Source organism: Ruditapes philippinarum, unplaced genomic scaffold, assembly GCF_026571515.1.
Source record: "Ruditapes philippinarum isolate M1 unplaced genomic scaffold, ASM2657151v2 ctg5239_1_1_1_1, whole genome shotgun sequence".
NCBI classification, from domain to species: domain Eukaryota; kingdom Metazoa; phylum Mollusca; class Bivalvia; order Venerida; family Veneridae; genus Ruditapes; species Ruditapes philippinarum.
Window position 1 is genome coordinate 1,202 of NW_026862217.1, and position 72,089 is coordinate 73,290.

Consider the following 72,089-nt stretch of genomic DNA (forward strand, 5'->3'; position numbering starts at 1 on the left):
TACGATATATAATAACTCATTAAAACAATGTTTAAATGGTGTCAAAAATTGGTCATACAATGTTAAACTAATATTAGAAAATTATGGTTTTGCAGATGTATTTTTGAAACCAAATGAAATAAATATAAATGCATTTTTGGTACCTTTTAAACAAAGAGTTTTGGATTGCTTTAAACAAAAATGGCAAGCAGATTTAAACAATAACAGTCAAACAATAAATCTGTTCTTAACAATCTTAGCAAATTTATTTATTTAGCCAATAAGAAAAGAAATGATTTATTGAATTCATATCCTAGACTTTAAGACTATAACTATATTCATTATATTCACTGTTAGACACTTTATTAGTGAAAAATTGCTGTTATTCAATATCTAATTCATATTTATTAGAGCTTATTCTCCATATTGTATAAACTGAAACATTAATTATTCTCTTTCGTTTGAATACCAACCGTGACAAAATGTTTTATATGTATTGATGTATAACGAGATACATGTAAATGTATAAGTTAAATAAATTTTCTTCTTCTTTTATATATTCCACTACTCGACAGTCAGATTTATCTGAAGTATTCGGTAATTAACACCGCTAAAAAACATTTCAATTGATTAAAATGATATTCATCCGCGTAATTTGTGATTGTGCATTTGTTGACAATTCTATAAGCCAACACTACTTTTAAACTTTGAATGCGTTGTAATTTGTTGGATACTTGTAACAAAATAAAAATATTTCTTTCTTTTTCATCGCTAATTTTAAGCTGTTTTGAGAACTACTTGTTGTTAGGTTTGTCGTGAAGCGCTGTGCCAGAGATTGAATGTTAGCATCGTATTTCCCGATCTGCAATCAGAAAATACAATAATGTAAAGTTCTCACTGGGAGGTTCAGACGGGATGGTGGGGTCCCGATCCCCCGATATTATAAAATAACGTTTTAAAGGCCCATTGTGCTTTCATTTGTATTTCTTAAGCTTTTTTAAAAATTTTGGCGTACTTCAATAGTATCCAAAAAGTTACTCATTGGCCAATTATCTTAACCATCTTTCTCATCTGTTGATCTGTTGCTTTTTGGCAATGAATACAGCTATAGTGAATCAGGATTTTATATGGGAGTCAAATACTTCATTGTTTACATTTTGCTACTTTTATGACATTTTTTTCTTCACATTTATCGTTACTTTATTCAGGTAACATGTATCTTAAATTTTTCTGATAGTACTATAATTTAAACATTAAAAATTCAAGTTTGTAAGATTTCCCATTAAAACGCCTCTGGCGAACGGTTGTTACGGAGCTTACAATAAACTTAAGTTTGTTGATAAACTTAATAATGTATTTGTAAAAATTACTATTTATAGTCCGATCTAGAAACTGGATAATTCACCAGAACATTGCAATAGAGTATTTTATAGTTTTTTAGGAAAAAATATTAACTCCATTTTATTTCATCCCCATCATATTTAAAATGGGGTTTAATATGGTACAAAAAGTTATCAAGTAAATGACTATAACATGATATTTTTTCACAGCATCTTTTACTTTTAGGATACATTAACAATTTATGTACTAGAATACTTATATGGTTATATGGACACAATTTTAGATATTTCAAGTAGTAAAATTAATGAAACTTTTATCACTTAAGCATCAAACCGCCATCTTGAACTCCACCTCAAATATTTCAATGTCGCAGATCGAAAATAAGTTAGAACTCAGTATTTAAGCAGAACTCAGTTGACACCTTAAAAATTTTGAACCGAAAGTGCGTTGATATGTAGCGTAAAATTAATAAAACTTTTATCACTTAAGCATCAAACCGCCATCTTGAACTCCACCTCAAATATTTCAATGTCGCAGATCGAAAATAAGTTAGAACTCAGTATTTAAGCAGAACTCAGTTGACACCTTAAAAATTTTGACCCCAAAGTGCGTTTGACCCCAAAGTGCGGTGTTACAGTGCACCTATTCAGAGAATTAACTTTTTGCGAGATGCAATCGCCTTTAAATTCCTGTAGATTGGTTTACATGTCTATTTATACCAGAGTATTATTATGATATTCTCATTAAATAGAACAAGGTCTTTCAAATAGATAAATAGACTCTGACTAGAAGATGATTTTGCAGTTAACTATTTGAAACCTTTCTTACAACATTAACATTTTATTAACACATTATTCTTGTATTTCACAAGTTTCTGAAGTTTAGTCAGAGTGACTTTTTCTACGTATCAACACCAGGCATGTATAGTATGGATACGACGGGGTATATTTATGTTCCCTCTGGTTGTCAGGATAAATCAACCAGTAAGTAAATAACCATTACATTAGAGTGTAATATATTCAGCATACTTTCTTTAGGTGTATTATACAAATCTTTTACACACATTGGTTAAAATAAGCAATATCAATCTTGTTAGCTGCTCAAATTCCATATTTGAGGACTGTAATCATGACAGTTCTAAATACTCAACTCAACTTATTTTAATACAATGCAGGAGAAGTCTGTATTCAGCAGCTTTATTGTTATGTTGATATATTGAACTTTAACTTAATGATAATATGTCATTTTCCAAAATCTGCATCAAATAATTATAAAAACAATATATTAGTAAATTAAATCACACGAATCATTTGTAAAAATTAATTTGTAATTTCTTTTCTTCCTTTACAATTGGTACAATATCTTTTAACATTTGCACGCACGCACATTTATTGACACACATGCTTAAATCCAACTATCATATGAGTGTTAATTAAAACATTTAACTTAATTATCTTTCTTAATTTTTTACCATTAAAAATTTAGATAATTCGTTGAAAGTGATTTACTTGTCTTCCAGAATGCAGACTACACGTAGCTTTTCATGGCTGTGCAATGGGACAGTTAGTAATTTTATAGCATAATTGAGCCGCACCATGACAAAACCAACATAGTGTGTATGCGACCAGCATGGATCCAGACCAGCCTGCGCATCCGCGCAGTCTGATCAGGATCCATGCTGTTCGCTTACAAACCATATTACAAGAAGAGAAACTGGTAACAAACAGCATGAATCCTGATCAGACTGCGTGGATGCGCAGGCTGGTTTGGAGCCATGCTGGTCGCAAACACACTATGTTGGTTTTGTCATGGCGCGGCTCATATATTGTGTTAAAATGACTTTACGAGGGTGCAATTATTCTTTAAACTTGTACATGTAATTTATTATTTATTTTAAAACTACTGACATCATGATGTTGTGAATATTAAATATAATGATTTGTTATAAGCACAGCTTAAGACTCATTTTGAGACATTTTATCCCAGACCTAGACGGAAACAACGTGAACCTTAAATCTTGCAAACGATGCTATGATAATTGAAAAAAAAAATCTTAAAATCGTGAAAAATTCTTCTGAAAAAACGTTTACAGTGTATTATTTAATTTTACCCATGAAATATGGTGCTATATCAGTCAAATATATTTCATATTTTTTAAAAATAAATATGAAATATAAATATGAAAGTGGGCGGAGTCAAAACTCATATTTATTTTAAGGGACTTCTTTCGCCGTTTTGTTTGAAAAATCTGATAAATACAAAACAACTTTTTCTTGAATATTGTTTTGAAAACTATCTAGCATGATAGAAAATGGTCTAACTAAGAAAATTAATCCGAACACCAATATCTTTAATTCAGTAATTAACGCTGTACAGACGTTTAAAGAGTTGTTTACATGACGTCACAATGTAGAGCCAAACAGCGCGTGCTTACGCATAAATTACGGCGCGCTGTACAATTGCATTTGGTAGCAAGCAAGGGGATTCGTTACCATTTTCTTTGATAATGAAATTAAATAAAAAGGTTATTTTTTCGTTTTTCGTGAAATATGGTATATATTTTCACTCAACATGATAAAATGCCACATATTTTCACTCGCCGTACCGGCTCGTGAAAATATGTGGCATTTTATCATGTTTCGTGAAAATATATTCCATATTTCACGCAAACGAAAAAATATCCTCTTAATATTTTTACAGAAGTAAGATTGGGGAGGCGTATGTACGTCACGGAGGTTACAACGAGGTTGGGGAGCTAAATGACATCATCATACTTTATCCTCAAGCAAAAGCCTCTACCGTACCATTCAATGTTGCCGGTTGCTGGGACTGGTGGGGATACACTGGAGCATTATTCGGTGCGTTAGTTGTACATTTTAAAACTTTGCACCACGTGATATTACACGTGCGTATATTCGAACACATTATGTTCATATCACAGTTAAACGTTATAAAACCGCAATATTTAAGAGTATTCGGAAACTATTAATATTTTAATTGTATTTTTGACCTAGATAAGTATGTTTAGTTATATCGATGATAAACGTGAAGATAAGTTTTATGTTAATATCTTCAGCAACAAACAGTGGATTTCAACCAACAGCCATCAAACGTATGATCGACAGAGTTGCCGGTTTGTGAATACACGATATATACATGTATAATTCTGGAAGTATTGATAATAAATAAATAAATACGTGATTATTTTGAGTAGAATTATTTTTTATAGATATGGATATTTATGTATCTTTTTAAAAGATGGACGATGCTGTAAGCTCATACCCAAGTGGTACAAATCTAATATTGTATAAGGGATATATGTTATTATCTCCGCCTATTTTAAAACGTTTCGTGAGTTATCATATCTAGACATTTAGGAAAATTAATACTTAGAATATGATAACAGAAATATTTTAAGCGAAAAAGGTTTGGGGCACCTGAATTAGACTTTGGCAGATAATTTACAGTAAAGGTACCTTACATGTAGTTAACTTCCGTTTGAGTCATTGTGCAAAATTTCGAGAACGAATAAAGAACGGATTTTTTTCTTGTGCCATTTCGTTTTTTTAAATGGCAAATTTTTAATGAATTATAAGTCCCTTTATTCAAAATGAAAAATTGTAACACGATTTATGGAATTGCATTCTATTTTGCATTGTGATTTTTACTTAAAGTCCCGAAGTAAAAAAAGACATAATATGTAGAGTTATTGCTAGTGTGTTTCTTGCGCTAAATCACGGCACGTTTTGGCGTTTATTATCATTCAATAAGATTGTAAATCATTATGAAATGCAGTACGATCATCCTTAGCACAAAAATGTAGATAAAACGGTGGTCTTAAGTGTCTGCAAAGGATAAATAGGTGATAGGCTATCATCTACAGTACAAATTGAACCAGCAGCCACTGATATTCAGCAGTATAATGGCTTAAACCACAAAACAAAAATGTCTCAAAATGTACACGTTGTTCTCAGCTTCACATGTTTTAAGCAACCACCTTTCTTAAGCAGACAATATATAGGCATGCTCCCTTACCTAAGGGCTAAATAATTTGTATCATTTTATACAATAATAAATAAGTATATAACCAGGATAATTTCCACACCTATGTTTTAAAAAAGTACGATACATGATAAAAACTCAACTGCGGTTGGCTCTAACACAAATTTGAACTGTCTCTCCAGGTTCGAGCGAACTAAGTTTGACTATATATTTTTGTTATCAAGCAGAGTTTACTCCACTAAGATTACATAGGGGAAATACTCATCAAACATCGACAGAAAAATATACATGAAAATACCATAATTTTTATTTGAGTATTTCAAAGCGCATTTTATCACGTACATTGTACATAAATGCCCTACTGGTTTCATAGCAGTTCCCGGTCCCAAATCGCACTTTTTAACAAATAAAATAAAAATCTGTCTACCGAAGAGTGCAAACTTTGACAGAACAAAGTTAGGTACCTGTCCAGCATTACCATGTTTTAATGTTGCTCTTTTATTTTACATTTTAATGGAATAAAGGCCTGAGATGTAACACCTTTGCTCACATTTATTCAAAATTTCATAGCAGTTTTTCGGACCTTTTTTTTATTTTGAATATAATTCAGTACCAAGAAGCAATGTTAAGCTGGGTTTTTCAAACTTTTCCGTGTCGTTTGCAAATATATTTTTTTCCTAGAATGGGATTTCAGTTATTATGCATGGGCATTCAAACTAAAATTCCCCAGGTGTTGCTTGTAAGTGTCGCAAGTTCTCTAATGTAACTTAAAACAACAGACAAAACTTTGAAACATATTAATCGCTGTACTATTATAACTGCTGTTTTACATAGAAAACAAATGTTTCTCTGATTGATGCAGTAACATAGATGCTTAACTGAGAAAAAATAGACTGTATTCCTGGATGAAAATGATAAAGGGCCAGAATACTGCTAGGAGCCGGAAACTGCCAGTACATAAATCCTTTTTTCCAGTCTACGAAATCTGCGTCAAACAAAAAAAAATACTATGAAAAAGAAACGGGGGTAAGAAATAATATCTCTTGAACTAAGTTCACTCAAAACCAACATTATATATCCTATTTTTTTGCGCAAAGGATGAGCGTATTATATTTCATAATGATTTACAATCTCATTGAATAATAAAAAAGACTAAAACGTGCCGTGATTTAGCGCAAGAAACACACTGGCAATAACAAAAGTTATCATAAGAACTCTGTGACATCTTCAGAGTTATCACAAGAACTCCGGGACATTTGAAAAATCGGGTATAAATCTGTTAGCCGGTGCTTTATGTTTGCAATTTTGCATTATAATTAGGTAATTATGTATGGCAAGGATGAAGACCAGAAATAAACAGGTCAATACTTGTGAATTGGCAAATAATTTGGAAATTTTACTCAAAACTACCAGATTTATAGCAAGAGGCGATTAAAAATGGCCTGTGAATTAGTTTTTGACACATAATACAAGATGTAAGACAAGCTTAATTATTAAAGTTTAATTTAGCACCTAAAACTCATTTTTGAAAGATGAAAATAACCATTTTTAACGAGTGTTTTTGTAGTATATACAGATGTTTTCCGACGAACTCCGTGACAGTTATCACAAGAACTCCTGAACAAGTTATCATAAGAACTCCATCCTTCGTGTAACACTTCCTCCGACGGGATTGAACATGGCAATCTTCGTTGGGTTTTGTTTCGTATTAACTTTAATTTAATCACGTTTAACCTTTACTCATTTTCATTAACCCATATCACTGTTTGTAATGTAAGAGTAACCTCCCTGTGACGAGTATCGTATATCAGTTCACATGTACACAAGGAAGTTTAAAACGGTGTTAATCTTGATACCGATTAAATTGTTTTGTTATACAATTGATGGATGTATGTGACATAGGTCTACTGTATATATTATAATTAATAAACCAACAAAAATGGCATCAAAATACGCTACTGAAGATCTAGATTCAGATGAAATTGTAGAAATGTATTGTGAATTGTGCAAAAAGAAAGGTAAACATCGTATCGCTGACGGATTTTGTGTGAATTGTGTCAAATATTTTTGTAAAGATTGCTTATCATATCATACTGAATTTCTACCTGATCATGTACATAAAGACAAGACTAATATGCCACAAGATGTGTGCTTAAACCCGTGTCCTAGTCACAGCGAGGATATCATCAAATTCTACTGCTCAAGTTGCAACATGTTTTTCTGTTCTGAATGTAAGAAGAACGGCCACAATGAATGTAAAAATGTTCATCATTTACCAGATCTTGTAAAAGATTTAGAAAAAGGAACAGAATTTTTAAACCTTGGGCAAGATTTAGATGCAGTTGTGGAAGAATCACAAATACACGTTTCTGTTCTGTCTGAGGCTAAGAAATTAATGGAAGCGATGTGTAGTGCGGCATTGTCAGAAATAGATTCAATGAGGGACCAACTTATCGAATATATAAATAGAAGTGTTGGAACAATAAAATCAGATTTGAAATCAATAGAAAACGCTGAAATGAAAACAATCCAAGATAATTGCTCAAAACTGTCTGCATTGATTTCCGAGACATCATCCATGAAATCTAAGATGGATCAGAAAGTACGGGAATGTAAAAGATGTGAATTGTTCATGGCCATGAAGGATATGCAAACGAAGCAAAAAGCCCTACAGCAAAAGGTATTGGAGATGAAGCGGCACAAGTTGAGAGACTTTGAGTTTGAAGCAAATAGCAGTATCAAATCTTTGATGAAAAATCATATTCCGTTGGGAAATCTAGTTTTCAAACAGAATGTAGGTACCACCTGTATTAAAGAGGAATCCGCACAAATGGGACAGACTGTAGGTACCACCTGTATAAAAGAGGAATCTGCACAAATGGAACAGAATGTAGGTACCACCTGTATAAAAGAGGAATCCGCACAAATGGTAAATATAGTGTTCATAATAATGATATTTACAATGACCCATAACACTAATTAACACACTATAGTGGTAGTGATAATGATAATGACATCAGTAACAATAACAGCAACAACAGTTATAATGATGATGATGATGATGATGATGATGATGATGATGATGATGATAATAATAATAATAATAATAATAATAATAATAATAATAATGATGTTATCATGTTTGGCTGAGACAGGACATTGTGATGAGGAGGTGGTCATAAGCTTATCCGTTGCTGATTGTCTTCCACAAGTTAGGAATTATCTAGAAATTATTTCATAATGTTAAAATTCCGTCGACAGTTTAGATCATGTAATTACTTCGGAAAGCTCATAGGTTCTATGACACTGTCACGAAAGTGCATGCTGCTTTGTATAAATAATTTGGACTTCTTTTCCAACACCTGTTATACAAGTTATTTATACAAAACAGCTTGCATTTTCTCATATGCTATTTGGTACTCTGAAGATCTAGATTCTCGATTCATTTTGATACATACGGAATATTTACTTTAAGCAAATACATAACGCACTTGTACAGTGATCAATATTAAAAAAACGACACAAACTTGACAAACTTGCATTCAAACGTTTACATTGAAATGATTTTTACATGCAGTCAAAGTCCATGGTAGATATACCAGATGTAGAAACACAGAAGTCGTTCGTTGCAAACCAATTACAGAAACCATTAATTGAAGGAGAGACATGGTAAGTTTTTAATTTAATATCTATATTATGATTTTGATTTACTTAATTTTAATCTATCAATTAATAAACTCGGAAACTTTGAACATTCTCATTTTTTTCTACAACTTTAGGTAACTGCACTTGTATCTCCCAAGACACCGTTTCAAGTTTGATTACTCGACAGCATATATTTTATCATCATCGGATACCCCAAAACCCGAATCATTAATATTTACATGTTATGTTACATGTTAATCCACCGTGGGTATCCGACGATGTAACATGTTAATCAACCATGAGTGTCCAACAATGATATTTTATATTTAAAGGTCCATTATAACCCAGAAATGCTTTTATTTTCATATCTCTAGAGGTTTTTATTTTTGGTGTACATTAATAGTTTCCAAATAGTTACTCATTTACCAATTACACGGTGATAGGGCGATTACCACAACTTTTCCGCGCAACGTCAAAATATCATCCTTCTGACCGAGACACCGTATATTTCTGGACAAAATATTAATGGCGGCATAAACAAATTCCAGGTAATAGCTTACAAAATATCTTACTGCTGGACATTGCAAGATTATTCCAATTGTTTAAGTATTCCATCGAATTTTTGAGACAATTTATTGTTAATCTAGCACAATACAATTCACAAAAAACACATACTTCGAAGAAATAGTGTTTACAAAAGATCGTGTGTACCTCAACATGACTCGTACTTGTCACAAAAACATGTGTTATAACGACGATGTCTTTGTTCAATGACCTAACGAGCTCGTATATTTATTATGGTTAACCCTAAGTTCAAGTTCCATACAAAATTGTGTGTTTCTATCGTAAATTTCAGGGAATATTTGTTGAAAAAAGGCCTACTGACCCGAATATTGGAGCACCGTACAACGCTGAATTCAAACACCGCATTCTTTTTCCGTTAGACCGATAAATACTGGAACCGTCTTCTTTTGAATTATACAATCGTCTTACAAATATGTTTTATAATAACTTTTATTTGATGAAAGTTTGATGAAAGATTGTTTACTTGCTGTTATGTTGCTGTTATATCATACGTTATGTTATGGAAAATTTCTGAAGGTCTGATCTGTGTTAATACTACCAGTTAGATAAGTGCAATGGTATCTATATATAGATAAGGATGTCTTTTCCTTTTCGAACTTATTCAAACTGATAAACCCCACATGGAAAGATTAAAGTTCTTGGCAGACTATACGTGTGGTCATCAAACAACATCGAGAAACAAAAGGAATGAACTATTTGTTAATGGGAATTTCTTATTGCATACTAATTTGATAAATTTGCAAAAGTCATAACACAAATTTTCATGGTGTAGTTTTTGCAGGAACCCGGGCAATATTTCCATAATCTCTTCAGTCATCGTCTCCAATGTGCTTTTTTTAAACAATCTTTTGCGAAAGTTTGACTTCATATTCTTTTTCTTATGTGGTGCGTTACGCATATCGTCCTGAAATACAGGGAGGCGCTGATCCATTGGCGTACTGCTGATATCAGAAGACTTAGTTGGGCGCTCTCCAGTTGCTGCAGTATCTGCAGCTTTGCCAATTTCGCACGTTGCTTTGGCTTGTTCAGACATAGGTTTGAACGTCTTCTTTTTCTGAAAGCAAACATTAATATCAAAAATCAACGGTGCTAAAAAGACAGAAAAATGCGGTGATTTTAAGGAGGAATAATGCGGTGCCCTAATCTTATGATTGACAAAGTTGTGCGGTGCCTTAAAATACACACGTGGAAACATAAAAATCATACCAAATAATGCAAATATACAAAAAACGGGTTATTTATGTATTGTAACTTGTTCATACGACAATAATGTACATATTTATATTGTATTTTGACTAGTTATATGAACTGAACGGACTAAAAATACGTTATATTTCGTAATCAAAGCAAGATTTTTTCAGTATACCCTAAATGTTTTCACTATCCTGACTTAATTAATGAAGCATTTTGCATGTAGTAAAGATAAATAAGTTTCAAGTTAAATGGCACATTCGATGAAAAAGAAAAAAATGATGATTTTACCTTGTTTTGAGCAAATTATATGCTGTTTTCGTCTCGGTTACAGGCTTGCTGTCCATTTTGTACCACAGAAATATACGGTGTCTCGGACAGAAGTAAGATATTTTGACGTTGCGCGGAAAAGTTGTGGTAATCGCCCTATCACCGTGAATTATCTCTTCGTATTGCTTTATGGCAATTACAACAGTTATAAAAAGATTTGTTAACATTATATTACTTTTATGACAAATTATTTCACATGTAGGGCTACTTTCTTCAAGTTACAGTCATGTAACTTGTTGTATAATAAAATTTTAATCTCTTCTATCATCTTGTCATGAAATGATCACTGTGAAACGAACACTTTTTGTTGTGAGACCAAAGTTTTCACAGATTCGGCTCAGTCAAAAATTGTGTTTTGTCTGCATAACATAACATAACATAAATAACATAACATAAATAACATAACATAAATAACATAACATAACATAAATAACATAAAATAACATAACATAAATAACATATCATAAATAACATAACATAACGCAACGCAACGCAACACAACACAACATATAGTTTATTAGCATAATATGTGTTAACATATATAGCCATTTATAATGCATGAAATACAGACATGAAATTTTTAACAGAAGAACGTGATCAATTCAAAAAAGGAAAAGTATATTGATAAAATGTACATTCAGTCAATTTTCAGAAACAATACAAGTTATCTGCAACTGTGACTAGAGGTTTTCAATAAGATTTGCGTCTCTTTGATCATTATATAGTATTATAGTATAAAATCCTTAGTAATTCACTTGCGTACACTGTCTTTATTTTGACTAGAGCCGTATGAACCACACTGGACATGTACCAAAAATATTGATTAGTTGAATAACAGTGCAAACGAAAGTATGATTTTACGATGTTTTGGGACAGCCGTCTTAAACGCATAATAATAATCCTTATATTGGTCAGAAGATTAACAAAATGTTCATGTGCTTATAACACGTTTGTTTTCCAAAAGACATAAGAATCAGTACTAATAATTTTTTATAACATTGTTATTTAAATAACTAATCTAAGTTTACAAAATGATTTCTTGTGATTATTTATACTTTCATTCATAACAGTAGGATGAGTAATATTTTCTTTAAATTAAGCGTTTGTATAAACAGCGCTGCGACTTAACTTGTTGTATGTCATATAAATGATTGCTATATCAGGTACATTATTGATATCAAATGGTTCAAACAGTGGAAAAGTTATGTTGGTTACGAGAACCGGGATCGCTTAAATGTAGGCGAGGAATTAGCTTATCCAGGGCCTATAGACAATACCCCTATTTTACAAGGTAATGTAATATTTAACCATTCAAATATGAAACAAAAAAATGCTAAAAATTACGGAAGCGTCCTAGTGCAATTTAACATGTTCTATAAAAATTATAACTCCTACGTAGGAGATAAAAAGCCTAATTAGGACTTTGTAACTGCTACGTATGACTTTATAACTCCTATGTAGGACAAGTCCTACGTAGGACTTAGTAACTCCTAGGTAGGAGATGAAAAGCCTAATTAGGAGTTTATAAATCCTACGTAGGAGTTTATAAGTCCTACGCATGGCTTTATAACTCCTACGTAGGAGATAAAAGACCTAATTAAGAGTTTATAAGTCCTACATAGGACTTTGTAACTACTACGTAGGAGATAAAAAAAAGCCTAATTAGGATTTCGTAGCTCCTACGTAGGACTTTACAACTCCTACGTAGGATTTGTAACTCATATGTAGGAGATAAAAAAACTAATAAGAAGTTTGTAACTCCTACGTAGAGCTTTATAAGTGTTCTCCTTCTAGGACTTGCAAAGAAGATAAAATCTTGAATTTTAAGATTTTAAAATCATTGCCTTTAAATCTTTGCCAATTACTGTAAAAGACTCGTTGAAATTGTCAGCAGTTTATAATGGAATATCAATTCATTATATTTTAAAGGTCCTCTTTTCCCAAAAAAAAACCATTATTTTGGTTATCTAAGTAGCCACTGCTAAAGCCCTATATATTCATATAAATTGTTTAAACTAGCTTATAAATCCATGGGAACGCCATATCGTCTGTAAAAAGCAAACTGATGACACACACACACATCGACTATTTATGTTTTCTTGTTTTCAATATAAATAACATATGCATTGCATTTATAGTTACGTTACACATGTATGCAGATTCAAAAGTTATAACAGTTACTGTCGATGCTCTTTTATGATTTAAAGTAACATAATTGATAATAAGATAATTAATGCATAAACATACAGATGCGGTCCTTAAGTTTTTAACAAAATAGAATTTATTATATGCCGGAGAAATGGACATTTTCTTGGCGCATCAGGGATATTTTTTTCTACAAAGGGAAAAATTTATGTTATCAAATGAAAACTGTTTCCATTTGATAACATAAATTGTTCCCTTTGTAGAAAAAAATATCCCTGACGCGCCAAGAAAATGTCCATTTCTCCGACATATAAACTTTCAAACATTAAAAAAATGAATTGTTAAACAAACTTTCATTAATATTCTATATTCAATATATATAATAAATTCTATTTTGTTAAATAATTGTAATTTATAAACATTCATTGTGCCTTTTATGCAAAATATCTCCAAATATTTTCGAATTAAACAAATCTTCCACAGCTGCAAAAAGACCTCTCGCATGCTTCTTTTTAAAAAAGCAAACTTGTTGTACCTATGTTTTACCTTTCAGAAGGAACGGATAAACTGAAAGAACACTTGATAGATAATTTAGATTATTCGCTTATTCCTGGAGAATGTTGGGAAATGTTGCTCTCTTGGTATGGATTATTGGAAGGACAGGTAGCAGTTATGTTATATGTTATATCTCTGTACGATTTCTTAAGGGGTTCTTTTACGAAAGGTCAGTCTTAAATCAGTTTGACTTGAAAAAACTGAATGTAAGAAGAGTTTTCATTGGTCATTTAAAAATTACAAAATGAAATTTGGGAATCTCATTGGCCATTCTAAAATAAAATGTGAAGGATACTGCAGTTATTGTCATTCTAAGTTCTAAACTAAAATGTAAAGGATAGTTCGTGTCATTATCAAAAGGAATGTAAAGGATAGTTCTAAAATAAAATGTGCAGGATAGTTCTTTAACTTTCTAGTTAAATTGCTTAGATATTTAAGATCTGTTTATTACATTGTACTTCCTCCCACAAAACATTTTACACTGCATTCAGATCTCATTACATTTTCTAGTGAACAGTTTTTTTTGTAAGAACTTACTGAATGTATTTTACACAAGATCTGAGTCTTAAATTTTGTCAAAAAAAAAAAAAAAAAAAAAAAAAAAAAAATAAAGAAAAAAAAAAAACGATAATAAAATCAGAACCTTATATGAACCCTAAATGTATAATGTTTTCAATGAGTGTCTAATATATTATATGATAATTGATGTGTTCAATGTATAATTTGAATGTAGGACAAAACCCCACCAGTTAAAACCCCACCACCTTTAATTTTTTAGAGTGGACAAAACCCCACCACTAAATTTTAAAGAGTGGACAAAACCCCATCACTAAATTTTACAGAGTGGACAAAACCCCACCACTTCAGTTTTATAGAGTGGACAAAACTTTCTTGTAAACATGTTAAAAAACAAACAATTGTGCATCAGCAGAAACTCAAAATAATGTGTGAACAACTCATCAATAAGGAGTTACAGTTTGTAACACTTTTTTTTGCAATCAAAACATCAATAAATAATCTGTTTTGTTCTTCGGGCATTTGGATTTAGTTTTTTGTGTACAGTTTGTAACACCTTTTTTGCATATTGCACATGCAAGATGTACATGCATTGTTAATAAAATTGTTCATTCTTATATTACACAAATGTTATATTGAAATTAAAAAATAAAATGTGAAAAAAGTGTGTATATTATATATATTGTTACGAGCCAGGCGTAACGAGAAAGAAAAGCCAGCAACAAACTTGTAACAATAACAATTTTATTACAGAAAAATTAATAAAGAAAATCAAAATAACAAATTATGTGTACAAATACATGAAGTCCAAATAAAAATGTAAAATTAAAATGTCTTATCTGATCCTGGAATGATCCTTTTTGAATAGCACAGTTAAATCCAAGTTAAATCCAAGAACACTTTAGAATAAATTCCCACAATAAAATCCACAAGAATAATTTATTTTAAAATCCAAGCTCCAATAATTCACTGAATATCCAAGTTGAAAAATACTCCAAATATATTGATGTCTTAAAAGGTAACTGATGACTTAAAGATCACTGATGACTTTAAAAGGTAATACGAAAGAAAAATGTCTCCTATATATATTAAGCTAAGAAGTTTCTAGAATAGTCTTCCATTTACTACAGTAATCATAATCTAGCAACTTCAACAATAAAGATCATTCCGGAAGTTTCTATCTAAATATAATGCATGAGTTTTCTACAACAGTTAAGAAAGTTCTAGTACATACATGTAGTTTATGTTCTAAAAATAGAACAATGATAATATTGGAAATACCAACTGGTCAGGTATAAATTGTATACATGTAATATGTTGCATACATAACAATATTATAATTCATCAAATCTTGCCCAATAAGTGGTGGGGTTTTGTCCACTCTGTGAAATTAAGTGGTGGGGTTTTGTCCACTCTATAAAATTTAGTGGTGGGGTTTTGTTTATAAATGAAGTATTTATAAAAAACAAAAATGCCTACCGACTGCGTAGGTGTTACTTACCGAAATACGGATGTGTGAAATTGGCGGCCCAGCGGCCTGGCGGCGTGAAGTTGGCTGCCCAACGGCCTGGCGGCGTGAAGTTGGCGGCCCAGCGGCCTGGCGGCGTGAAGTTGGCGGCCTGGCGGCGTGAAGTTGGCGGCCTGGCGGCCAAAAATTTTAATGTTGTAGAAATGTTATTTTAACAATAAAACGGCATTTAATGAAGTTTTAAAGATAATTATTGTTATTGAAAGGATATATAAAAAGAAAAAATCACTTTCAGAGAACTTTTTTATTTTCTCATTTTCCATTGCGTTGTGATTTCCCTATCCTCTATCTAACCCATGGATTGATTATTTTTCTCACTCACCTGGACACACAAGAAATTAGTGAAACTACTTGCTACGCGCATTACAACGTACCTAGTTTTGAAAAGCGGGGGCTTAGGCGCCTGACTTGCTATGATTAAAAAGCATTATGTACGTCCGCAGAAATTCTACTGACCAAGTTTATGTGTGATCCCTCATCAAAAAGCAAGGGTATCATGATAAAACACATCAATATTAAAGTCGTCATATAAGTGTTTATAAGGAATTCAGTCGGTTGACAAAAAGCGTTTACCGTTTACAAAGCTTTTTCTACTTATTTGGTTAATTTGGCAGAATTTTCAATTAAAATATATCAAAATGAGATTCGTCATCAAGAAGCATCTATTATTGAGAGATAATAAATTATAAACCCCCTTCATCATTTCCGATAGAGGACCTTATCTGTTCTAATGTTGTTCGAAACCGGTTTGTACCTTAAAGATTAAAGTGATGGCGTTTGTGTAGATGAGCTACGCAATTCGCGGGTCAGTGATTTCCCGCAAATATTACGAAAATTTGCAAACAATATTTTTTGCGTTTATTATTTATATCAGATACATAGGTAAATGTGTTGAGTACGTTTAAGATAATTATTTAGTAACGCAGTGGTCAAGTCCACTATAAGGGTGTAAAACAGTTATTATATTGTATTTATCATCTTTTAACGATATAAATAAACAAAAACTACCAATTTGCCAACTGTCCACTTAACGCAGTAGGTAAGACTGTCAGTTAAATTTCTAGTTGAATATCAATGCAAGGCAGGTTCGATTCGCAAAAATTATTTCTGTATGAAGAATTTTTAAACGCATTACGATTACATAATATTTTTATAATTTGAATATATGGATCAATATATAACATTATATGTTTACTTTTCTGATAATGCTTTCTCCTGATGTGTGGCGTTTTCTTTAACTGTACACAAGTGCATATCAACCCGTGTCCAAAAAATATCTGATGCATTTGTAACTATTTGAAACAAAACCGGTCAAATAAGAAAAAGATACATAAGACAGCCAAATGTAATAGTACTTATGTATATAACCATGATTCGACCATGAATATAACACTGAAACGGTCGCTCTGCCTACTGCGCTATCAAGGCACAAACAATCTCACGTTTTACTTTGTGTTTTATTCATAAGGCATCAACTTGCCTTAACTTTTTTTATGGAAAGCCATGGCTGTCTTATATTGTTCTTTTTCAATTTATTTAACCATTTGGATAATATATAAGTTCGCTTCGACTATATATGAATTGAAAACACCTAATTTAACCGGAATCCATTATATTAATCCACAGCTACAATATATAAAACCATACCGTCAGTGTATGAAACAGAGTTAGCAATATATAAGTTGATTTTCTCGATATATGATTCTAGTTTTTCAATATATGGTACCAAAGTAGCCATATATTGAATCAGATATCCTTATATGAAACCGAATTTTCAATATATTAATTCATTTTTCACTATATGTAACCAACTATCAATTTATAAAACCAAAGTAGAAATATATAAGTTGGTTATCACATTATATGATACCAATTCTTCAATATATGGTACCAAAATAGCCATATATGGAACCAGATATCATGGTATTTAACCGAATTATCAATATATTAATTCATTTTTCAATATATGAAACCAAAGTAGAAATATATAAGTTGGTTATCACATTATATGATACCAATTCTTCAATATATTGTACCAAAGTAGCCAGATATGGAACTAGATGCCCTGATATGAATATATATGTAATTCATTTTTACAATTTATGAAACCAATTTATCAATGTACGGAACCAAAGTAGCAATATATGACTTGATTATCATTTTATATGATACCAGTTCTTCAATATATGGAACCAGATGCCCTTATATTAAACCGAATTATTAATATATTATTTCATTTTTACAATATATGAAACCATTTTATTAATGTATGGAACCAAAGAAGCAGTATATAAGTTGATGTTTCATTCTATGATAGCAATTTCCATTATATGGAACCAAAAAAGCCTATTTTCAAGTCAACAAGTCAAAGGCCGAGGTCACTGGGTTCTGTTATTACAATGCATACACTTTTTCATGAAATTAATTATATGACTGGTTATTTTTAATCTTTGTGAGTAGATTAACCTTGATGTGTCCTACTGGCCATGCCCATTTTTGATCAAAGGTAAAGGTCGAGATAAATTTATGTTTAAATATGTTCTTGTTTATGGTCAGTACGACTCAGTAGCTTAAATTAAGACTTTGAAATTTTACATACACCTCGTACATATATAACGATAAGTTTTGCCTGCCCAGCCAATTTCAAGGCCAAAGTAATTGAATGTGACGTTAAATTCAAATATTTCCTTATTTAGAAAATGTGCAGTTTGCCATTAGTGAAGCACGCTGGTCTTTTTACAGTTCAACAACGAATATTGGCGCGAAACTGTAATACCGGTGCGAGGATAGAATACAGCCTTTAAAAAAGTCCTGTCAGTATAATGACATTTTGGTTCCACGCATTGCTCATTTGGTTCCATATATTGGAAAAGTGGATTCATATACTAGCAACCTATGACAATATATTGAGGAATTGGTGCCATATAATGTAAAAATCAACATATATATATGGGAACTTCAGTCCAATACATTGATAAAATGGTTTCATATATTGTAAAAACGATTTAATATATTGATAATTCGGTTTTATATAAGGACATCTGGTTCCATATATTGCTACTTTGGTATCATATATTGAAGAACTGGTATCATATAATGTGATAATCATCTTATATATTGCTACTTCGGTTACATACATTAATAAACTGGTTTCATATATTGTAAAAATGAATTAATATATTGATAATTCGGTTTCATATCAGGACATCTGGTTCCATGTATTGCTACTTTGGTACAATATATTGAAGAATTTGTATCATATAATGTGATTACCAACTTATATAGTTCTACTTTGGTTTCATAAATTGATAAATTGGATTCATATATTGAAAAATTAATTGATATATTGATAATTCGGATTCATATAAGGATATCTGATTCCATACATGGCTACTTTGGTACCATATATTGAAGAACTGGAATCATATATTGAGAAAATCAACTTATATATTGCTTACTCTGTTTCATACACTGACGGTATGGTTTCATATATTGTAACTGTGGATTAACATAATGGATTCCGGTTTAATAAGAAGGTGTTTTCAATTCATATATAGTCGAAGTGATCTTATATATTATCCAAATAGTTAAGAACAATATAAGACAGCCATGGCTTTCCATATTTTTTTCGCATTGTTATCAATCTTTGTTATGTAAACAAAGGTTTAAGTCGAACTCGATAACGTTTACATTAACGGGTCATACCATTATGATATAATGCGTTATTCCGTTATTTCACTTTGCAATTTTATTGATATATAGAAGAATGAAAGTGGATATGGATACGTACAACTGAGCAGCGTAGTGGTTAGAGAGTTCTGATTATGAGGAGAAAGTTGGATGATATATTCTATTATTCATTTAGTGTTAAGTGTCTTGCTCAAGAAAATAACGGCTTGCCCCTGACTGGCTTTGTGCCCACACGGCGAGCGATACATAGATGACTAACCACTCGCCATAATAAAACTTTAATTTATTTATTATAAATATACATGCACAATAAGTACTATGATATAGTAATGACATGGTTATAAAGATATTTATTTCGTGTACAAGTTATGTTTTTATTTTTAAAATATGTTAGAGAATAATATGACCGTATGACCGTTATAAAATAAGATTATATTCCAAATATTGGCATCATTGTAACAAAAATGTATTTTTACCATAATTCATGCGGTGTTGAGGTATAACTACTATGCGATGCAGATGGAAAATGGGTGCAAAACCTTAATAATTTTAATAAGAAAGCAAAGGTACAGTACATTTATTCTGGGAATATCCGTATATACAACATCATAAGAATGAAGTGTTGTAGTACAGCAATAGCAAGAATGATATATTGATAAACATGTGATGCATGATAATAATTTAAACAATTACATACATTTACAAGCAACATACAACATATACAAATGTTAAAACAAATCAATGTTTAAAAATTACAAGTTCACGTATTGAACTTTAACAAATAATAGCGTTAAAATAACAACATGGAAACATTCAATACATTTTTCACCCGAATAACGACTAATTTACACGTGTGCTAGCAATCGGAATCCCGACCATTCAACCTTTCAGTTTCATTCAATAACAAGGAGGAAATCTTTTAGGGTATGACCATAACCCCATGCTATAATCATGAGTTATTGTTAATAAATGTGTAAGCAAAAGTTATTTTGTATAGTCAGTAAAAGATGATTACCTGACTTATACTCATGGTTGGGACGGGGAGAATAAATTGGATGGGACCCGAAAAAAAAAGTTTTAAAACTTCATAAACGACCATTCATATTTGTTACAGAAATTGTACACAATACATTATTAGCCTGCATTCAAGTCTGTCATTCTTATGTGCTTCTGTTCGGCTGATCGATATTATCAAAAACACGAACACGTATGAAATAACGCGTATGTATGTAATGAATAAGCAAAAAATATCAACGCCTGAATCCCAGGCGTACCATACATAAAACAAGTTTATGCCGCTACCTTCACAAAAATGATAAAAGATCTCTCAAAGTGATCCTTTGCTTATATATCTTTTAAATAACAAAAACTTCATTCAATAACATTTTTTATATCAGTTCAATAACTGTAAAATTTTAAAGGTCACCAACTTCACAAAAATTATAAAATAAAGAAAAAAAGTGATCTGAAAGTGATTTTTTCTTTTTATATATCCTTTAAATAACAATTATTATCTTTAAAACTTCATTAAATGCCGTTTTATTGTTAAAATAACATTTCTACAACATTAAAATTTTTGGCCGCCAGGCCGCTGGGCCGCCAACTTCAAAAAAATGAAAAAATCAAAAAAATCTCTGAAAGCGATTTTTTCTTTTTATATATCCTTTAAATAACAATAATTATCTTTAAAACTTCATTAAATGCCGTTTTATTGTTAAAATAACATTTCTACCACATTAAAATTTTTGGCCGCCAGGCCGCTGGGCCGCCAACTTCACAAAAATGACAAAATAAAGAAAAAAGTGATCTGAAAGTGATTTTTTCTTTTTATATATCCTTTAAATAACAATTATTATCTTTAAAACTTCATTAAATGCCGTTTTATTGTTAAAATAACATTTCTACAACATTAAAATTTTTGGCCGCCAGGCCGCTGGGCCGCCAACTTCAAAAAAATGAAAAAATCAAAAAAATCTCTGAAAGCGATTTTTTCTTTTTATATATCCTTTAAATAACAATAATTATCTTTAAAACTTCATTAAATGCCGTTTTATTGTTAAAATAACATTTCTACAACATTAAAATTTTTGGCCGCCAGGCCGCTGGGCCGCCAACTTCACAAAAATGACAAAATAAAAAAGTTCTCTGAAAGTGATTTTTTCTTTTTATATATCCTTTAAATAACAATAATTATCTTTAAAACTTCATTAAATGCCGTTTTATGTTAAAATATCATTTCTACCACATTAAAATTTTTGGCCGCCAGGCCGCTGGGCCGCCAACTTCACAAAAATGACAAAATAAAGAAGTTCTCTGAAAGTGATTTTTTCTTTTGATATATCCTTTAAATAACAATAATTATCTTTAAAACTTCATTAAATGCCGTTTTATTGTTAAAATAACATTTCTACCACATTAAAATTTTTGGCCGCCAGGCCGCTCGGCCGCCAACTTCACAAAAATGAGAAAATAAACAAGTTCTCTGAAAGTGATTTTTTCTTTTGATATATCTTTTAAATAACAATAATTATCTTTAAAACTTCATTAAATGCCGTTTTATTGTTAAAATAACATTTTTACAACATTAAAATTTTTGGCCGCCAGGCCGCTGGGCCGCCAACTTCACGCCGCCAGGCCGCTGGGCCGCCAACTTCACGCCGCCATGCCGCTGGGCCGCCAACTTCACGCCGCCATGCCGCTGGGCCGCCAACTTCACGCCGCCAGGCCGCTGGGCCGCCAACTTCACACATCTGTTATACGGCAGGTTCGTTTAGAAACACATACATCTTAAAGTGTTCCATTTTTCCAGAGTAATAACCCTACAGGAATTGTTATGCCATTGTTGTGCAAGCTCTGCTTACACTTCTTTAATATTTTGCATGGAAAACTAACCTTTGCTTTAGGCGATTTAGAAATGTAGTGAGGTCAATTTGTGTTTTATAAGTATGTTATATATGAAAAATGCGCTCTTGAAGTGCTTTTGTTTAATGGAGTACGTATATTGTCTCAGTAAGTGATTCAAGCGTCACGAATATTTATACCCCCGCACAACAAAGTTGTAAGGGGGTATACTGGAATCAGCTTGTCCGTCCGTCCGTCCGTCGGGTTTTCCTTGTCCGCCCAATAACTTGAGATTCCTTTGACCCACAGTCTAATATTTGACATGGAGGTTAGTCATGATTAGTAGATGACCCCTATTGATTTTGAGGTTACTGGATCAAAGGTCAAGGTCACAGGGGCCTTGACTTTCAAAAGCTTGTCCGCCCAATAACTATAGATTCCTTTGGCCCACAGTCTTCATATTTGGCATGGAGGTTAGTCATGATTATTACATGACCCCTATTGATTTTGAGGTCACTGAGTCAAAGGTCAAGGTCACAGGGACCTTGACTTAAAAAAGCTTGTCGCCCAATAACTTGAGATTCCTTTGACCCACAGTCTTCATATTTGGCATGGAGGTTAGTCATAATTAGTAGATGACTCCTACTCATTTTGAGGTCACTAGGTCAAAGGTCAAGTTTACAGAGGCCTTGACTAAATAAAAGCTTGTCCGCCCAATAACTTGAGATTCCTTTGACCCAGGCTTCATATTTGGCATGGAGGTTAGTCATGATTAGTAGATGACCCCTATTGATTTTGAGGTCACTGGGTCAAAGTTCAATGTCACAGGGGCCTTGACGACAAAAAGCTTGTCCGCCAAATAACTTGAGATTCCTTTGACCCACAGTCTTCATATTTGGCATAGAGGTTAGTCATGATTACTAAATGACCCCTATTGATTTTGAGGTCACTGAGTCAAAGATCAAGGTCACAGGGGCCTTGACTAAAAACTTGATTTTAAAATTTTCACATTTGAAGCATGGAGAATACATATCTTAGCAATGCACTGGCTTAGTGACCTAAAATTTGGCAGGGTGGTTGTCTTTGAGCTCTCAATGGTCTCTGTTGATTCTGACAAAGTGGTATGCGGGGGTATTCACGCCATGACAGTGGCAGTTCTAGTTTCAATGGTTTAGTAGATCAAGGACACAGGTTATTTTTTTAATTGAGTTGCTCAAACCTTTGAAACATGAAAGTGGCTCTTCTCATTATGGGTTTTTACACGGCGTTTCAATGAGATATACATTTGCCTAAAGTATCATGGGACAGTTATTCTATGGCTCAAGTATTTGACCTTGAACATCAACTTGAACATCAGCATTAAAATGGCTCTAAAATTGATGAATTATGATTTTTTTACGAAGACTCCATGAAAAAAATATATCATTAGATTAACAAGACAGTCTCCGAAGCGTGATTTAGAGTTGAACATAAATTATATCATTGATATTAAGTGTGGCATGTAAAATATTTAATACAAATGTTGTCTGAACGTGTTTTGTATGATAACAATATGCATTGTTACACCGCACTTTGGGGTCAAACGCACTTTGGGGTCCGACTTCGCACCGCACTTTAGGGCCCAACGCACTTTGGGGTCAAAATCGAGAAATTGACCCCAAAGTGCGTTATTATGCTACATATCAACGCACTTTGTGTTCAAAAATTCTGAAGGTGTCAACTGAGTTCTGCTTAAATACTGAGTTCTGACTTATTTTCGATCTGCGACATTGAAATATTTGAGGTGGAGTTCAATATTGCGGTTTGATGCTTAAGTGATAAAAGTTTCATTAATTTTACCACTTGAAATATCTAAAATTATGTCCATATAACAAATTAATTTAGTACATAAATTATTAATGTATCCTAAACTTAAAAAATGCTGCGAAAAAATATCATGTTCTGTCAATCATAACTTTTTGTGCCATATTAAGCCCTATTTTAAATATGATGGGGATGAAATAAAATGCAGTTAATATTTTTCCAAAAAAAAAAACAACAACTATAAAATACTCTATTGCAATGTTCTGGTGAAATATCCAGTTTCTAGATCAGACTATAAATAGTTAGTACATTAATTAGTTAATACATTATTAAGTTTATCAACAAACTTAAGTTTTTTGTAAGCTCCGTAACAACCGTTCGCCAGAGTTTTTTTAATGGGAAATCTTACATACTTCTTTCGAAATGGCAAAACATGAATATTTTAATGTTTGAATAAAAGTATCAGAGAAATTTAAGATACTTGTTACCTGAATAAAGTAGCGATAAATGTGAAAAAAAATTGTCATAAAAGTAGCAAAATGTAAACAATGTAGTATTTGACTTCCATATAAATGACTAATTCACTATAACTGTACACATTGCCAAAAAGCAACAGATGAAAAAAGATGGCCAATGACTAACTTTTGGATACTATTGAAGTACACCAAAATTAAAAAGAAGCTTAAGAAATACAAATAAAAGCACAATTGGCCTTTATAATATATGGGGGATCGGGACCATCCCGTCTGGACCCCCCTAGTGAGAACTTTACATTATTGTATTTTCTGATCGCAATGCTGACATTCAATCTCTGGCACAGCGCTTCACGACAACCCTAACAACAAGATTAGTAGTTCTCAAAACAGCTTAAAATTAGCGATGTAAAAGAAAGAAGTATTTTTATTTTGTTACAAGTTTCCAACAAATTACAACGTTGGCTTATAGCATTGTCAATAAATGCACAATCACAAATTACGCGGATGATTATCATTTTAATCAATGAAAATGCCATTTTTAGCGATGTCGATTACCGAATACTTCAGATAAATCTGACTGTCGAGTAGTGGAATATATACATGTCCGCCTGTTTTGGCGAGAAGATTTTTGTAAATTATTTACATCAGTGTTAAACAACAAGTTTATCGTGAACAAAATACATCGAAATTCTATATATTCAGTTTTCTTCGTATAACTTCCCCGTTGTGCAGGGGTAACATGCTCGTCCAAGGTGCGAGTGGTCTGGCGTTCAAATCCCAGTCGAGACAACTATTTTTTTAAGTGTCTTTTTTAAGCCACGATATGCAAGGATAAAATGTGGCTGTTATAAAAAGATTATCATAAATGATTTTTGATGCAACTCTGGTCATGCAAAATTCCGTATGTATCAAACTCAAACTGTTACAGTAAAAAATATAAACGCAGTCACTGCATCTCGGTGCCCTGCAAGATTAATTGTAGTATATAAAAATAAACTTATACAGGAAAATGCATACAGATATACAGTACGATTTAGTTGTAAAGATCAGAAAATACAACAGAGCTTGCAGCCCTTTGATTATGAATGTGTGACTACTTAAATAGTTTATGATATTTTTATGTCCTGCCTGTACGGACAACTACTTAAGGCCGGATCTACACCTAGTCAAGTTTCTTAAATGTCACATTTAGATAAGCTAAACAAATGGCCATTTCAACATATAATCAGGCACAATTTTTACTGAAATGTCTTATTAAGATTTCCCAGAATTTATACCTTTGTCTATGCTAAGACTATTATATTTCTAAAAAATGTATAAATAAAAATAAACGGGAAAATGATGCAATTAGCTAAAAACAATGGAGTTAATGAAAGGTGTACATTCTTTTGAAATAAATGGAAAATGTGAGAAAAATATATTTTGAGCTTATTAATTGATACAAATTCTTTACTTGATGAAAGTTCTTCACTCATTTAAAATCCCTGTTGATTCTACTATAATTCAGGACACATGTTTTGCCTCTATTCAATACCTTGTGTTTTGTTTACCATTGGCTTTGACTGCAATATACTATTTGAAACATCATGAGAATTCATTTTATTGATTGAATTTTTATGACCCCAAAGTGCGGTCGCTTGTATGATGTTAAAAAATGCATATGTACCTGTTTAACGCACTTTGGGGTCAAAATTGGACCCCAAAGTGCGTAACGCACTCTGGGGTCGGACCCCAAAGTACGTTACGCACTTTGGGGTCGAACCCCAAAGTGCGTTTGACCCCAAAGTGCGGTGTTACAATGCATAATATAAATTATACAATACAAGGCAAAATCTATCTGGAACGTGATACACTTTATTGTTAATTAAATGGTCTGTTTTGGAAACCTTTTTGGTAATTTTGCACAGGATTCCATTGAGTGTACGACATAAAAACTGTCCATTGCATTATAAATCTATTTTTTACTAAAGCGTCCTGGTGCCAATTTAACATGTTCTATAAAAAATGATAAATCCTACGTGGGAGATAATTAAAAAAGCCTAATTAGGACTTTAAAACTCCTACGTAGTAGATTTAAAGAACTATAAATAGGAGTTACTAACTCCTCCGTAGGAGTTATCATTTTTTAATAGAACATGTTAAATCGGCACAAGGACGCTTCCGTAATTTTTAGACGTAATCATTATTTTATCACCAATTCATAACGGTATTCGAAACTGCTGCTATCACTACATTAAACATTTCACAAATACTTTGATAATTTGATAGACTTATTCAACTCAAAATTATATGAATAGTAACCAGTGACATTTAAAACTAGTAAACGTGTTTGGTTAATTCATTGTTTTTGTAAGAACAATGTGTCTTGTCACAGAATTTACATCATTATTTGATTCAACTAATTATATATGGTCATTATTCAGGGTACAGAAGCGAAAAATATTTTTTTGTAATAAAGATTATCAGGTTGTTACATGTTTTGTTTGTTCAGAAACCATTACCAAGAAAAGTGATAGAAGAAGGTGTTTATGGTAAATCGTTAAAAGTGGAAGTTTACCCGTGGCATCTGAAGATTTATGATAACTCTAAACCAGATGATGTTATTACAAAAACTTTCAGCAGAAGTGATACAGTCCGTAAGATCATTTTTGTCGTGTCGTTTTTTTTAAGTTTATATTTTTGTCTTTTTTACAAAATTAAAAAAATATATATTGAGATATAACTATGGTCAACTATGTAAAAGGAAAAGAACAACAAACAAACAAACAAACTAATAAATAAATAAAAAAAAATAAATAAATAAATGAATTAATTAATAAATAAAATCATATTTAATATTCTTACATTTTCACATTATTAACAGTGATCAATTTATTCGATTCATATGTAGGCAAACTTGAAGAAGTAATGCGTAGGGAATTTAGCATACCCAATGATAAAGAAGTCCGGTTATGGAATATGTATATGACAAACATGTACGAACAGTTGGCGGACAAAGACAAGACGTTACAGGAGGCAGGGTTATATCAGGGTCAAGTAATCGTGATAGAGCAGAAAAATCCCGACGGATCATGGCCTAAAGGAATAAAAAAATAAAAAAATTGAATACAAAGTAACTAAAGCAATGAGTAGAGTTTTAAAATTGATGGAAAAAAAAATATAAAAAAAGTGAAATCGGATATTTAGCTAAAGGAACGATATTCATTAAAGCTATAACTACATTCCAAAGATTAGAACTATGCATTTATTTCATTATTTAAATGGTGTACTGTATAGAGGAAAAACTATTTTATAACATGTTTTCGATGGTTTATAGAGATATATCAGTGAAATATAAAACTGATAATTTCACTGTTGAAACAGTGAAAATATCATTTTGTTAAGTTCACTGTTTTGAATTTAAGCCCTTTCAGTTGTTTCGATGAAATACTAGCGTGCACAGTACTGGGAACCAACTTAATGACGTGACGTCGTTAATGACGTCACGTTGTTTTATTATTTGGCGAGCTTTGCATTTAGTATTAGGAAAACATGTCTTTTTAAGCGTTTCTTTGCATATAATAAAAAGAAAAGTTGTTAAGTTTAGTGTAAGATCGAAATTTATTTAACCTCGTGAAATCAAAAGTTAATTTTTCACTCGTGGCTGCGCCACTTGTGAAATATACCTTTTGGTGCTCACTCGGTGAAATATATTCCGATCTTACACTGAACTAAACAAATTTATTACCCTTCCAGATTTTTTCCGCCTTTTTGATTGGATATTGATCACCCGAAAGAAATTGATATTACCGAGCCAGACGGGTAATATACACACTAAATTACCCCGTTGGGTACCCCACGTTCTAAACAACATGCTCTGTGGCGATGCGCGTACGGTTTGATTTTACGCGATGTAAATTCCGATTTACGAGCATTTTTCAACTGTCAAATGATAAATATTTACCAAAATAGAGTAATCATACATATCCCATCAGTATTGAAAACAAATATGACATTGTGAAAGCTTGATATTAATTCCAAAAAGGTGCGTTCAACAGACTAGTCCTTTTCTCCAATTTACATGCGTTAGGTTCGAAAGAAAATACGTCATGTATTTATGTGACGTCATGTAGAGGTGAAGGGGTACCCTAAAGGGAATCTTATTTCGACGTTTCATTTGAAGTAGCAATGATTTATTTTAAGATCGTCTTAACTCGGCAGGGGAAGGGTAATAAAATTATTATTTTGGTTTTGGAGTGATATATGTGGATATATTACCTGTCAAGATAAAATATCACCCTCGCCTAACGGCTCGGGTAATATAAAATCTTGACAAGTAATATATCCACATATATCACTCCAAAACCAAAATAACATATAATCCTCTATATGTTCCAGAGCTGTATATATGCATGAGACTGAATAATAAACTTTCTGTTATGTTCTGATTAAAATATACAATAAACATATAAAACTTGCACCTTAATATTGCCTGTTGTAAATTGTCAGCTCTTAAGACATTTTGGTACATATATAGAGTATATTGAATAAGTGTAAGTTTAATACTGAATTTATTGAACGAGTTGAATAAAATTATATAATGCGAGCCTCTTGCGAGCATATTATTTTAATCAACGAGTTTAATACGCGGAAAGTCCGAGCGGGGCCGAAGGCCCCGCGAGGGCTGTAGCGCTCTTAGATAACATGTATGACGCGTATCAATTCAAATGAAATCAAATTCAAACTAAATAAAAATTTCAAAAAAAATATATCCTATACCTAATGAGCTGTGAAAAAATCCTTAGTTAATGGGCGCCGCCATTTTGAAATCCCTTTGAGCTAAATATAGATATCAGAGTGCTTTTAATGAGCGTCTGAATAATTCAGACTATTGCTAGCAGACGCATGCTAAGTAACACTTCCGGTGAAAGAATGATGTACAAAATCAGAAAATAAACCTGCATTTCATTGATAAGAATTAAAGTAACGATTATATATTAAAAAGTTTCTTTAACATATCATTTTTGATAAATTAGCACATTAAAAATAACGTTAAAACAACAACTGTGATTAGAGATTAACAAAAATGGAGGACGTGATTTTCCGAACGCCGACGCATGCGCAGGGGTTCCCCTTTATGTTCGGAGATTTTCGGAATATTCCGAGCGCTCCGACGATAGGTTGAACACCACCAATTTATTCGTTTTTGTTTATGGTACAAAATATCTTCAAGAAAGATCTGGTTTACATGTACACTAATATGTTATGCTAAAATCATAATTCATTAGAGCTTTCCGCGCCATAGGTAGCACCTAATTTCATATTAGCGAGCTCGACGAGCTTTACGGTAACGCGAGTACCTGCTAAGTGATGGTTTTGAAAACTTTCGTCCAAAGTACCAAATTGGACACATCGCAACCTTTCGAATTTAAAGATAACGGTAAAAACTGAGGAATTCTGACTGAAAACGGATGTGTAGACTGGTCACCTGCGCACGTCTATGGGAACCATAATTGGACAGGGAACCAGAATAACGGAAGCTGTGTATAAAAAATGAAAATCGAAAGCGCCATTTTGTTTGAAATCTGATAAATAAAAACAATTTTTTGTCGAATTTTGTTGTAAAAATTATCTAGAATGAAAGAAAATGGTCTAACTAAGAAAATGAATCCGAACACCAATATCTTTTATTCAGTCGTTAACGCTGTACAGACGTTTAAAGTATTGTTTACGTGACGTCACAATGTAGCGCCAAACAGCACGTGCAAAACAAACAAATCAAGTACGCTATTTTAATGTCGCAAACGTTTAAAGTTTTACAGTTATTTCACTTAAAATAAACTTTATTTCGCTTGAAAAATTATAGAGTGAAATAAAACAAACAAAGTTTTATCAACGTTTTCAAAACTCGTTATTCATTTCACGACAGGGACGGGGTCATATTTAACACAGTACGTGTGACGTCACACGCACTCCGTCTCGTCACTGCATTTGAGATTGTTTCATACTATTTCACGTAAAAAGTACATCGAGCTCGCTTTGAGGCTTTGCCTTTTTCATATTAAATTTAGTAATGAACTTACACGAATTTAATATTCTATTTATCACATACCAAAAAAAAAGAAGACCATTTGAAGTGATGAAGAAACATTTTTCATAGACGCGCTGTACGTATATGGACGTTTTGCGGCGCATGTCGTCCACAATTTTCTGACGTACATTTTGCGACAAGAAGGCATCGTCCTGCCGCATTACGTCCATATTATAAAGTTTATATAATTTTCGTTAATTTTGACCAGTTATTATCAGGAATTATTGTGTGTTAATTTTAGCTCACCTGAGTATGCGCCTGTCTGTCGTCCAAATTTAGCTTGTTACCACTCTAGCATCAAGATACCTTAAGCAATATGTCCAGAGTTATCTATCCTTGAATTACAATATCTGTTATATATTCACATTGGTACCATTCCAACGCTTTCATTTCTTCTTCAATCTTGACAATTTTCAACAGAATATCTATGACCATAAAATCTCAACAAAGTTAGATTATCGGCTAAATCTAACAAAAAACAAAACAACAACAAACGCAATATATTTCACCTTGTTAGTGCTTTCGTTTCTTCTCCATTCTTAAATATTTTTATGCAGAATATGTATAACAATAAGGTCTCGATCAAGTTCATTTATGAGCTAAAACGACTGAAAATGTCAAGAGTTATTTGCCTTTGAATAATAAAAATAAAGACATCTTTTAAAGTCAAATAATTGAATTGGGATAAAAATGCCAATCCTTTGTTATCAATGATCAGATGTCATTCATACATTTATGACAGGACGGACATCTTGAATAGTTCAACTATAATATTGACCTTGAAATGACCTTGAACTCAAGGTCACTATTGAATTTTGCTTAAATTACCATATCTTTGTCATTTACAGATATTTGGATATTGATGACCATTTCAGACGTAGAATTGAGTACTGATATCAGTTACCCAGATTCTAACCAAGTACATGAAATGTACTTGCTTTTTATTTGTAATATTCAATGCTATCTACCTTTGTCATGTTGAGCCTTTATAGGCAGGTGGGCGATATAAGCCACCATAACCTTTTTGCTTTGTTCAATTATAAAATTACATTGTTTAATTATAAAATTACATTATTGCATTCAAACAAAACGCTTACATTACGATATTTTAAAATATGCTTTAGTTTTTATCAATAGTACACATTGAACTTCTTCTTCATCATTTCCTATGCGGAAGAATGTTTGTTATAATATACTCTCACACATTATCTATGTAACTTATAGGCGAAATGTTTTGTTCTTCAGGCGATAAAATAATACGGTTTTAGTAAAGGGACGGACTTTCCGACTAAACTATAGATTAAATCATTTTTCAAAGTTATATTTTATGGTCAACAAGAACACAAAAAAAAAAAAAACATTCCCACTTCTTGATGCAATTATATGAAAAGCTATACTCTATTCGAAAAACATCCTCGGCTTAAGCATATTTCTTTTTTTAGGTATAAAAAAAGTCAGAATTATATAGGATCACAAAAATATTGCACTTTAATGTTTATTTCGTCATATCTTTACATCAAACAACATGAAAGTGACAGAACCAATAAAAGTAACGTTTATAATGAATATATTTTATTACAAAAAATATGGACGATATGCGACGCAAAGACACTCTCTCGTCACAAAACGTATCAAGTACGATATGCACCGCAAAACGTCCACATGTGTACGATCAATCTCCTACGCAGTGATCTCCCCTTATCAGTACAGAGATCTCTGCCATCACAAACATTGAAATATCCAAATTTGGATATTTATATTTTTTAGCTTTTTAATTTATTTTTCATTATTTTGTGTACTTTTGATAATTTTTTGTTAAAATATAACGGACGTAGGTACAAAAAGTTAAAAATAAAACAGAAAGAGAAAAATGACGTTAGATTTTCTATGTAACGGTCGATATTTACATTTGAATTTCGACGTTACGTCATGTGACTTTCATCATCATGTGACGTCTGTGAAGGCAGTGATTACAATTCTGCCAAGGGAGGTAATCAGTGTGAGGAGTTTGGTGTACGATATGCGCCGCAAAACGTCCACACGCGTACGTTTTGCGGTACGGACGTTTTGCGGTGTTACAACGCGCTTATAGTATAACGGTAACAATTAGCGCTTCTTAACGCTATGTTTATATAAGGCAAATGATGTCACGTCAAAATATATGCACGGCCGTGCAATACCATTTTTACGGAGTCGCAAAATCGGCACGGGTATATGATAAATAATTATAAATCGTTGTGTTTCTATAATAGCCATTCTCCGAACGTCTCTATCAAAAGTGTCGTTTTTGCATCCGGATATTTACAATTGTTGAAAGCATTTTTGCCAGTCTAAGTGAACTTATTTTACAAGATATTCAGAACCTTTTTATTTCAAGGTCCCTTATAATGTATCATTATAAATTGTGTTGTACATGATTTAGGTGTATATTTCTTAAAAATGTGAATACTTTCTTTATCTCACCTGTCATACTTACACAATTTAATATACATGAAGTATAATCTACATCTCTTGTGTCAATAGTGAAGTGAAATATGTGGATAAATACAATCAATACAATTAATCAATATTAGCGATATAATCATATTTGTTCTGACACCCTTTGTCATAGCGTTATGTAGATTAAATACGTTTTCGATTTAAATAGAAACATGAATATATGTCAACTTTATACTTATGTTAGTTTAGAACATGTGTAATTTTATTTATTCATCTATTTCAACTATTTGTCTTGGTAAATATTGAATCAAAATTCAATACATTTACATTTACTGGTGTGATTTAAATAAGTGAAATACAAACATTGATGTATATTATATTTGTATAGTTTGTCGATCACTGTATTCTGTATGTTTATAATTTCATTACAATAATAATGAATTGTATATGTTCATTGTTTTTATGTTGTAATAACATGTAGACATCAAGGAACGCAAAGGGAAGAAAACTAATGCCAAAAATGTACCATAGATGTAATATAAAACGAGTTTTATTTAAAAAATTCTCCAAATATGTCCAAAAATTATAACTGAAGGAAATAATTTGTAACACCATATTTCTGTTGATGACCTTTAATTAAACTGCGAATTATTGATTCAAAATTCCTTTTTATCGTAACATTTATACTTTGTATTGCAAAACAGAGAGCTACAAAACGTTTTAGATTTAGTACATTGAATATATGTACTAAAAAGGTCAATTAATCAAAATGTTGTTTTGTATCATTTTTCTGTAAATTAGTATGCAAATTATTGTTCCACGTTTATCACATGTTCATGTATATTGCATGTATGCTCATTTTATTTTATGAACAGAACAGAAATTTTATTTCGTATCGTATACAATACAGTGTCTTGTTACATTACACATATCAAATATTATAAATAGATAAACACATGATATGATTCAAAGATTTACAGTATATTGGAGAATGAACATATATTGATGCAGAAAAACTTGATTTTGTATAAAATAAATGTATATCAGAATAATATCATTTTTAATATCAGAATAATCTTATTTTAATATAAACATTACTAGCGAAATCTAAACGTTTACAATATGTATGAAAATAATAACAACATTTTAACGTTACATTTATGTATAACCTAAGCTTATCAACATATCTTTTCTTGTACTATTTGCAAAATAAATAAATTTACATAAATTTAATAATATAGACTTTTCATACGACTGAAGTAATTCTATGAATTTAAACATGCTAGGTTTTTTATAATAATATCTTTTAATGGGTTAAGTGCGTATTTCCTGGTACAGATTACAAACAAGTATAAAATGAAATTGTCTTCAATATCTTGTGTATTTCAAAGTTGACATATGCGCTCATGTCTTTCAAGTCTATTTCTACCATATCTACCAGATTCTATTCTTAAATTATGCGCAGCTATTCTGAGACGAGTTAATTGTTGTCTTGATTTCTTACACTTAATTTTATCTAAATAGCATTCCAAAGAAAAGTTATCCTTGATATGTCTTTACAATGTATTTAAAACGTTATTATTAACAATATCTGAAAACCATTTTTGTTTAAAAACATCAATGACTCTTTAGATTATAAAGTTCAGGACAATTCCACACCTCAGAAAAACCAAATTCATCTAAAATTCCTTTTACTTTATACGCCCAGTTTTTTACTCCTTTTTTCCACTGATTTAATGTATTTATATACACACATTTAACAATGATATTGTTTGAATGTATCACTTTAAACCAATATTTTATTATGTGAACATATCTATTAACATAAAGTGGGTATCTTCCTAGCTCACCATAAATTGCTGCATTGCAAGAGCTTATTTTCACACCAAGAATTAACTTGCAAAATTTCAAGTGTAATCTCTCTATATCTTTAGATTTTGTAAATCTCCAGACTGGACAAGCATAATTTATGATAGAGCCGACAAACATCAAATAATTGCAAGGAAACAGAAGGGGATATTTCATACTTGTTAATATTACATATTAAAACATTCATTGCTTTCAAAGCTTTACCTATAAGATATTGAATGTGAAGTACAAAGAACCCAATGTAATTAAATACTACACCTAGATAATTAAAATCGTCAACAATTTCCAAAGCTTCATTATTATAAAACCGACGTTCATGAGGAAGTACTGGTCCTCTATTCTGAAAAACAACTATTTTAGTTTTGGCGGTATTTACCTCTAGGTCCCATAGATTACAGTATTCAAATAAAGAGTTTAATCTTTGCTGTAAATCCTCTTGCGAGTTACCAATAATTACCATATCGTCATCGAATAACAATAATACTATACATATTTCAAATATATTCAATCCACAATCTATGTTCTAAAAATAGTGCAAACATGGCAGGCGAATTATTTTGCCCTTGTCGTTGCCCAACCGATAAATTGAAAAACTCTGAAAATGTCTTGCAATGTTTAACACACGACTTAACAATTCAATACATTGATTTAAAAGTTCTAAGTTACTTCCCATCTAATCCCATATTAAACAATTTATACCAAAATGCATTGCGGTTCACAGAGTCAAACGCCTTTCTTAAGTCGATAAAAGCACAAGGTAATCGCATTTTTTTAGTTAACACCTGGTTTATTAAATTATGTAACACGAAATTGCATCTACTGTACTACATCCTTTTCTGAAACCAAATTGAACGTCTGACAAAATGTTATTATCATCAAACCATTTTTCCACTCTATTTGTCAAGATACTTATAAATAATTTCCCACAGTTACCTAGTAATGTGATGCCACGATAATTGTTAACATAAGTATGATCGCCTTTTTTATGAAGAGGTATAATAAAGCCTTCAGACCATACTTCTGAAAAAAGCCTGCATCGAAAACTCTGTTAAAAAGATCAGTGATATGGCCTACTAATATATCAATAGAAAATATAAAGTATTCGTTCAACAAGTCATCACTTGGACAAGACGCATTGTTTCGGTTTAATCGCTTCACCGCATCTCTAACTTCTTCGCAAGGTATGGGAATATTAAGCTCTTCAGATGTAGGGTTACTTATAATTATCAGGATCAATATTATCATTTGAAATATTTGCATCAAAATTAGTTGTAGCCCTTATTTCTTCAAACATATTTGCAAAATAATTTTGGAAATCTAAAATAGGTATATCCGAACTTTGTGATACATTCACGTTTTTTGAAATGTTTCCAAAACTCTCTTGGTTTACTAGTTTTCATTTCATACAATTCTTGTGCCCTTTTAAGTCTATATTCCCGTTTTTTCTTACGTACAATGCTTTTAAACTCTTTTCAAGTCACATAGAATATGCCTGTTAGTTTCGTTTTTATAATTACTAAAAATCAACAAAACACAGTAAGATAATTACGCTTTTTTTCGTAGCATTCTTCATCAAACCAAGAACAATCAGAGTTTCCATCCTTTTTTCTACCTTTTCGCTTAAAAAGAGGCTCGGGCACATCTTGTAATATCTTTGAAAACTTTAAAACAATATTTTCAATGTCGCTCGAAGAAGAATTCTCAAAAATATTGTTTAAATCAGCCATTCTTCCTAATAAACCCCTTCTAAATTTATCTTTGTCAACATCACGCCTTTTAAAATATGTACTCTCACTTACTAAATTTCTTGGATTAAATTTAGTATCTAAGTTTTTAACAGTAAACAAAAGCGGTGTATGATCACTAAATTCATAAAATTGACATATATCGAATGCACTTATAATCTGAAAATTGCATTCTTTCAATAATAAATAGTCAATTGTACTGCTTGACTGGCGGCTATAATACGTAAATGCCCCTACGTTACAATCTTTACCTAAACGACCGTTAGCTAATCTCATACAAGTAGTTTTACAAAAATCAAGAATCTTTTCACCTCTTGTGTTAACAATCGGATCGGAAGAGGCCCTGCATAATGGTGCATCCGGAAAATAATCGTATTTTACATTATTATCACATACTATAAAATCTGATTTATTGTCTACTCTCCCATTCCAGTCACCTACCTTACCTAGGTCTTCAAAATAAAAAACATCATTAGTTAACATTTCAAATAAGTATACATTTTCAATACTCGCAATAGGCGAGTCATCAAACCACATATAAACTCCACATAAATATATATCAGTCATTGTCTTAAAAACTCACTATCCAGTTTCATCCATATAATTGTATCACAATGGTTTCTTACAATAGTTACTCCGTTTTTAATAAAAAAATTTTTTTACATATATAACAATTCCACCGCTGTTTTTTTTAACCCTTTTATGTTTAAATTTTGTATAAAAATTAAAGCATGTATAACCATTAATTTCAATATTGGAATTTTGACAATAAAGATTTTGTTATGTATATTGTTTTCATAGGCTTATCAGCTTTATTTGATTCAAATAAATGCCTGTGAAATGCAATCAACGAAAAGAAGATCTACATGTAGAGAGTTGCATGAATATTTTTTCCTTATATATATATATATGCGTCAGCAATCATCTTCTCTGACTGCTGGACAAATTCACTTCAAAAATAGTCTGTAGTATCCTTAAGACAGTCCCGCTGCAATTCGCTCATATCATTTCAGTTAGCCCCTAAAAAGGGGCCAACAGAGCTAAAAATAGAAAAACCTTAAAACATCTTTTTCTACTGAACTAAGTGATGAATGATCACCACACTTTGTCTGTAGCATTCTATGATAATCTGTTATTAAATTTTTTCTACTGTGTTATTCATGTAATATTGAAAAACATAACAAAACAACTGGTGATATAAAATTACTAGAAACTGTAATGATTGTTTTTCTGTATCAGCCGACAATTACCTACGGTTGCACGTGCGACCAACCAGCAACCCCATGTTATTTTATGTAACTGCAACTACTCGGCTGCTTTCGATTTGTTAAATCATATCTATGGGTACGTAATATAGAATGTGGTATATACTTGCCACTATTTTATTTTCACTAGGTATTCTATTAATTGAGTTTTAAAACTAACAAAATATTAAAAATAACATTTGTCTATTTCAAGATTTTGGAAGCTATTAACTTAATTTGATAGTAGAAAAGATAATTTTCAACAAAGTGTCATTTCATGACATTCCTATCTATGAAGCTGGTAAGTCAATTAGTAAATGTTTTTTTTTGAGTACATGTCCCTTGTAGATGCCATCACGTCAGGTGCAAGCGAATGGAAAGGTAATAAGTAATGTTGCATTTTGACGAAATAAATGTTGACACCAATGTTCTCTTATTTACATTAAATGTATACATGTATCTTAGATTAATAAATTTATAATCTTAAAGTTATGATATGTTATATTGCACATGAATGTTTGCAGAATGCTTAAAATTGGCAATACAGGATTTACCCATCATTCTACAGAACACATCACCTCGTTGCTAGCGCCTATTCAGAAAACTAACTTTTGGTAGGATAAAACCGCCATTAAATTCCCGTAGATTGTTTGACATGTCTGTAGCTTGCAAAATCACTCCTTTGGTACCAGAGTTATATTATGATATTCTCATTCAACAGAACAGGGTCTTTCAGATATATATTTTTAAGACCCTGAATAGAAGAAGATTCTGCAGTTAACTATTTGAAACCTTTCTTACAACATCAACATTAAATAAACAATGTCAAATGAAGATTTCTTGTATTTCACAAGTTGCTGAAGTTTAGTCAGATTGACTTTTTCTATGTATCAACACCAGGCATGTATAGTATGGATACGACCGGAAATATTTATGTGCCCTCTGGTTGTCGGGATAAATTAACCAGTAAGTGACGAGTACTAGCTAACCATTACATATATACAGGATATTCAAGTTTTTTTCCTATAAATACAGGATTTATTTTCATCGAGTGGTATGAAAATAAATATTTCACGAGTGGTTTTATTATTTATATTTATAATAGAAAACTTGATTTTTCTGTTTATTATATACTTTTATCTTTTTAATCTTATGAAAGAATTCCCTTTTAATTTTGTGTTTTGACTGAATTTAGAAAGAAGTAGTCCGGCAAGACACTAGTGAAAATACGGAAAATATATTTCACTGCAGTAAACACAATTTAAGTCGAAAGTACGGAAATGAAAATACGCATTTTATTTCATCAATAATTCTTATCTTTCATTTATACGTATTAATTTAATTGACACATGCTAAAATCCAAATATGAGTGTTAATTAAAACATTTAACTTAATTATCTTTCTTAATTTTTTACCATTAAAAATTTAGATAATTCGTTGAAAGTGATTTACTTGTCTTCCAGAATGCAGACTACACGTAGCTTTTCATGGCTGTGCAATGGGACAGTTAGTAATTTTATAGCATAATTGAGCCGCGCCATGACAAAACCAACATAGTGCGTATGCGACCAGCATGGATCCAGACCAGCCTGCGCATCCGCGCAGTCTGATCAGGATCCATGCTGTTCGCTTACAAACCATATTACAAGAACGAACAGCATGAATCCTGATCAGACTGCGTGGATGCGCAAGCTGGTGTCGCAACACACTATGTTGGTTTTGTCATGGCGAAGCTCATATATTGTGTTAAAATGACTTTACGAGGGTGCAATTATTCTTTAAACTTGTACATGTAATTTATTATTTATTTCAAAACTACTGACATCATGATGTTGTGAATAATAAATATAATGATTTGTTATTAGCACAGTTTAAGACTCATTTTGAGACATTTTATCCCAGACCTAGACGGAAACAACGTGAACTTAAAATCTCGCAAACGATGCTAAGATAATTGAAAAAAAAATCTTAAAATCGTGGAAAATTCTTCTGAAAAAACGTTTACAGTATAATATTTTTTACAGAAGTAAGATTGGGGAGGCGTATGTACGTCACGGAGGTTACAACGAGGTTGGAGAGCTAAATGACATCATCATACTTTATCCTCAAGCAAAAGCCTCTACCGTACCATTCAATGTTGCCGGTTGCTGGGACTGGTGGGGGTACACTGGAGCATTATTTGGTGCGTTATACGTACATTTTAAAACTTTGTACCACGTGATATACACGTGCGTATATTCGAACACATTATGTTCATATCACAGTTAAACGTTATAAAACCGCAACATATTAAAAGTATTCAGAAACTATTAAAAATTGAATTGTAATTTTGACCAAGATAAGTATGTTTAGTTATATCAGATAATAGTCAACGTGAAGTTAAGTTTTATGTTAATACCTTCAGCAACAAACAGTGGATTTCAACCAACAGCCATCAAACGTATGATCGACAGAGTTGCTGGCTTGTGAATACACAATGTATATGTATAATTCTGTAAGTGTTGATATAAAATAAATAAATAAGTGATTATTTTGAGTAGAATTATTTTTTATAGATATGGATATTTATGTATCTTTTTAAAAGATGGACGATGCTGTAAGCGCATACCCAAGTGGTACAAATCTAATATTGTATAAGGGATATATGTTATTATCACCGCCTATTTTAAAACGTTTCGTGAGTTATCATATCTAGACATTTAGGAAAATTAATACTTAGAATATTATAACAGAAATATTTTAAGCGAAAAAGGTTTGGGGCACCTGCATTAGACTTTGGCAGATAATTTACAATAAAGGTACCTTACATGTAGTTAACTTCCGTTTGAGTCATTGTGCAAAATTTCAAGAACGAATAAAGAACGGATTTTTTCTTGTGCCATTTCGTTTTTTTAAATGGCATATTTTTTATGAATTATAAGTCCCTTTATTCAATTTGAAAAATTGTAACATAAACGATTTATGGAATTGCATTCTATTTTGCATTGTGATTTTTACTTAAAGTCCCGAAGTAAAAAAAGACATAATATGTAGAGTTATTGCCAGCGTGTTTCTTGCGCTAAATCACGGCACGTTTTGGCGTTTATTATCATTCAATAAGATTGTAAATCATTATGAAATGCAGTACGATCATCCTTTGCACAAAAATGTGGATAAAACGGTGGTCTTAAGTGTCTGCAAAGGATAAATAGGTGATAGGGTATCATAAACAGTACAAATTGAACCAGCAGCCGCTGATATTCAGCAGTGTAATGGCTTAAACCACAAAACAAAAATGTCTCAAAATGTACACGTTGTTCTCAGCTTCACATGTTTTAAGCAACCACCTTTCTTAAGCAGACAATATATAGGCAAGCTCCCTTACCTAAGGGCTAAGTAAGTTGTATCATTTTATACAATAATAAATAAGTATATAACCAGGATAATTTCCACACCTATGTCTTAAAAAGTACGATACATGATAAAAACTCAACTGCGGTTGGCTCTAACACAAATTTGAACTGTCCCTCCAGGTTCGAGCGAACTAAGTTTGACTATATATTTTTGTTATCAATTAAAGCAAAAGTAGCAGAGTTTACTCCACTAAGATTACATAGGGGAAATACTCATCAAACATCGACAGAAAAATATACATGAAAATACCATATTTGAGTATTTCAAAGCTCATTTTATCACGTACATTGTACATAAATGCCCTACTGGTTTCATAGCAGTTCCCGGCCCCAAATCAAACTTTTTAACAAATAAAATAAAATTCTGTCTACCGAAGAGTGCAAACTTTGACAGAACAAAGTTAGGTACCTGTCCAGCATTACCATGTTTTAATGTTGCTCTTTTATTTTACATTTTAATGGAATAAAGGCCTGAGATGTAACACCTTTGCTCACATTTATTCAAAATTTCATAGCAGTTTTTCGGACCTTTTTATTTTGAATATAATTCAGTACCAAGAAGCAATGTTAAGCTGGGTTTTTCAAACTTTTCCGTGTCGTTTGCAAATATATTTTTTTCCTAGAATGGGATTTCAGTTATTATGCATGGGCATTCAAACTAAAATTCCCCAGGTGTTGCTTGTAAGTGTCGCAAGTTCTCTAATGTAACTTAAAACAACAGACAAAACTTTGAAACATATTAATCGCTGTACTATTATAACTGCTGTTTTACATAGAAAACAAATGTTTCTCTGATTGATGCAGTAACATAGATGCTTTACTGAGAAAAAATAGACTGTATGCCTGGATGAAAATGATAAAGGGCCAGAATACTGCTAGGAGCCGGAAACTGCTAGGAAACCAGTACATAAATCCTTTTTCCAGTCTACGAAATCTGCGTCAAACAAAAAAAAATACTATGAAAAAGAAACGGGGATAAGAAATAATATCTCTTGAACTAAAATTCACTGTAAAAACCAACATTATATATATCCTATTTTTTTGCGCAAAGGATGAGCGTATTATATTTCATAATGATTTACGGTCTCATTGAATAATAAAAAACACTAAAACGTGCCGTGATTTAGCGCAAGAAACACACTGGCAATAACAAAAGTTATCATAAGAACTCTGTGACATTTTCAGAGTTATCACAAGAACTCCGGGCCATTTGAAAAATCGGGTATAAATCTGTTAGTCGGTGCTTTATGTTTGCAATTTTGTATTATAATTAGGTAATTATGTATGGCAAGGATGAAGACCAGAAATAAACAGGTCAATACTTATGAATTGGCAAATAACTTGGAAATTTTACTGAAAACTACCAGATTTATAGCAAGAGACGATTAAAAATGGCCTGTGAATTAGTTTTTGACACACAATACAAGATGTAAGACAAGCTTAATTATTAAAGTTTAATTTAGCACCTAAAACTTATTTTTGAAAGATGAAAATAACCATTTTTGACGAGTGTTTTTGTAGTATATACAGATGCTTTTCGACGAACTCCGTGACAGTTATCACAAGAACTCCTGAACAAGTTATCATAAGAACTCCATCCTTCGTGTAACACTTCCTCCCCCATGTTTATAGCCAGCAGAAAGGACGGCGTTTAACATGGCAATCTTCGTGGGTTTTGTTTCGTATTAACTTTAATTTAATCACGTTTAACCTTTACTCATTTTCATTAACCCATATGTCACTGTTTGTAATGTAAGAGTAACCTCCCTGTGACGAGTATCGTATATCAGTTCACATGTACACAAGGAAGTTTAAAAGGGTGTTAATCTTGATACCGATTTAATTGTTTTGTTGTACAATCTATGAATTAATGTGACATACGTCTACTGTTTATATTATAATTAATAAACTAATAAAATGGCATCAAAATACGCTACTGAAGATCTAGATTCAGATGAAATTGTAGAAATGTATTGTGAATTGTGCAAAAAGAAAGGTAAATATCGCTGCGCTGACGGATTTTGTGTGAATTGTGTCAAATATTTTTGTAAAGATTGTTTATCATATCACACCGAATTTTTACCCGATCATGTACATAAAGACAAGACTAATATGCCACAAGATGTGTGCTTAAACCCGTGTCCTAGTCACAGCGAGGAGATCATCAAATTCTACTGCTCAAGTTGCAACATGTTTTTCTGTTCTGAATGTAAGAAGAACGACCACAAGGAATGTAAAAATGTTCATCATTTACCCGAGCTTGTAAAAGATCTAGAAAAAGGAACAGAATTTTTGAACCTAAGGCAAAATTTAGGTGCAGTTGTGGAAGAATCACAAATACACGTTTCTGTTCTGTCTGAGGCTAAGAAATTAATGGAAGCAATGTGTAGTGCGGCATTGTCAGAAATAGATTCAATGAGGGACCAACTTATCGAATATATAAATAGAAGTGTTGGAACAATAAAATCAGATTTGAAATCAATAGAAAACGCAGAAATGAAAACAATCCAAGATACTTGTTCAAAACTGTCTGCATTGATTTCCGAGACATCATCCATGAAATCTAAGATGGAACAGAAAGTACGGGAATGTAAAAGATGTGAATTATTCATGGCCATGAAGGATATGAAAATGAAGCAAAAAACTCTACAGCAGAATTTATTGGAGGTGAAGCGACACAAGTTGAGAGAATTTGAGTTTGAAGCAAATAGCAGTATGAAATCTTTGATGGAAAATCATATTCCGTTGGGAAATCTAGTTTTCAAACAGAATGTAGGCACCACCTGTATAAAAGAGGAATCCGCACAAATGGAACAGATGGTAGGAACCACCTGTATAAAAGAGGAATCCTCACAAATGGAACAGAATGTAGGTACCATCTGTATAAAAGAAGATTCTGCAAAAATGGTAAATATAGTTTTGATAATAATGATATTTACAATGACCCATAACACTCATTAACACATTATAGTGGTAGTGATAATGATAATGACAACAGCAACAATAACAGCAACAACAGTTATAATAATAATAATGATAATAATAATAATAATAATAATAATAATAATAATAATAATTTTTATCATGATGGGCTGACTGAGACAGGACATTGTGATGAGGAGGTGGTCATCAGCTTGTCCGGTGCTGAATGTCTTCCACAAATTAGGAATTATCTAGAACTTATTTCATAATATTAAAATTCCGTCGACAGTTTAGATCATGCTATTACTTCGGGAAGCTCATATGTTCTATGACACTCTGTCAATAAAGTGTAATTTGCTTTGTATAAATAACTTGTATAAGAGGTGTTGGAAAAAAGTGTCAAACATTGCATTTCAACATATATTTATATATATTTTACTCATATTCTATTTGCTTATACCATTAAAGAGATGAGCAAATGCTTATTTGGGTTATTCTGATGGTCTAGATTCTCGATTCATTTTGAAATATGCGGGAAAACATATTTTCCCGGTATGTTTTTTAAATAAATACATAAAACACTTGTACAGTGATCAATATAAAAGGCGACATAAACTTGACATATTTGTATTCAAACTTTACATTGAAATAATTTTATATGCAGTCAAAGCCCCCTGTAGAAGTACCAGATGTAAATACACAGAAGTCGTTTGTTGGAAACCAATTACAGAAACCATTAATTAAAGGAGAGACATGGTAAGTTTTTATTTGAATATCTATATTATGTTTTTGATATATTTAATATTTATCTACCCATCAATAAACTCGGAAACTTTGTACCATCACAGTGTTTTCTAACTGCACTCGTATCACACAAAACAGCGTTTCCAATATAATTACACGATACTATACATTTTATATTTAAAGGCACATTAGGTCCCAAAAATGCCTTTATTTTCATTTCTGTAGAGCTTTTTATTTTTGATGTACATTAATACTCGTACATGTAGTTTCCAAAAAAGTTACTCATTGGCTAATTATATTAATTACCTTACACTTAATAAAGTTATTATGATTCATTGTTTTATATACATATCAAAAACTATTTGTTTGCATTTTGATACCATGATGACAAATTATTTCACATGTAGGGCTACTTTTTTCAAGTAACAAACATGTTGTAAAACCGCTATTTAAACGTTATAAATTTCCTGTTTACCCTTTATTTATTCATTTCTTAATAATAATATGCCTTTAACGGATAATTCATGACCTTCTTTATAATCAAACTTTTTATTTACTCGTAAGGGGCGTCCGTGACCGTGTGGTGAAGGTTGTTGACTTCAAACCATTTGCCCCTATCCGCTGTGCGTTCGAATCACGGCAGGGACTTTTGGATTCTTTCATGTGAGGAAGCTATCCAGCTAGTTTACAAAAACGTCGGTGGTTCCACTCAGGTGCCCGTTCGTGCCTGAAATAATGCACGGAAATGCACCCGAGGTCTTCATCCGCCAGTAAAGCTGGAACATATAACCTATACTGTGTCAGTGTGACGTAAAACCCAATCAAACAAACAAATTTACTCGTAATAGTATAAACATAATAAAGTTATGATAATTTGACAAAATGTAACATTTTTATACGTGTATTCAATATGAATAATTATTATGGTTCGTATAACAAATTTTCTTGCATGAAAATGATCACTGTTGAAACGAACACTTTTTGTTGTGAGAACATATATTTCAAGCAAATTTCTTACAGATTCGGCTTTATCAGAAATTTTGTTTTGTCTGTGTACACTGTCTTTATTTTGACCAATATTTGAGCCAATATGAACCACACTGGATAAATACCAAAATATTGTTTAAAAAAATCTTGAAAGAAAGTGATCCCTCGGAAGCATTGATCACAACAGAATTACATGAAAATTGCAGACTCGGTTTGATTGAGTCTGTACATGAGGGATAATGAATAAGTGCAACATCCCTCACTCCTCCTAGCATCGACTTACTCAATTCTCAACACTTAATAGTTCTGGCATCAATGATCCCGAAGGACCAGAAAAATATAACAACACTGAAGTGAAGTACGGGGCAACTTTTTACAGCTGTCACACGGCACTTGACACCTGCTGTTGTGAAGTATAAAAATCTGGAAAGAAAGTGATCCATCGGAAGCATTAATCACAACACATCAGAAGCATAAATCACAACAGAATTATATGAAAATTGCAGACTCGGTTTGATTGAGTCTGTACATAAGGGAAAATGAGTAAGTGCAACATACCTCACGCCCTTTAGCACCGGCCTAGGCGGTACTCAATTCTCAAAACTTACTAGTGCTGGCATCAATGAAACAGCAGAACAACACTGAAGTGAAGAACGGGTCAACTGTTTACAGCTGCCACACGGCACCTGACACCTGCTGTTGTGAAGTATAAAAATCTGGAAAGAAAGTGATCCATCGGAAGCATTAATCACAACAGAATTACATGAAAATTGCAGACTCGGTTTGATTTGAGTCTGTACATGAGGGATAATGAATAAGTGCAACATCCCTCACTCCTCCTAGCACCGGCTTGAGCGTTACTCAATTCTCAACACTTAATAGTGCTGGCATCAATGATTCCGAAGGACCAGAAAAATATAACAATACTAAAGTGAAGTACGGGGGCACCGTTTTACAGCTGTCACACGGCACTTAACACCTGCTGTTGTGATGTACAATAATCTGGAAACAAAGTGATCCCTCGGAAGCATTAATCACGACAGAATTACATGAAAAGTCTGTACATGAGAGATAATGAATAAGTGCAACATCCCTCACGCCCCTAGCACCGGCTTGAGCGTTACTCAATTCTCCACACTTAATAGTGCTGGCATCAATGATCGGAAGGACCAGAAAAATATAACAATACTGAAGTGTAGTTGAATTGCAGTGCAAACGAAGGAATGATTTCTTGGGGCAGACTTTACACTGTTTTTAGACAATAATATCCTTATATAATTATCATCCTTATATTGGTCAGAATTTTTAAGATTGAAAAAATGTTTATGTGCTCATAGAACGTTTGTTTTTCAAATTTCATTAGAATCTGTTCTAATAAATTTTGTTTTATAACACCGTGAAATAATTAATCTAAGTGTACAAAAGGATTTCTTGTGATTATTTATCCTTTCTTTTATAACATTAGGTTGATTAATATTTTTTTTAAATTAAGCTTTTGTATAAACAGCATTGCTGGTTCATGTTAACATTTCAGTATGACCATTGTGTTGTTGTATGTTATGTCGTTGTATGAAAAGACCCTTAGATGCCGAATGATTGATAATTTAGGTACATTATTGATGTGAAATGGTTTAAACAGTGGAAAAGTTATGTTGGTTATGAGCCCTGGGACCACTATAATGTAGGCGAGGAATCAGCTAATCCAGGACCTATAGACAATACCCCTATTTTTCAAGGTAATGTAATATTATATTAAACCATTTAAATATGAAATAAAAATCTTACCCTTAATTGTTTTGAAAAGAGCTGATTTATTACACATTTTATTTTCTTATTTATCTTATATAATAGATATTATATGCATTGAGCAGTTTTTCTTTAAACTAGAAAAAATGATAAACACGAGGTATAGAAAGTTGCAATAAAGTATTCATATTGTTAGTAACATTTATCACACACCCGTGCCGATTTTGCGACTCCGTAAATATGGTATTGCACGGCCGTGCATATATTTTGACGTGACGTCATTAGCGTTATACAAACATAGTATAAAGACGCGCTAAATGTTATCGTTACACTACAAGCGCGTCAATGAAAAATGACTTTTATTTCACTTTAAATGGTCTTTATTATGGGTATGTGATAAATAGAATATTAAATTCGTGTAAGTTCATTACTGAATTTATTGCACTCGTTGAATAAAATAATATTATGCTCGCCAGAGGCTCGCATAATATAATTTTATTCAACTCGTGCAATAAATTCAGTATTAAACTTACACTCATTCAATATCCTCTATATAACATAACATGCAAAACGTTATATTAATAGTGTAAGTACATTATAGGGAATGAATAGAGGCATTAAATGATGTTGATTTTCAGTGACATTTCAAACAAGTAAACATATTTGGTTAAATTTGTTCAATGTTTTTGTAAGAACAATGTGTGTTGCCAAATTTACATCATTATTTGATTCAACTAATTAATATGATCATTATTCAAGCTACAGAAGCGAAAACATATTTTGTAATAAAGATTATCAGGGTGTTATATGTTTTGTTTGTTCAGGAACCATTATCAAGAAAAGTGATAGAAGAAGGTGTTTATACTAAATCGCTAATGGTGGAAGTTTACCCATGGCATCTGAAGATTTCTGATTACTCTAAACCAGATGATGTCAGTACAAAATCTTTCAGCAGAAGTGATACAATTCTTAAGATTTTTTGTCATGTCATTTTTTAAAGTTCATTTTTTGGCCCTTTACAGAATAAAAAATATACTGAGATAAAACTTTTTCGAAATGATCAAATTAAAATGCTTAGACTGTTACTAATGTAAAAGGAAAACAAAATAAATAAATAAAATCATGTTTAATATTCTTACATTTTCACATTATTAACCGTGACCAATTTATTCGATTCATATGTAGGCAACCTTGAAGAAATAATGCGTAGGGAATTTAGCATATCCAATGATAAAGAAGTCCGGTTATGGAATAGGTATATGACAAACATGTACGAACAGTTGACCAAAAAAGACAATACGTTACAGGATGCAGGGTTATATCAGGGTCAATTAATCGTGATAGAGCAGAAAAATCCCGACGGAACATGGCCTAGAAAAATTATAAAAAAAAAAGATTAAATAAAAAAGTAACGTAAGTAGCGTGTATGGTTTTAAGTTGATAAAAAAATTGTATAACAAAATGAACAGAATTTGGTTTAAGAAAGGTTGAATCTTAAAAAGTGAAAATGGATATTTAGCTAAAGGAACGATATTCATTACGGCTATAACTATAATACATCATGTTAACAAATGCATTTGCACAAAGTTTATGTATATGCATTTCATAAACGACAAGATTATTTAAATGCTTTATAGAGGAAAAACTATTGTATTTATTAGAGTAGAGCACTGTCAGTAACGTTTTCATGTTTTTTTTAATTTTAATTGGTAAAATACGATACTTTAACTTTTGTAACACTCTCTTTGATTGTTTAACTTGTACATGTACATATGCTAATACAATCTTGTAATTTTTGTCACATATATGCTATGGCTATGATGTTTATGTATTGGTCTATGCCACAGTGCTGTATATATGCAAAGGCTGAATAAACGTTCTGTTCTGATTTAAATATAAAATAAACATATAACACTTGCACCCTAATATTGCCCGATGCATCTTTTTAGCTCTGAAGATATTTTGGTACATATATAATTATATAAGAATTGTCGTTTTGCACTCGGATATTTACCATTGTTACAAAAGCATTTTTACCAGTCTAATACAAGATATTTAGAACCTTTTTATTTAAACGTTCCTTATAATGTATCATTATAAATTGTGTTATACATGTTTTAGGTGTACATTTCTTAAAAATGTCAATGCTTTTTTTAAAATCTCACCTGCCATACTTACACAATTTAATAAACATGTACTATAATCTACCTATCTTGTGTCAAAAGTGAAGTGAAATATGTGGATAAATATAAACAAAACAATTTATCAATATTGACGATATGATTATATTTGTTCTAACACGGTTTGTCATAGCGTTATGTAGATTAATTACGTTTTCGATTTAAATAGATACAAGTATATATGTCAGCTTTTTAGCTCACCTGTCACAAAGTGACAGGGTGAGCTTTTGTGATAGCTTTTCGTCCGGCGTCCGTCCGTCGTCCGTCCGTCGTCCGTAAACTTTTACTTTAAATGACATCTCCTCATAAACCACTAAGCCAATTTCATCCAAACTTCACAGGAATGTTCCTTTGTTGGTCACCTTTGAAAATTGTTCAAAGCAAAGCCATGGCAACCAAAAGAAAAAACTTTAAATATCTTCTTCTAAAAAACCCAACAAGCTAGAGCTTAGATATTTGGCATGAAACATCTTCTAGTGAGTGTCTGCCAGGTTTGTTCAAATAAAAGCCCTGGGGTCAAAATTGGCCCCGCCCCAGGGGGTCATTGATTTTCCCTATATGCATATTGTAAAAACTTTAAAAAATCCTCTTTTAAAGAACCCAAAGAGCTAGAGCTAAGATAGTTAGCATGAAACATCTTCTAATGGGTGTTTACGAAGTTTGTTCAAATAAAAACCCTGGGGTCAAAATTGGCCCCACCCAAGGGGGTCATTGATTTTCCCTATATGCATATAGTAAAAACTTAAAAAATCTTCTTTTAAAGAACCCAAAGAGCTAGAGCTAAGATATTTACCATGAAACATGTTCTAATGGATGTCTACCAAGTTTGTTCAAATAAGAGCCCTGGGATAAAAATTGGCCCCGCCCCGGGGATCATTGATTTTCCTTATATGTGTATAGCAAAAACTTAAAAAATCTTCTTTGAAAAAAACCAAATAGCTAGAGTTTAGATATTAGGCATGAAACATCTTCTAGTGAGTGTCTACAAAGTTTGTTCAAATAAAAGCCCTTGGGTCAAAATTGGCCCCGCCCCAGGGGGTCATTGATTTTCCTTATATGTGTATAGCAATAACTTAAAAATCTTTGAAAAAACTCAAATAGCTAGAGTTTAGATATTAAACACGAAGCGTCTTCTAGTAAGTGTCTACAAAGTTTGTTCAAATAAAAGCCCTGGGGTCAAAATTGGCCCCGCCCCGGGGGACATTGATTTTCCTTTCATGTGTATAGCAAAAACTTAAAAATCCTCTTTGAAAAAACCCGAATAGCTAGAGTTTAGATATTAAGCATGAAACATTTTCTAGTGTCTACAAAGATTGTTCAAATAAAAGCCTGTGGTCAAAACTGGCCCTGCCCCAGGTGTGTCATTGTTTTAACTATATGTGTGAAGAAAAATCTTCTTTTAAATAACCCTTAGATGTTTAGCATGAAACATCTTCTTATGGGTGTCTACCAAGTTTGTTCAAATAAAAGCCCTGGTGTTTAAACTGGCCCCGCTGCGGGGGCCTATATACAGGTGAGCGACTTCAGGGCCATCATGGCCCTCTTGTTTCTTATGTTAACTTAGAACATGTGTAATGTTATTTATTCATTTATTTCAAATATTTGTTTGGTAAATATTGAATCAAAATTCAATACATTTACATTAACTGGTGTGATTTAAATACACGACCATCACACGATTACTAAAGACTATTCAAGATTATCAGTGACTAGTGGCAATTTGTAAAGACTGTCGTAAGTGTAAGATTGTCGCACTTCTGAACGACCATCGTGCGACAGTCTAAGATATTATAAGATCACTAGCGACCTGTTTGATCGCAAGGAGGTTTTTGTGCAAGCTCAAAAACCTTTCTACGACTGAAATTGGTCGTGGGACCTAAATAAGATAGCCTACGACTGTCAAAGATCACCGATGACCGTCGTAAGACGTTTTAAAGATTGTCCGCGACCAAAGGTCACTGGTGATCGTGAACTGGTCTTCAATGGTCGTAAGCTCTAAAACTCCAGTCACACTAGAGCTTACGATTACTTGCGACCACCGGCGACTTGTAAAACTGACGATCATCAGCGATTGTCTGCGACCAAAACCATTTTTGCTCAGATAAATTTACGTATGCGAGTATCGTAAGACAAGTCATCATTGACAATCGTACAACAGGTCATAAGTAAACGTACGATGGTCTCAAGATTGCCTGGGATTACTTACGACTACCCATGTCATAACATGCGATCACCTACAACTTGTCGTGCGACCATCACACGATTACTAAAGACTACTTAGGATTATCAGTGACTAGTGGCAATTTGTAAAGACTGTCGTAAGATTGTCGCACTTCCGAACGACCATCGTGCGACAGCCTTAAGACCTTATAAGATCACTAGCGACCTGTTTGATCGCAAGGAGGTTTTTGTGCAAGCTCAAAAACCTCTCTACGACTGAAATTGGTCGTGGGACCTAAATAAGATAACCTGCGACTGCCAAAGATCACCGATGACCGTCGTAAGACGTTTTAAAGATTGTCCACGACCAGAGGTCACTGGTGATCGTGAACTGGTCTTCACTGGTCGTAAGCTCTAGTGTGACTGGGGCTAATGTGACTGGGGCTTAAAAGAAACAATATGTAATTTCTGTATTTCTGTATTTCTGTTCATGGCCTTCTATTAAAATTCGAATTATTGATTTATCAAAATATGGATACTTTGTATTGCAAAACAGAGAGCTACAGACTATTTTGATTTTAGTACATTTAATATATGTACATTATTGTTTCACGTTTATCTAATGTTCATGTATATTGGTTATATGTATGTTCATGTTATTTTATGCCAAATAAAGATTTTGTTATTTATATTGTTTTCATGGGATGGGCTTATCAGCTTTATTTTATTAAAATAAATGTCTGTGAAATGTAGTCAACAAAATGATAGATCTACATGTAGAGAGTTGCATGAATATTTTTTTCCATATATATAAGCTTCACAATGTCAAGTTTTAATTTTGACGTTTATAGGTAAGATATAAAACTGAAACTTACAGAAACCTTTTTTAGCTCACCAGAACCTCAGGGTGAGCTATGAGTTATCAAAGGGGGATGCTCCAGCGTCCGTCGTCATGCGTCAACATTCATCTTCTTCTCTGAAACTGCTGGGCAAATTTATTTCAAATTTGGTCTGTAGCATCCTTGTAACAGTCACACTTTAATTCGCTTATATTGGAAAAAACTGTTTTTTTTTCAACTGAAGTTGAGCTGGACTTGCCTTTCGACAAGTTCATTTAAAATAATCTTACACTGAAAAACAGTTATTTCTGGTGAGCGATTCAGAGCCATCATTATGTTTCTCTAAGTCTTAAATTGCAGTGATAAGTATATACATTTTATATCATATATATGTCATTGTTAAATGTGCACTTATTTTGCCTTTAGAAAATCTGAAGAAACTCAGCTATAAATGTTATCATGACACTTTAAAGTTACATATGTAAAAAGAAAAACTAACAAAGATTATCAGCTGTTATGACAGATTTCTGTAATAAATGATACAGACGTTTTTCAACAACATTCACTTGGCTTTATCATCAATATACGTGCAATTGTTTTATACCATTCGCTTAGTCAGTAGCCTTCCTCCCCACCTCCCTTATATCAAGTTATATGTATTTTAAAATGAATGAAAAATAATATATTTTGATAAACGATAATACAGTAAATTGTTCTGTTTTTTTTTGCCCCACGTGAATTGCTTTCCCAAGTTGTATTAATGATACATGTATCAAGTAACGTGAAACTGAATTTACTGGTTATGTTACACATGTAGCAAGAAATTAATTGTTATATTGTCACATGTGTTTCAAATGTATAAATAAGAATACATGTGAAGCAGAATACATTTTAATTATTGTTCACTGAATTTCATACAAAGTTAATATAGCATCGATTAACTAAAACTTTTATGTTAGGTTGTCAGTTTTTGTTCGACAATCAAAGTGTGATAATGATAAATATTTCTGTGATCGTGTATTCGCCGTTTTTGAATCGGTGAAACCGAGTGGCTTGCTCGCCAATTCATTGTCCTTCGTCAGTATATAGATGAAGGAGTATCCAACATTTGATGTCAAAACTATCCAAAAGTTCGAATTTCGAGTTTTTAAACGGGCTTCATATTTCGCAATTTACGCGACTGTCTACTGCTGCTCAAAACGTGTTTGTTAAGTCATTCAACGTCCAAACGTCGTTGAATTTCAGATTTCATGTCATTCAAACATTAATGAGAAATGATTCAGGCCTGATTATAATTTAATAACAGATTGAATAGTTCTTATTACTATTTGTGGAAATGTTGAAACTAGCTATAAATCTCTATTGAAACCACAAATATAACCAACCAGACTTCGTATTCATTGTCAACAAATGTTCATATAACGAGTTGCAAAGGGAGACGACCAAGTTCTCAACATTTAAATAGTGATAATTTGACAAACATATATAATTATCTTTTTCAATGTCGAAACAAAAAATGTTTCATACCTGATGATTTCATGTTATTAGCTGAAAAATCGGTAGGGCCTAATGATATCTTAATTTTTTTTTAAACTCCACAATGATATACTGGGTTTTAGGTTAAACTGTTAGTAGGAGTGCGTATTATTTGTACTATTCCGTAACATTGTAAATTTACATAAAAATAGATGTTGCGGGTTTTGTTTTTGATTTTTTTCGGACGAAGTTCGTCTGAGATCGATTTGACTTTTTGTAAAATTTACAATGAATAACTGAATATTAGAAGGTTTTTCATTGGTCCTTTTAATGTCGGGAATCTCATTGGCCAGTCTAAAATTAGTGTAATAATCTAAAGGATATTTCCGAAAAGTAAAAACGTTCAAATTATAAAACAAATTAAAAGGGTATCGGAAACAAACTTTCAAGTTAAATTGCTTGGATTTTTAAAATATGTGAACTTTCTCCAAAAACATATTCCTGTAAAAATTTTCATTATTTCTCTCGTGAATTTTTTATTCAACATAAAAATTTAGAAAGTTTTAAATGACATTCTAAAATGACAAGACTATCAATTGAGTAGCTTTTTAAAAATACTTCTTGTTGTTTTTTATTGTTGTTAAAATTGCTAATAACCAGTGCTCTTCATATATAAAAGAAAATTTTGTACCTGTTAGAGACATTCATTCTTATTAAACTCGGGTGTACCGGTACAATTTTAAAGTTCCCAAGATGTTATGGGAAAGGTAATGTAACTTTTTTCAAATGCCAACAGCCATTAAAAATTACTAAGGTAGGGGATTAACTTCACTAGTATGACTACGAGGGTTGTTCAAAAAGTAACAGGACTGCAGCTCTGCTGTTCACATTTTTTAATTTACGTACATAATTTTACAAGAAACAAATATCGGAACATGTTCTCTATATACAGTGAAAAAATCAATAGAAAATGTTTACAAATAACAATTATGTGCAATTTTCAAATGCCAAGGGGTACGAAACCCGGCGCACGCTGACAATACAATAAATGACGTTCATGACGTTGTTAACTAAATACAAAATATAACACGTGTCATCCAGCCTGAAAGTATTCTTCCTAGTGCTCTAGTTTTCTGAATCATGTGACCATGATCAGGTCTCATATGTGGAGATTAAGCGAGAAAGAAAGCGATCACAATTTCGTGCATCTCTCCAAGAAAAATGCCCTATAGCCGAACGTTTTCCACTTTTCTCGAATATTGTAAGCAAACTGGGATCTTTACAAGCATAGACGTACATGATGCTAATGCAACAGTGATTTATATTATTAGTTTTCACATGGTATGTCATCGTACGTTTTTAAAATAAAATGATTATATAAAGTAAAATATTAAAATATTAAAAGTATCATTTATTAAAACAAAATTGGGGGGAAAATACTACTAATCATTATCGTTAATAATTATTCTATTAATTTATAAAAACCAATTGTATCTAATGGGATACAATAAAATAGAGTTCTTATATCCTTTGGTGAGAACTGAGTAAGTAGACCCGAAGCAGACATAAAAAATGCCGGACTGTCAGCGTACCGTTTACCGTCGATCCATTTACAGCGTTTTTGCAATTGACGTCACTTGTCCGCTTTCATCCTCACATGCTCCAGTTAGAGATTTTGTATACACCGTTTTTAAATTGGTTGAACCAGCTGAATACGAGTGTCCTGATGACAGGATAATTTTTCTTCCTTAATTTTATCATTTTGTATGTATCTGAAAAAATATTGCCAATTTGTTGGCACACTTTAACGATCGCTCGAATTTCTGTTTGTTATCGAGTGCTTTATTTCTACATTTAACGCCATGACCACAGCTGTTCAAAACTGAATATTTATGCCATTTCATGCCCGAATGACGTCAAATTTAGATATAATGTCACTTAAATATAAATAAATGTGTTGACAAACAGAGTAAAGTTTATGAATTTATTAGAAGTACAACTTAGCTTCAATAACTATTTTTATGTGCTCCGCCTGGTGCATGTTACCATGGTTATTCCATATCACAGGAAACGCGCGTTCATCACAATAAATTGATAAACTTATGCATAAATTGTAGAAAACATTTTACAATTATATGAAAATATTCTAAATTGGATGAAATATGAATATGCAAAACTCTCAGTCCTATTACTTTTTGAACAACCCTCGTAGATATTGATCTTCTTCTTTTATTGTTTTCCTGTTAGTAAAGTAAAAGAAATAGAAAATACATGGTTGATGGCGGGATGGAGAAGGTTTATCCGGTGAGCGAGTAGTGAACCTGATAAATCTTCTCCAGCTCGACATCAACCATGTATTTGATTTATCCTGCTTTAAATAATGTTTTAAGAATAATCAAATGGTTTCATTCTTCCTTTTCCCCGATAAAATATCATCTTTATGTCGTTTTGTTTTGCTGCTAAACATGTGACGTCATCATATGACGTACTAGTAATAACTGGAGATAGATAAGTTTATCCGGCAAGGCTTTATCCAGCTGATCAATGATATTGACAGTACTAAGCAGGATAAAATGTTTAAATAAACATTAATATTTAATCTTTATGACATCTTTCAGTTTACAAACTTTTTTTACGTTTTTTTTTGCTTTTTCATCTTGTATATTGTATATTCTAGTAAGTATATATCGAAGGACCCCATTGGAAATAAGCCTTCGGGCTTTCATGGGTAATCCAGGGTAATTGTACACTACATTAAACATGCTTTCACTTACACGGTCACATTATCATTAATTGGTAAATTAATATCTAGTCAAGTGAAAAAGAGATAAATTATTATTATTAATTAATGAGCCTCCTGTGATAGTTATGTTTGACAAACTTCCGAAATATTTTATTACAATTTTCTAATAATAACTTTTATATAAAATGCATAAGTGTTTATATTATGTATATGAGTGTTTTAATCTAATAATATATATTTGTCTCTCTATTTGTAAGAGTAACCTCCATGTGACGAATATCGTTTATCAGTTCACATGTACACAACAGATAAAGAAAGTTGAAAACGGTGTTAATCTTGATACCGATTAAATTGTTTTGTTATACAATTCATGGATGTATGTGACATAGGTCTACTGTATATATTATAATTAATAAACCAATAAAAATGGCATCAAAATACGCTACTGAAGATCTAGATTCAGATGAAATTGTAGAAATGTATTGTGAATTGTGCAAAAAGAAAGGTAAACATCGCAGCGCTGACGGATTTTGTGTGAATTGTGTCAAATATTTTTGCAAAAAATGCTTATCATATCATACCGATTTTTTACCTGATCATGTACATACTGACAAGACTAATATGCCACAAGATGTGTGCTTAAACCCGTGTCCTAGTCACAGCGAGGATATCATTAAATTCTACTGCTCAAGTTGCAACATGTTTTTCTGTTCTAAATGTAAGAAGAACGACCACAAGGAATGTAAAAATGTTCATCATTTACCAGAACTTGTAAAGGATCTAGAAAAAGGAACAGAATTTTTGAACCTAAGACAAAATTTAGATGCAGTTGTGGAAGAATCACAAATACACGTTTCTGTTCTGTCTGAGTCTAAGAAATCTATAGAAGCAATGTGTAGTGCGGCATTGTCAGAAATAGATTCAATGAGGGACCAACTTATCGAATATATAAATAGAAGTGTTGGAACAATAAAATCTGATTTGAAATCAATAGAAAACGCAGAAATGAAAACAATCCAAGATACTTGTTCAAAACTGTCTGCATTGATTTCCGAGACATCATCCATGAAATCGAAGATGGAACAGAAAGTACGGGAATGTAAAAGATGTGAATTGTTCATGGCCATGAAGGATATGCAAATCAAGCAAGAAACTCTACAGCAGAATGTATTGGAGGTGAAGCGACACAAATTGAGAGAATTTGAGTTTGAAGCAAATAGCAGTATGAAATCTTTGATGGAAAATCATATTCCGTTTGGAAATCTAGTTTTCAAACAGAATGTAGGCACCACCTGTATCAACGAAGAATCCGCACAAATTGAACAGACTGTAGGTACCACCTGTATAAAAGAGGAATCCGCACAATCGGTAAATATAGTTTTCATAATAATGATATTTACAATGACCCATAACACTAATTAACACATTATAGTGGTAGTGATAATGATAATGACAACAGCAACAATAACAGCAACAACAGTTAAAATGATGATGATGATGACGATGATAATTATAATAATAATAATTACTATTATAATAATAAATACTATTACTTCGGAAAGCTCATATGTTCTATGACACTGTGTCACGAAAGTGCAAGCTGCTTTGTATAAATAACTTGGACTTCTTTTCCAACGCCACTTATACAAGTTATTTATACAAAACAGCTTGTATTTTCTCATACACTATTTGGTTTTGCCATTTAAGAGATGTACAAATAATTATTTGGGTTATTCTGAAGATCAAGATTCTCGATTCATTTTGATACATACGGAATATTTACTTTAAGCAAATACATAACGCACTTGTTCGGTGATCAATTAAAACAAAAAAAAGACACAAACTTGGCAAACTTGCATTCAAACGTTTACATTGAAATGATTTTTACATGCAGTCAAAGTCCATGGTAGATATACCAGATGTAGAAACACAGAAGTCGATCGTTGCAAACCAATAACAGAAACCATTAATTGAAGGAGAGACATGGTAAGTTTTTTTGATTATTTAATGTATTTGTTGGGTCCTACTAAACACTGCTAAGGACTGCTAAGGACCGCTAAGGACTGCTAAGGACTTCTAAGGAGCCACAAAGGACTACTAAAGAGGCACAAAGGACCTTAAAATACCTCCTAGGCCATTCTTATATTACCTGGTATTATTTTTAGTGAAAAAAAATTCTAATTTTAAGAAAAAATATGATTTTGGTGAAAATTTTATGAGTTGTCGGACCGCTAAGGACTGCTCAGATACACAAAAGACTGCTAGGGAGGCACAAAGGACCTTAAAATACCTCCTAGGGCATTCTTATAATACAAGGTAGTATGTTTAATGACAAAAAATGTACTATTTTAAGAAAAAATATCATTTTAGTGATAAAATTCATGTTTTTGAAGAGTTGTCGGACCGCTAAGGACTGCTCAGGTGCACTAACAACTGCTAGGGAGGCACAAAGGACCTTCAAATCCCTCCTAGAACATTCTTATAATATATGGTAGAAAGTTAATAGACAAAAATGTATTATTGTAAGAAAAAAATATAATTTTGGTGATAGAATTTATGCTTTCGATAAGTTGCCGGACCGCTAAGGACTGCTCAGGTGCGAAAAGGACTGCTAGGGACCTTAAAATATTTCCTTAGGAGGCACAAAGGACCTTAAAATAACTGTAAGGGCATTCTTATAATACATGGTAGTATGTTTAGTGATGAAAAATGTATAATTTTAAGGAAAAATATTATGATAGTGATAAAATTCATGTTTTTGAAGAGTTGTGGGACCGACAAGGACTGCTCAGGTGCACTAACAACTGCTAGGGAGGCACAAAGGACCTTCAAATCCCTCCTAGAACATTCTTATAATATATGGTAGTAAGTTAATAGACAAAAATTGTATTATTGTAAGAGAAAAATATAATTTTGGTGATAGAATTTATGCTTTAGATGAGTTGCAGGACCGCTAAGGACTGCTAAGGTGCGCAAAGGACTGCTAGGGACCTTAAAATATTTCCTAAGGAGGCACAAAGGATCTTAAAATACCTGTAAGGGCATTCTTATAATACATGGTAGTATGTTTAGTGAGAAAAAATGTATAATTTTAAGGAAAAATATCATGATAGTGATAAAATTCATGTTTTTGAAGAGTTGTGGGACCGCTAAGGACTGCTCAGGTGCACTAACAACTGCTAGGGAGGCACAAAGGACCTTCAAATCCCTCCTAGAACATTCTTATAATATATAGTAGTAAGTTAATAGACAAAATTGTATTATTGTAAGAAAAAAATATAATTTTGGTGATAGAATTTATGCTTTAGATGAGTTGCAGGACCGCTAAAGACTGCTCAGGTGCGAAAATGACTGCTAGGGACCTTAAAATATTTCCTAAGGAGGCACAAAGGATCTTAAAATACCTGTAAGGGCATTCTTATAAAACATGGTAGTATGTTAAATGGCAAAAAATGTATTATTTTAAGAAAAAATATCATGATAGTGATAAAATTCATGTTTTTGAAGAGTTGTCGGACCGCTATGGAATGCTCAGGTGCACTAACAACTGCTAGGGAGGCACAAAGGACCTTCAAATTCCTCCTAGAACATTCTTATAATATATGGTAGTAAGTTAATAGACAAAATTGTATTATTGTAAGAAAAAATATAATTTTGGTGATAGAATTTATGCTTTCGATGAGTTGCAGGACCGCTAAGGACTGCTCAGGTGCGAAAAGGACTGCTAGGCAGGCACAAAGACCTATAAATATTTCCTAGGGAGGCACAAAGGACCTTAAAATACCTGTAAGGGCATTCTTATAATACATGGTAGTATGTTTAGTGATAAAATGTATAATTTTAAGGAAAAATATCATTATAGTGATAAAATTCATGTTTTTGAAGAGTTGTCGGACCGCTAAGGACTGCTCAGGTGCACTAACAACTGCTAGGGAGGCACAAAGGACCTTCAAATCCCTCCTAGAACATTCTTATAATATATGGTAGTAAGTTAATAGACAAAAATGTATTATTGTAAGAAAAAAATATAATTTTGGTGATAGAATTTATGTTTTTGATGAGTTGCAGGACCGCTTAGGACTGCTAGGGAAGTACAAAGAATCTTAAAATACCTCCTAGGGGCACAAAGGACTGCTAGGGAGGCACAAAGGACATTTAAATACCCTCTAGGGCATTCTTATAATATATGGTAGTATGTTTAGTGAGAAAAAATGTATAATTTAAAAAAAAATATAATTTTGGTGATAGAATTTATGCTTTCAATGAGTTGCCGGACCGCTAAGGACTGCTCAGGTGCACTAACAACTGCTAGGGAGGCACAAAAGACCTTAAATTACTTCCTAGGGCATTTTTATATTATATTGTAGTAAGTTAATAGATAAAAAATGTATTATTTTAAGAAAAAATATAATTTTGGTGATTGAATTTATGTTTTCGATGAATTGGGGGACCACTAAGGACTGCTGGGGAGGTACAAAGAATCTTAAAATACCTCCTAGGGGCACAAAGGACTGCTAGGGAGGCACAACGGACATTTAAATATCTCCTAGGGCATTCTTATAATATATGGTAGTATGTTTAGTGAGAAAAAATGTATAATTTTAAGAAAAAATATAATTTTCGTGATAGAATTTATGTTTTTGATGAGTTGCTGGACTGCTTAGGATAGCTCATGTGCGCAAAGGACTGCTAGGGAGGCACAAAGGACCTTAACTTACTTCCTAGGGCATTTTTATATTATATTGTAATAAGTTAATAGATAAAAAAATGTATTATTTTAAGGAAAAATATAATTTTGGTGATAGAATTTATGTTTTCGTTGAATTGCAGGACCGCTAAGGACTGCTAGGGAGTTTACAAAGAATCTTAAAATACCTCCTAGGGCCACAAAGGACTGCTAGGGAGGCACAAAGGACATTTAAATATCTCCTAGGGCATTCATATAATATATGGTAGTATGTTTAGTGAGAAAAAATGTATAATGTTAAGAAAAAATATAATTTTCGTGATAGAATTTATGTTTTCGATGAGTTGCCAGACCGCTAAGGACTGCTCATGTGCGCAAAGAACTGCTAGGGAGGCACAAAGGACCTTAAATTACTTCCTAGGGCATTCTTATAATATATGGTAGTATATTTAGTGAGAAAAAATGTATAATTTTAAGAAAAAATATAATTTTCGTGATAGAATTTATGTTTTCGATGAGTTGCTGGACCGCTCAGGAGAGCTCAGGTGCGCAAAGAACTGCTAAGGAGGCACAAAGGACCTTGAATTTCTTCCTAGGGCATTCTTATAATATATGGTAGTATATTTAGTGAGAAAAAATGTATAATTTTAAATAAAAATATAATTTTCGTGATAGAATTTATGTTTTCGATGAGTTGCCAGACCGCTAAGGACTGCTCATGTGTGCAAAGGACTGCTAGGGAGGCACAAAGGACCTTAAGTTACTTCCTAGGTCATTATTATAATATATTGTAGTAGGTTTATACATAAAAAATGTAATATTTTAAGAGAAAAAATAATTTTGGTGATAGAATTTATGTTTTCGATGAAATGGAGGACTGCTAAGGGGCACAAAGGACTGCTAGCAGTGTGGCGCTCAAAATCAGAAAAGCATAATTATCAATTTAAATTCGTAAACGCAACCAGTAAAGTTGAGGTACCAACCCATATTGTGTCGTCATGTGGTGAGTACACTATTGGACATAGACCAGCTGTGGCAAAAAATCCAGGCCAAAAGACCCGTCCAAAGGTAACAAGAACCTTCACACCAAAGAAGTGAACCTGTGTAATGATTCTGTAGGAAACAACAGACATCTTGTTCTGTTGAGCAGCACCTTTCACAACCTTTAACACCCAGCTGTGGCAAAAAAAAAAACAGGCCAAAAGACCCGTCCAAAGGTAACAAGAACCTTCACACCAAGGAAGTGAACGTGTGTAATGATTCTGTTGGAAACAACAGACATCTTGTTCTGTCGAGCAGCACACTTTCACAACCTTTAAAGGAAATAAAAACCAATATGACTTAGATCATTGAAATAGTACTTGTGAAATCTTATTTGCATATAACTTATTTATCTCTATATTTATGTATTTGTAAATAAGTAGACATAGAAACATTAGGTCCTGCTGAGAGTGCACATTGCCTGCTGCACAGTAAATGGGCAAATTATTTCGGAACAAACAACATATAATGCAGGCTTTTTTTTGAAAATATATTGCATTTGCAATTACTTTGTTAGGTTTTCCCAAATGCCAAACTTAATTAATACATTAAATGTGCCTTAAAGTTTTTTATAATAGCATGACTCAAAATATAGATACAGACATTGTTATACCCTAAAATTGCCCAATTTTATATGTAATGTAATACATAAGCATCTTTTTTGGATTTTTTTGGGGTTTTTTTTTTGTTTTTTTTTTTTTTTTTTTGGTGATAATGGAGTAACCACCACTATTATCTGTTTCATTTTCTTACTTAATTATTTTTACATGCACATAGAAAATGTAATGACCTTTCCGATGATATACATGTATATCACTTGGTATAGGTAATCCTATATATAATATATTTAAAACATTTTTAACACTTATTATAGAGGAGAAAAATAAAATGTGATGAAAAAAACTAAAACACCCCCTCACCCATCATAAAGTATCCAATTGTGAAACAAATGCGCATAACGCATGACAAAACCTGGCATGTTACTGGTGCTTATTGATAGTCTAACAATGAAAATGTTACAAAAATTGCCATTTTCTCCGGCAATAATGTAACAGTTGTCTGTAACATCCTTCCCTATCATCAGTATTAAATATATATGAGCTGCGTCACGACAAAATCAACATAGTGCGTTTGTGACCAGCATGGATTCAGACAAGCCTGCGGATCTGCGCAGTCTGATCAGGATCCATGCTGTTCGCTATCAATTTCTCTACTTGTAATAGGGTTTGTAAGCGAACAGCATGGATCCTGATCAGACTGCACGGTCGCAAAGCCATTATGTTGGTTTTGTCATGACGCGGCTCATATGGTGCTTACTTAATATCACAAAGGGAGTTTTACCCTAAATCTCCAAAGCAACCGATATTATTTTTTTCTACAAAAATTATTTACATAAAATAGATTATATGTTACTCTATCCTTCAGTGGACCAACAATTTATCAACATTATATTAAAGCTTAAATGAATTTCGGACACATATATAGAGGATATTGAATGAGTGTAGTTTAATACTAAATTTATTGAAAGAGTTGAATAAAATCATATTATGCGAGCCTCTGGCGAGCATAATACTGTTTTATTCAACGAGTTCAATAAATTTAGAATTGAATCTACACAAATATAATAAGAACAGTGAACTGTTAAAATGAGTAATTCTACAATGACGTGCCCATAGAGTAACGCTATGTTTATATAAAGCGCAAATGACGTCACGTCAAAGTGTTATTACACTAGTGTAATATCGTTTTTATTAAATGGCTTTATAACACTCCCACGCCAGGGTTTTTGTGATAAAAATATTTATTATATACTAATAAATGAAATATTGAGAAAATGATGAAGTAAAATGCATATTTTCATTTTCAGTATTTTCACTGTAAAAATTTATTTTTCACTGCAGTGAAACATATTTTCCGTATTTTCACTGGTGTCTTGCCGGACTACTTTCTTTTAAATTCTGCCAGTACACAAAATTTAAGGGAAAGTCTTTCAAATTTTATCGCATAAAAAGAGAAAAATGTATATAATAAACAGAAAATTCAAGTTTTTTCTATAAATACATGATTTATTTTCATCTTGTGGCATGAAAATTACCATATTTCACTCGTGGCTACCGCCACTCATGAAATATTTATTTTCATACCACTCGATGAAAATAAATCATGTATTTATAGAAAAAACTTGAATATCCTCTATATGTATATAAATTTTTTTTTTTAAGGAACTGAAGTGGACAGATGTAACAGAAATGAGCAAATGATTCTTTTTACACTAAACTTATCTTGTTCTCATGTTGTATGATATGGAAGTAGTTAGCTTTGTAACTGTACATAGAAATATTTCACACTAAAATTAAATAGAATAATCATAACAGAATAATCTTATCAGGCTATATATTCACAGAAAACTATTAAAGTAGGATATATAGAATGTTGAAGTAACATTGTGGTTAAAATTAATCAATGTTTAAAACATAGATTCTTTAAGATCATTCTTTTTACTTCAATAAAAAACAAATCATCTATCCCAGCCCCTCATAAAACAGTGGGATATGGATCCTAACTATATATATACAGATGGGGCAGGCACATTATTGGAAGTTAACAAGCTGTATATTGGGAGCTGTGTATTGTATATTTGGATGTGTGATATATTACAAACCAAGTGGGGGGTGCCAATATAAGGTTGATATACTTCAAAACAGTGGGAGAGACTTTCTGTTAGAGAATGCCTATTAAGTAGGCTGTAGATCAATTAAGTCTAAGGATCTATTGAACATCATTTTTTTATTGGCCAAATATATAGTCAATATAAAAAAACAACCCAAAAAACAAATATATTTCACCACCCTGAATAAAGTATTTGTCTCCATATTCCAGCACATTGTCATTATCACTTGACCAATATAATTATTATAAGAAATGGAAGAAGATCATAAGAAAAAGGATTTTAATATATGGTTATGACCCAGTAATTGAAAAGTGATAATAATTAAAATTTGTTTGTAAACAAAGTCCTAAACAAATATTTTGACTCTATAAATTTTAATGAATTATCAGCTGTCCATTTATACTGAAACATTAACATAGAGAACTATCAATACTGGGAAATAATGAACTTATAACACTGAATCATAATAACATCTTCATATAATAATGTTACTGACATTTCACATAAATAAAAATAAAATTTCATCAATTGGTAGTAATAAATTAAAAACAATTTAAAGCAGATCTGTAAATTTTTAATGAAAATTTTTACTTGTTGGTATTTACTATTTTAGTAAACAGAAATTCAAGCTTATGACAACTTATAATTTACTTCAGCCTGTATAATATCTATTAAAAACATAAATCTGATTATATCACTATATATTGTTTCGTAAATATATATATAGAAAGTTTCTGTCTGTATGACAATTTTCTTTAACACAATGGTAATACATTATCTGGAAATAAAGAATATTCCTTTCATTATCAATGTTCTTATTTAATTTAGAACAGTTCATTCAAATGTCTATGCAGCTTTTCATTTTATTTATGTTAGTCAGGTCTGACAGTTTCAATTTCAAATTTCATTTAAATATTTCAACAGTTGTATCATTCACATGCATTTTTAACCATCAGTTATTGGCCAGTATTTTTTTTTAATTTACAGTTGGAGTCATTTCTGTTTTGTTTCTCTTAAACTATACAAAATTCAACAGGCTTCATTTAAATTGACTCTCCTAATAATTTACCTTCACTTTGAAGGGTATTCAAATAAGCTTAAGAACTACTGGCAACTGCATTGAATCTTAAGCCCAGAAGGGGTCAACTTTTTTTTTTCTTTTATTTCTTTTAGCATTTTATAATTAAGAAATAATACATCCCAAATAGTGATTTTATCGCTCAATAACATCACTGTTTGGAGTTCAGATGCGAGGAATTATATCACAAGGTATTTAAAACCACCGATTTGGACAAATAATTATTTTGATTCTAAACACGACATCAAACAAATATATGCTGCCATACCTGATATTTTAGCTAAATTGCACCTGATTTGTTTCTGTACTGATTTTTCAGCGCATAAAATTTTTAATGGTTACGTCACATGTATAATAATGATTACGTCATATGTCTAAATATAGAATGTCACCAGTGATCTTTATTATACAATTATTGACTAGTGAGCCATTGAATATGATGTGATATTCACCGGCAGATGACATAATTGACCAAGGGCGATAGCCGAGGTCAATATGACTTTCTACCGGTGAATATCACATCATATTCAATGGCTCACTAGTCAATAATTGTTTTATTATATGAATAGGCTAAGAATTTAAAAAAAAATCACGAAAAGTACATCCTTATATACATGTAAAAAATTGTGCCTCGTTGAAGCGCGGGAAAAAGACACACGTGTTAGGCGTGCAACGACTACGCGAACGCTGCGCATACAAAAGTAATTCAAGTTTATACTCATCGATGCGGTTTAGCCTTAAAGTATAACAGTAAAGTAATGATATTTCAATCGAGAAATATGCAATAAAGAACAAAACGACCAACAATTATTTTTTAATTAACACAAGTAATTAACAGTCTACGGGTGTATGGTCATTGAATATGACTCTCAATCTATATTTAGACTTGGAAAATCCAATTCAGCCAGTTAATATGATACTACACCCAGTGAATATGATTTTATAAAAAGTTATGTTGACTACAGTTTGGACCAATGAGATTGCAGCTATTTTTAGATCATATATTAATGCATAATAACACACGTTCGGTTCTTCTTTGTTCAATAGGGAAAAATACTGGTCGTGTTAGAATATATGTATATAATAACACATAATTTGTGTTTCTCATCTCCTTTTTGGAACAAGTGTTTATTTTGATTATTTAATTAATATAGGTATTCATTGCCTAAATAATACTGAATCATATATATAGTACATGATATTTCCAAAGTTTTAAAAAGTAAAATATTTTATATTTTACAAGAATTAGAATAATTTAGGGACAAATTTAGAGTCTCATTTGGTAGTTTTTAGAGATTTGTTTTTTTTAATGAGGCTTTTTCAGTAGTAAAAAGGTCAAACATGTTGTAACGGAAAGTGGGATACAGTAATTTTTTTATACATATCTAAAAAATTTCAGAAAAACACTAGTTTTGCTTAGGTGAAATGTTAGCGGAATGGTCCCATTTGTTTCTTACCAACAATAAATGGAAAACCATGTTTCATAATATGAAGATAAATAATTGTAAGATTATTTCTGAAAAAAGGGACATTCTATAATCTCACCTTCTACAGGTGTCTTTTAATGTATATATCAGACCTACAATGTATGTTGTTAATTTTCCATTTTCTTATAGTCTGTTAGGGTCATGTACCTTAAGTAGGTTTCGGATATCTTTATTTTTGAAATAAATGTTGCATTTAAGTAAATAAAAATTAATTTACCTCCTCGTGGTATGTTATGGATGCAGATCTATGGGTACATCTGTAACTAATTACTCTTCAAATACAGTATTTTGATTTTGTATTATTTATCAATTGATTGACTCTTATTAATTTGATAATTTATCATAATGTAAATTCTATCACCAAAATTATATTTTTTTCTTACAATAATACATTTTTGTCTATTAACTTACTACCATATATTATAAGAATGTTCTAGGAGGGATTTGAAGGTCCTTTGTGCCTCCCTAGCAGTTGTAAGTGCACCTGAGCAGTCCTTAGCGGTCCGACAACTCTTCAAAACATGAATTTTATCACTAAAATGATATTTTTTCCTTAAAATTATACATTTTTTATCACTAAACATACTACCATGTTTTATAAGAATGCCCTTAGAGTTATTTTAAGGTCCTTTGTGCTTCCTTAGGAAATATTTTAAGGTCCCTAGCAGTCCTTTTCGCACCTGAGCAGTCCTTAGCGGTCCTGCAATCATCAAAAGCATATAGTCTATCACCAAAATTACATTTTTTTCTTACAAAAATACAATTTTGTCTATCAACTTACTACCATGTATTATAAGAATGTTCTAGGAGGGATTTGAAGGTCCTTTGTGCCTCCCTAGCAGTTGTAAGTGCACCTGAGCAGTCCTTAGCGGTCCGACAACTCTTCAAAAACATGAATTTTATCACTAAAATGATATTTTTCCTAAAAATTATACATTTTTTAACACTAAACATACTACCATGTATTATAAGAATGCCCTTACAGTTATTTTAAGGTCCTTTGTGCCTCCTTAGGAAATATTTTAAGGTCCCTAGCAGTCCTTTTCGCACCTGAGCAGTCCTTAGTGGTCCGGCAACTCATCGAAAGCATATAGTCTATCACCAAAATAACATTTTTTTCTCACAAAAATACAATTTTGTCTATTAACTTACTACCATGTATTATAAGAATGTTCTAGGGGGGATTTGAAGGTCCTTTGTGCCTCCCTAGCAGTACTTTTCGCACCTTAACAGTCCTTAGCGGTCCGACAACTCTTCAAAAACATGAATTTTATCACTATCATGATATTTTTCCTTAAAATTATACATTTTTTATCACTAAACATACTACCATGTATTATAAGAATGCCCTTACAGGTATTTTAAGGTCCTTTGTGCCTCCTTAGGAAATATTTTAAGGTCCCTAGCAGTTCTTTTCGCACCTGAGCAGTCCTTAGCGGTCCGGCAACTCATCGAAAGCATAAATTCTATCACCAAAATCATTTTTTTTTCTTACAATAATACAATTTTGTCTATTAACTTACTACCATGTATTTATACGAATGTTATAGGAGGGATTTGAAGGTCCTTTGTGCCTCCCTAGCAGTTGTTAGTGCACCTGAGCAGTTCTTAGCGGTCCGACAACTCTTCAAAAACATGAATTTTATCACTAAAATGATATTTTTTCTTAAAATAATACATTTTTTGTCACTAAACATACTACCTTGTATTATAAGAATGCCCTAGGAGATATTTAAATGTCCTTTGTGCCTCCCTAGCAATCCTTTGTGCCCTAGGAGGTATTTTAAGATTCTTTGTACCTCCCTAGCAGTCCTTAGCGGTCCTCCAATTCATCGAAAACATAAATTCTATCACCAAAATTATATTTTTTCTTAAAATAATACATTTTTTATCTATTAACTTACTACAATATAATATAAAAATTCCCTAGGAAGTTATTTAAGATCCTTTGTGCCTCCCTAGCAGTTGTTAGTGCACCTGAGCAGTCCTTAGCTGTCCTGCAACTCATTGAAAGCATAAATTCTATCACCAAAATTATATATTTTTTTTAAATTATACATTTTTTCTCACTAAACATACTACCATATATTATAAGAATGCCCTAGGAGGTATTTAAATGTCCTTTGTGCCTCCCTAGCAGTCCTTTGTGCCCCTAGGAGGTATTTTAAGATTCTTTGTACTTCCCTAGCAGTCCTAAGGGGTCCTGCAACTCATCAAAAACATAAATTCTATAACCAAAATTATATTTTTTTCTTACAATAATACATTTTTGTCTATTAACTTACTACCATATATTATAAGAATGTTCTAGGAGGGATTTGAAGGTCCTTTGTGCCTCCCTAGCAATTGTAAGTGCACCTGAGCAGTCCTTAGCGGTCCGACAACTCTTCAAAAACATGAATTTTATCAACTATAATGATATTTTTTCTTAAAATAATACATTTTTTGTCACTAAACATACTACCTTGTATTATAAGAATGCCCTAGGAGGTATTTTAAGGTCCTTTGTGTCTCCCTAGCAGTCTTTTGTGTATCTGAGCAGTCCTTAGCGGTCCGACAACTCATAAAATTTTCACCAAAAACATATTTTTTCTTAAAATTATAAATTTGTTTCACTAAAAACAACACCATGTAATATAAGAATGGCCTAGGAGGTATTTAAAGGTCCTTTGTGCCTCTTTAGTAGTCCTTTGTGGCTCCTTAGCAGTCCTTAGCAGTCCTTAGCGGTCCTTAGCAGTGTTTAGTAGGACCGGTATTTGTTACTTAATTACTTAATTTTAATCTGTCCGTCAATTAGCATGGACACGTTTTACCCTCACATTTTTTATACAACATTTGGCTACCGCACTCGTATATCTTCCTAAACAGTGTTTCTAATTTAATTACAGGACACTATTTTTTTTACATTTAATGGCACGTTAAACCCCAGAAATGCTATAATTTTCATTTCTGAAGAGCTTTTTATTTTTTGATTTATATTAATAGCTTCCAAAAAGTTACTTCTTGGTAAATTACCTGAACCATTTTTTATTTGTTTGGGTCGTCAGACCAAACAAATAATGGTAGCGAAATTTCAGAGCCTAATGCTGTTAATTGCAAATGCCTAAAGTAGTCCACTTTTTTGAAGCGGTTACTTCCCTTAATATGTACTAACGCCGAAAAATTCAGGAAAGATTGTCAAATGACAGGCGCATTAATTTTCAAGCAAAGTAGTTCCCGAATGGTCGAAGATTACTAATATTGTTTCATTCTTTATAGATATACATACTTACAGTAAGCTCCATGATTATTTACATCTGTGTTTAGCGTCGAATTAACGAGTTACAAACCCTAATTTAGAATAATATGGTTTTCTTCAGGACGTTAGTATATAACTTCACCGTGGCCGAGTGGTTTACACGCTCGCTTATGAAACGAGAGGTCTCGAGTTCAAATCCCAGTAGAGGCAACTCTTTTTTGTTTTTGTTTTGTTTTAAGTCAAATAAACATTGAATTGACTATAAGTGTTGCAATTAGTATTATAGCCAATTTACTACAGTTAAAACACTGGAAAGCATTGGTGGCACTATAAAAAACAAATTGGTTTATAATCTCACAACCTTCACCTTTCTGACATTCTGAGACCCAAACAAATTCAGCGCCTTCTGTGCTTTGATTTTCTTCTTGTTGGCTTAATGATTCATTATTTTGTACGGAGGTCAAACTACTACTTTGTTTACATTTTGTTGCCTTGATGACACATTGTTTCACATTTAGCGGTACTTTCTTTATGTAACATACACCTAAAATGTTGTAAATCGTTATAAATTTCATGTTTACCATTTTTAATCATAACGGATATTTCATGACTTACTTTCTAATAAAACTTTTTATTTACTTAACCTCTTTAGATAATTTCACCAAAATGTAACATTCAATATGAATAATAACTAAGGTTCGTAT

The 72,089-nt window shown here is 32.1% G+C and overlaps 3 protein-coding genes across 4 annotated transcripts; all 3 read left to right on the plus strand.

The window, feature by feature from the left end:
* Positions 1-2,152: 2,152 nt before the first annotated feature.
* On the plus strand, positions 2,153-4,522 carry LOC132718316 (poly(3-hydroxybutyrate) depolymerase-like). The gene is made up of 4 exons (XM_060702018.1): positions 2,153-2,303; positions 2,840-2,882; positions 4,021-4,178; positions 4,397-4,522. Exons 1-4 carry the CDS (start codon positions 2,240-2,242, stop codon positions 4,459-4,461), a joined length of 330 nt encoding a protein of 109 aa, XP_060558001.1. The 5' UTR covers positions 2,153-2,239; the 3' UTR covers positions 4,462-4,522.
* A 2,630-nt stretch (positions 4,523-7,152) lies between these two features.
* LOC132718318 (E3 ubiquitin-protein ligase TRIM36-like) lies at positions 7,153-29,903 on the plus strand. Of its 2 annotated transcripts, XM_060702021.1 has the most exons (7): positions 7,153-8,120; positions 8,217-8,251; positions 8,900-8,991; positions 12,237-12,364; positions 13,772-13,881; positions 27,119-27,263; positions 27,518-29,903. In XM_060702021.1, exons 1-7 carry the CDS (start codon positions 7,262-7,264, stop codon positions 27,721-27,723), a joined length of 1,575 nt encoding a protein of 524 aa, XP_060558004.1. In that variant the 5' UTR covers positions 7,153-7,261; the 3' UTR covers positions 27,724-29,903. The 2 variants fall into 2 exon arrangements, with proteins under 2 accessions (XP_060558004.1, XP_060558003.1); XM_060702020.1 differs by having other exon boundaries at positions 7,153-8,251.
* A 9,560-nt stretch (positions 29,904-39,463) lies between these two features.
* Positions 39,464-40,500, plus strand: LOC132718317 (poly(3-hydroxybutyrate) depolymerase-like). Its single transcript, XM_060702019.1, has 3 exons — positions 39,464-39,500; positions 40,019-40,176; positions 40,399-40,500. The coding sequence occupies exons 1-3, from the start codon at positions 39,493-39,495 to the stop codon at positions 40,461-40,463; spliced, it is 231 nt and encodes a 76-aa protein (XP_060558002.1). The 5' UTR covers positions 39,464-39,492; the 3' UTR covers positions 40,464-40,500.
* Positions 40,501-72,089: the final 31,589 nt, after the last annotated feature.

Excerpts from the sequence above, each read along its gene's own strand:
- LOC132718316 (XM_060702018.1), top strand. The coding sequence starts at position 2,240 with ATGTATAGTATGGATACGACGGGGTATATTTATGTTCCCTCTGGTTGT. Across the intron at positions 2,304-2,839 it reads TTGTCAGGATAAATCAACCA|AATGCAGACTACACGTAGCT; the intron begins GTAAGTAAATAA and ends CTTGTCTTCCAG. Across the intron at positions 2,883-4,020 it reads CATGGCTGTGCAATGGGACA|AAGTAAGATTGGGGAGGCGT; the intron begins GTTAGTAATTTT and ends ATATTTTTACAG.
- LOC132718318 (XM_060702020.1), top strand. The coding sequence starts at position 7,262 with ATGGCATCAAAATACGCTACTGAAGATCTAGATTCAGATGAAATTGTA. Across the intron at positions 8,252-8,899 it reads AAGAGGAATCCGCACAAATG|TCAAAGTCCATGGTAGATAT; the intron begins GTAAATATAGTG and ends TTTTACATGCAG. Across the intron at positions 12,365-13,771 it reads CAATACCCCTATTTTACAAG|AAGGAACGGATAAACTGAAA; the intron begins GTAATGTAATAT and ends TTTACCTTTCAG.
- LOC132718317 (XM_060702019.1), top strand. Across the intron at positions 40,177-40,398 it reads GTACACTGGAGCATTATTTG|CAACAAACAGTGGATTTCAA; the intron begins GTGCGTTATACG and ends TAATACCTTCAG.